Source organism: Phytophthora infestans, genomic scaffold, assembly GCF_000142945.1.
Source record: "Phytophthora infestans T30-4 supercont1.34 genomic scaffold, whole genome shotgun sequence".
Lineage (NCBI taxonomy): Eukaryota > Oomycota > Peronosporomycetes > Peronosporales > Peronosporaceae > Phytophthora > Phytophthora infestans.
In genome coordinates this window covers 1376354-1437416 of record NW_003303725.1, presented here as the reverse complement: position 1 = coordinate 1437416, position 61063 = coordinate 1376354, and the positions used below count along the sequence as shown (strand labels likewise).

Below are 61063 nucleotides of genomic sequence, written 5' to 3'. Positions count from 1 at the left end.
GAGAACAGTGAGCTGTTCGAGGCTGTCAAAGTCCTCAAACTTGACGGCCAGATCCACTTGGACGTTGGGGACAGTGACGACCTTCCATCGGCCAGTCGCACTGACACCGTCCCGTTGTCCTTGCTTTCTCTCAAAACATCGGAAATTTTGTTGCTATTACGTGCAACCGTCTGGCGGCGTGCGAAGCTCTTCGACGCCCCAGAATTGCAAAATATTTAAAGGGTGATCGTAGCCCCGTACACATCCGTGTACTATAAGCCACCCGCCACTGCTCTGTGCCGATTCGAGAGTGCGAAGCCTCTCAGGGGCTAAGTCCCCGTGGTACGTGCCACCCGCTCACCTCTCACGAAGGCTTAGTTCTTCCTTAGTAGGGCGCCGCGCCCCTACTGGTCTCTGGCGCTCCCCTGTCCCCGGGGATCCTGGCTTCTGCTAGCGACCCTTGAAGATGGGCTTGGGGAAAGTCCACGTGCGGTGTCTCTTCGCAGGGTAGTCACGCTTGGAGTGGCCCAGCTTCCCGCAGCCGAAGCAGCGGACGTCACGCTGTTCGGCGGACCCGAGCTCCATGGGAACTGGTCCGTTGGGGCTTGTTCGACCGGGAGCCGACAAGGAGCTCCCAGGCCATGCTGAGGCCGGCGTACGCGCCTGGCGATGGCTGTACTCTTCTTGAAGAGCCACTTGAATTGCCTCTTCAAGGGTGCTTGACTGCACCCGGAACAGCTGAGTGCGTGCGGGGCCCACTCGAAGGCCGTCCATGAACACAGTCATCTTGATGTGTTCGTTGAGTGGGCTTCCAACTAGGGACGCCGTGAGCTCCCGTATCTCTTGCACATACTCGTGCAGTTCGCGCCTCCCTTGTTTACACGAGAGGAAGCGCGAACGCTGGCGGTACTCGTAGTTCGCCGGGAGGAACGCGGCTCGGAGCTGTTCACACAGCTGAGCCCAGGATGTGAAACATCCAGGGGATGTTGCTTCCCGTGTGTACACCCAGCTCTTAGCACGGCCGCTAAGGTTGGAGAGTGCAAAAACAACACAAAGTTGCTCGGTCGAGATCAGAGCCGCGTCCATTGCGAGCTCTACTTCTCGGACCCAGAAGTGAAGGTTCTCGCCTTCCTTCCCTTCATACGGCTTAACCTTCAGCCGTATTGGCTTCAGGTGTGGCGGATTTGTTTCCGCCGGCGGATCCTGCAAGTTTCTCGCACATGTGCAATGAGCCCTTGCTTGTAAGCGTCAAACGCATTGACACGCTCGAGCTGCTCGGCCGGTGTTGATACCACCAGGCTCTGCAGGGACTCCATCCTGAAGATGCCAGCCATCTTCCGAGCCGACTCGAACTGTGAGTCGTTCAGATGGGAGAAGTCGTTCCTATCCAGGGCGACGAACTTCAGAGAGGTTCAAATAGTCTGCTTGCGTTGGCGTGGATTGACTACAAGTGCTACCAAGTGTGACGGGGTCACACAGCACCTTGCGCTAGAGGAAGTTATCTTCCTAGAGTATACAAATTCTCAGTGAACGGCAGTTCACAGGTCCCCTCTTTATTTAAAAAAGAGCGAAGTGACCTAAATAAGGTAGATTGTAAACTGAGTATATTTATAGGTAGATTAAGTTTGGGCTTAATACTAACTATAAGTCACCTATAGAAATTCAATGTCGTTGATCAATGGTTGACTTGGAACGACCTTGATACTTTGTACCAAATATCCCGGAGTATGACGTGTCATACGCCTGAAGTGTGAAGTGTCACACTTCATGTAGCCAGGGTACACTTAGGGCTACGTACCCTGTTACACTTTGCATATATATTGACAAAATAACACACGCTCGTGGTTTTAAAAAGGGTACTACATACTTTAGTAGCAGACTACAGTACTTCGGACGTGCTGCACAGCAGTGACTTTCCCATAGTTAAGTACTTAGTATCTTAGAACAGTCATTTTGATAATTTTGTACTAAGGGAAATGGTCAAATGACGAGCCTTTGCCAAACTAGTAGCCCATTAGTTTTGACCAATATTATCCATCTTCGCGTGAACTAACCTTTTTGATTAGACAAAAAGAAAACAGCTGCGTCAGAGCAAAAACCTTAAAGAGTTAATTTACCAGTTCAGTTCCTACCACCTGCAAATGGGGGCGTCTCGAGCCAACTACACTGAAGCAGAACGAGATGCAGCTGTGCAAGAAGTCCTCGCTGGAGCTGAAATGAAAGTAACGAGTAGAAAGACCAAGATACCGCTTAAGAAGTACGTCGCTGCGGAGCGCAAGGGCAGTCCAATATGGCCTCAGCGCCGAGGGCGACCGCCACTGCTGTCTAAAGATGCTGAGGATAGTATCCGGGACTAGATGCTAGCTCGCCAAAGGTGCGGCCAACCTGTTAGTCGCCACGACGTACTTGACAAGGCTCAACAGATAGCTCAGCTATGTGTGGATTACCCGTTGCGGATGGGTGGTTACGTCGCTTCCTGGAGCGCTACCCATCGCTTTCGCTAAAAACGTCACAGTCTGTGTCGAAAGCACGCAACGAAGTTGCTGAAAGTGACTTGTCTATACTGTTTTCATCGCTGGCAAAAGTGGTTATTGAACACAATATGGGCGCTTCTCGAGTCTTCAATGTTGATGAGACTGCGATCCAGACTACACGGGAGCGCAAACTGGTTCTTGCCGCTAAGGGCTCGACTAACGTGTGGCACAAGGATGCCAAAACAAGCTTCCATCTCAGTTTTGTTGCATGCGGTAGTGCAAGTGGGTTTGTAGTCCCCCACTGTCTATCTTCCCCGGCGAGAGTGTTAACGACGACCTGTTCGAGTTCTGGCCGCTTCCAGGTGCTGCGGTTACGACGACAGAGAAGGCGTTCATGACGAGCAAGGTTTTTGCTCAATGGCTACACTTCTTTTCTAATGCGGTACCAACGCCTATTCAAAGGCCTCTTCGACTGGCTATGTATGGCTGCTCGTCCCACATTTCTATGAAGATCGTCGATGTTGCTGACAGTATCGGTGTTAAATTGGTGTGTCTACCTCCTAATGGAACCCATCTACTCCAGCCATCGGATGTCGCGGTGTTTTCGCCGTTTAAAACGAGCCTTAAGACCCTTGTCGATGGATTGTTACCAAGCCTCGGCGAGTCAACCATCGACAAGGCAGCTGCATTGCAGTTAGCCGCTCTCGCGTGGAATAACCCTCGACTTGGTATCAATCTTGCAGCTGGATTTCGTAGTTGCGGGATATTTCCTCTTTTCCGGGTCAATATGCATGCTAAGCTAGCTAACTTTGATCAAAATGGGCTGTCACTTCTAGAGGGCTAGGTGGTAAATCCTTTCCATCATCATATTGACACAGAATCATTTTTTTAAACGAGTTTATCATTTTCTGCAAGTCAGACCTTCACTTCTGCTCCACAGCTTTTTGCTTCTTCTTCGAAGCTCTTTTACCTTGTTTGGATTTCGCGCGCTTGTTTGCTGATTCCTCCTCCAATAGCTCGCGCGTTATTATCCGTCCACCCGTTTTCTCCGGTGTCGCTTTTTGCCTTTCGCAGGTCTCACTGGTAAAACTAGTATATGTTGCTTCACTATCTGGGAAATTCCAACCCAGGCGGCATCTACAGGCAGCGGGTCTCAGCTGGGAAGTTATCAATACTCAAACCAAGTATAAGAAGGCTACTAAATTGGCAAGCACCAAAATTGGGGCGTCTCAATGGACCGACGAACTTGTACGCCCATCTAGAACATAACTCACAAAAAATTACAAAAATCAACGAGTATATCATTTTTCTATTAGTGAAAGCCGCGTGTCAATTGGACGTTTCTTTAGGAATTATCGCCATTTATGACAGTACCTTGTCAGGGCTACTGATTTGACCATTTACCTTACCTATAAAGTATTTCTTACGAGGGACAAGTAGACTAGACTTCATAGAGTTTAGCTGGGGCATTGCCTTTTTGCACTAAACTGGTCATCGACCTTTTCTAAAATAAATATACTTTTTATCTTAGCACTGCAATTGTTGGGACGGAAAACATGAGTACATAGTAAAGCTCGTGCTGGAGGGGGGCGCTAAAGCAAAGCACGTGAACCTATGGGAGAGTAATGCCTTACAATGAACTTGCAGAAAAAAAAGGTTCTATTAATGTTTTTTGTTTTGCCTTTCTTCGTAAATGATGCTAGGTTCACCAGAAGGCAATAAATTTCGCGTTCAAGTGTTGCCGTACCGCATTGAAGTGCGACGGGTAATATTTGCAGTATTAAATGTAAAATCAAATGCTCACTTTGATCTCTCAGGCTCACAATATTCTACATTAATGTACTGTAGTCATACAGTACTGCACCCCGTTTTCGCGCCTTGGACCTTTGATAAACTTCCGGATGTGATGATCGTGCTTCCAAATGAACTATTGTTTGTATGCTAAACTCTGATTTATTTGCAAATCCTATAAGGTCCACCCCCGCGAAAACGGGGTGCAGTACTGTATCGGATATTATTATCAGAGAGGATGGGGGCGTATCGCAGTTCGGTGTTAACCACCAGAACGAGTTGAGTGCAGTTACATACATATGTATCAAAATAGTTTTTCCTGTAAAAAAAACGGGCTTCTGTACGTCCAGCCGACGAAGAATACAGGGAACGATGCGAAAGGTATCACACTATAATACAGCTGTACATCATTGGCAATGCCGGTACTGTATCTCCTTTTGCAATCTTGTTTCTTTTTGTAATCCCACATGACGCTGATGCAGGATTCTTTTTCTAAATGTACGGGGCCAGTACCCGCCGTATCGATGCCGCATCGGTCAACGTCAAGCATAGAAGACACGGCTGTGCAAAAGCGCCCATGTTTTGGCCACATCTGGCTGCGCAAAAGGATGACAGAAGCAGCTGCTGTGGATGGTATGTACATTTTGTACTTTCAAGTATGTACATAATTGGTGTTAAGTACGGTACTTTATATTAAACGTGTTGACGTGTTGCTTGTGGAACTAAAAGGCTCAGCAATGTCGTAGCGTTAGGACGGGAATACAGGTACGATGAGCGAGATGTCTTAGCTATGATGTATTACTCAAATGTGTACTGGAAATCACCACTGGTACATAATTACGCTAAATGACTTTACTGTAATGGCAGCGGGAAATTAAGAGTCCACGTCAAAGTTTGTGTCACATCATCAGGAATTTCACTAGGATTGGGCATCTAAACAATTTGTGGACACCTGGAAGTTCCAGACTGGAAGTTCCAGTGGAACCCGCACGAAGGACTTTCTTTGAGCTGATTCTTTTACTTAAAACAGGCGTTCACTGAAATGAGATCCGTGGTCTCAAAATGAGCGCGCATTGACTCAATTTATCTATACATGTTGTGCCGATAACAAAAATTCTTGTTGGAACTACCACAAGGGCGGCAAGAAAGCCACTAAACCATCTCTGTGCGACCGCCAACAGCGGATGGCCGGTAATTACGTTTACTTTTGTGAACATCAAGAAATAGGGACACTAATTTGTGCAAATGGCTTCCACAAATAGGTAGTGGGCGTCGAGAAGCGTAGCCGGGCCAATGGAGGACAAAGTCGCTCCTCGGAGCGACAGGGCGCAGGGCTGGAGGATAGCGTTGCAACTTGGGGGTCTGGGTCGGCTGGGGCGACATTGATTTCATTCTTCGACTTGCCGTCTCCCTCGCAGGCGTGTTCTGTGTTGCGCTTCAACACCTTCAACCACGAGTGTCGTCTCGCCCTACATGCGCATGCAAATGACGCCGTCGTCCGCACTGAGCGGCGCCGAGCCCGTCGTGTATGCGCCCAAAGCTCAAACGTTCGCATTCCGCCGCATTGACGAAGAGGATGCGACCCCCGCGCATCTTCCCCATCCTCCTGTCTCGTCGACCCCGGCTGTCTTTCAGCCATGGGCTGCAACAGACACCAAGCCCGAGTCGAGTAACGGTGTGCCACCCGCAACTCACACGCAAGAGTTGACGTCGCCAGTCTCGGCTCGAAGCCCCAAACAGCCCAAGCGTGACCTATTCGTGTGTCCCGAGGTGCACTGTGGGAAGCAGTTTCCGCGCTCCTTCGCTTTGAGACGGCACATGCGCATCCACACGGGCACGAAGCCGTACGCCTGCGACTACCAGGGCTGTGCGCAGCGTTTCAATACGTCGGGAAACCTCAGTCGCCACAAGCGCATCCACAGTGGCGAGCGTCCGTATCCATGCTTCTTCGAGATGTGTGGCAAGCGATTCAACACGAGCACGAAGCTCAAACGCCACATGCGAATCCACTTTCCAGACGGACAAAACCTTTTCCGGTGTACGGAGCAGGGCTGCTCGTGGGCTTGTGATAACTACAAGGAGTATGTGCAACACCAGAAGTTGCATGGCAGTGTGGCCGAGGGATTTAACAACGCGTCAAACGAGAATATCAATGCCAGTAATGACAACAGAGAGAGTCTTAAGGCCACACGAGTCATGCCGTCGCCCATGGGCGTCATGCAACCAGGGGCTGAGCACCGACACGTCGAGTTCCCGCTCCCCTCCGTAGCGAACGACGAGTTCTACCAGGACCGCAGAATGTACAATGCTCCAATGTCTCAACTACGAGAAGAGCAAGTCTACCGCCGCGGCTCTGTCTTGTCATCGAAGTCCGTTATGGACGACCGTACGCACCCTCAAGGAGGTGCACCTCGCCTCCCGTTCCCAACTCGTGCCTTCCCGTCCGAGACTGGTCTGTTCGGCTCGTCGCTCCACCCACTTCCTCACTTGCCACCGACGTCCTCGCATCGCTATTATGACTCGACAACGTCGGCTAGTTCGGTCGAGATGGCTACAACTAGCAGTCCGAATTACGTGCCGTCGGGCTCCTATGTGTCAGCGCAAGCGCCGTACTCGTCGTATGTGCGTGGCACAGAGAGCAACACACTCGTCAGCTCGTACCAGCCTACGTCGACAACGACGACCTTCATGTCCACGTCCGAGTCTCACTATGCGCAGTCGATTCGGCAGTACGAGAGCTCGTCCCCGCACGACGTGAGGCAGCACTCTCCACCGCAGCAGCCGCAGTCACAGTCGGGGTATGGAGGCAACCCCGTACCGGCTGAGTTCACGGGGGAGGAGCTCAGCGCCGTGCTGGAGCTCATGAAAGACTCGTAAAACGGAGTCAACATGGATGGAGGTCGGTGATTGGGTGTTTATAAGCTCGGAAGCTCTTGTGCAGTTGGCTGGAGTGGACAAGTATTCTAGTTTTATAGGTAGTGAGGCAGGTCGGCAGCGGAGAGAGCTCACGTCTGCAGTTTAATGTTGTAAATACCGAAGGATCTTTTGCTAAGCCATTGACACAACACAAGCAGAAGTGCCACGTGGAACTTCACTTCAACGTCGACAGACGGACCGATGGCTTGATTTGACCCCTTCCCACTCAAACTTCGAGTGGGGAGGATGGGGCTGTCAGCTACATTGCAGCGGGTCAAGTGCTCGCGTTAATCGCCGACAGCAACTGAAGGATGCGTGACGTTCGTCTGCAGTTCCGTTGACTGATTGCTACAGTACTGTACAATGTAAATTTACTTGACAAAGTTTTTTTTTTACCTACACTTGGTTCGAGTATGTGACCTTTTGACTTGGGGGGGGGGACTATAGTCACCATAATGGTGGTCGATGCCAATTGAAGCGGCACCGCAACTACAACATGCTTGGTTGCTCGTTTAGGGATCAGGTCGATGTTTTTTGAAGTAGTGGTCAGAGAGTGGGATGTCGAAGAGAGCTGTAAAGCCGGTGGTGCCACGTCGACCCGTGACGCGGTTCATCAGCGAATCGCGATGCGAGTTGGATAATGGGTTTAATTGGTTAAAATATTCAGCTTCAAAATGGGCAAATAAATTATGACTTGCAAGATAAATTGCAATAAGTCAGCAAATATCTGATCAATTGAATCGCTGGCGATGTCAGCTATCCTGTCGATCTTTATATTTTCTCTGAGGCATTTTAATAATGGTATATTAGCGCCCCGAGTGGGGTTCACCAAATCGCGCACCCGACTAGTTTACCGAAGTCAGACATATCGGGAATTGTAGCGAGCGCAAATCCTCTTGCCTCTAGAAACAAGGCTGTTGGTCAGTGCACTTAATTTCTACCAATCATTGTCATGTATGATAACTACCAGAAACCATTTGGCTAAAACTTTAATTTTCCTACGAGAGCGCACTCATCTCGCTGCCATTAAGCTTAGCTCAATCCTGCAATGGTGTCAAAACGAGCAAGCTATACAGAGTCCCAAGTAAATGCAACAGTCGCTCAGGTTCAAGAGGGAGCTTCAATAGAGGAGACAAGTAAGCTTCGAGGGCTACAGTATCGTACTCTTGCCTCATGGGTAGCTGCAGAGAAGCAAGAAACACCGCGGAAAGCAAAGCGACAAGGTCCGGCGCCATTGCTACCAGCTGAAGCCGAGATTAACATTAACATCTACAAGTGGGTGCTACGACGACAACAGGTGATCCGGTATGCGGTTCGGCAAGAGATCATTAGCAAGGCTAGCGAAATATCCAATCTCCTTTTCGAAAGAAGCCTCAGTGAAGGCTAGTACAAGCGCTTCATGCAGCGCTTTCACGAGTCCGGACAACACAGTCAATTTCGAAGACGAGAAACAGCGTCACACATGATGATGAAACACTGTTCTACACTACGCTAACTCCTCGGTACGGCGAGCAAGCGTTTGACGCTTGTCAGGTTTTCAACATAGACGAAACATGTTTCGCCACGAGGAAGAACTCAAAGACAGTGGTGACAGCTAAAGGATCACGAAATGTTTGGACATCGGAGATCACTACTCATTTCTACCTCACTATAGTGGTTTGTGGTAGTGCGAATGGGTTGGTTGCCCTCCTCCCAATCTGTATACTACCTGGAAAGACTGTAAAGATGAGCGTCTTGGACTTCTGTACGGTACCTGATGCGGGTGTTACAGTGACGGAATCGGGCTTTATGAACGCCGCGCTTTTTCATCTAGCTTCGCTTCTTTGAAGCTAACGTCCCTTCTGATACACAAAGCCCCTTGCTGCGTATTATGGACGGGTGCTCTGCGCAATATTCGGTGAAGGTCTGTGATACGGCCCAGAAGCTACCAATACTCCTGATATCATTGCCATCCAATGCGACACGCCTTTTTCAGCCGCTGGACGTAGCGGTTTTTGGATCTTTCAAGCATAAGCTGATAACGCTGGTTAATACATTTGTTGGGGCGGATGGAAACGATACCATACTAAACGAAATTACACTCGAACTGGCGGGGCTTACGTAGCAGGGCTGTTACGTTAGTGTGGCACCCAAGCAGGACTCAAAGGATGCGGGGTTTACCCGTTGTCACTGACGAAAATGATGACGTCCCTCAAGAACTTCCAGAGCACCAGAATTGCTGCAGGTTGCAGCGTGGCTGCCGATGAGGGCGCATATTCAGGTAGAGGTATTGGTGCTCCCTCGTTTGCGAGCTAAGAAGAAGCGCACTACAACTGCAGTGGCATGGAGGTTGCTCACTAGAGAGCTTCTACAGCAGATTAACGAGGTGCCAAACGCGAAAAAGAAGGCGAAGGCAACCGGCAAGAAGTCGTCAAAGAGGAAGCAGGTGAGAAGCAGCAACGAGAAGACCAGTGCGCGAAGAAGTGAACCAGTGACCACATCTGTAGTTGCTTTTATCGAAGAAACACTTGTCTAAAAAAAAAAATCACTGCTCGTCCAGCGTGCCAGCTGTGGGCACTTATTCCTTATTGCAGAGTTGACGGGATTTTAACTCCCAGTGTAAAGCATAATTCGACAACATCTACGCATCTACACCAGTTATAGCCCTATTTATCTGCATTGCGTTTATCGTTCCTAAATCACTAAAACATTATTATCCCGGTCAATACGAAAAGGTTTTATGTATCACATTAGTATCAGCTGTTTGCCGAGTGAACGCCGAATTGATAGCAAAGGCAAGATAGTAATGGGGGTTTGCACTCGCTACAATTCCCGATATGCTTGACTGCGGTAAACTGGTCGGGCGCACGATTTGGTGGACTCCACTCGAAGCGCCAAAATACCATTGTTAAAATGCCTCTGAGAAGCTACAAAGATCGACAGGATAGCTGACATCGCGAGCTATCGATAGACACTCGCAGTTTTTCAATCAATCAGATAGTTGCTGAGTTATAGCAATTTATCTAGGGCTTAGACGAGGCGGGCATCGTCTATTTACACTAAACTGGCCATCGACCTAACTAGTAGAACCGTGGGATGGGGTGTTACGGGTCTACATGGTTTGGAACAAACAGAGGTACGGAGTACCCGAAGAGCTCACAAACTCTCAGTACATAAGTCGGAGAGCTAACATGGACTCTCAGAATGCTAGCGGAAATCCGCACGTCAAGCATTGGATTAGATTTAACTATGCTAGATAGTTAAACAGATACATGTACCCCTAGGCGGCTTGGCCGCAATTATAGTAAATAAAAGATTTCTGGTTTTGAAGCATTAAGTTGAGGTATTAACTTTGAGCCCTGGCCGTGTGCTGTAAGTATCCTTCGAATAAGGAGCTTAGTACTAGTGACTCTTTGAGTCAAACGTCTTCCTCTGACGCTAAAGCTACGGCAGTCCGCTGCACTTGGTAGCACTTGTAGTCAATCCCGCTCCTGAGTCGGCTGACTATATCCTCTGCGATTATCACCGAGAGAATTTCAAATCGCTTCATCACTTTTGGATGACTATGTGGTACGCTCAACTTTTGGTGCGAATGTAGCAGTGTAATTTTAGCGATAGAAGATTACGCGATAGCAGCGTAATAAGTATTTGCAGCTAACGCGAGGTCAAGTGACTTAGCTCACTAATCAGGGGCTTTGGATAATCCGATGCAGGCAATATGGGATAAAGGAATCATCAAGATAGCCCAGAGAGCGGATACACCACAGAAAAATTACTCCAACCATGTTGTGAAGGTAGATATGTCATTCGATTTTCGAGCTCACTTGGGTGGGAAGACAACAAGGGCGAGGACTTGACTATAGCCAAACATTTTCACCAGCTGCTTAAATGGCTACATTGGGGTGGATAATTGCGGTATGTTTTCAGGTAGAAATCCCTATCTACCAATGCGATGTAGATACTGCATGTCATCATGCAGGTCTAGAGATCGAGCAATACCTAGACGAAATTGCTGGTTATTCGTTACACGTCATATTTGCAAATATTTGCATACGGACAACGACAGTGAAATCCATCATACCTTGCCCGGTTACAAACCTAGTTTTCTGTAACGGGGTTACACGCAAGTGGCTACAAATAGCCACATGGCTAGGAAAGAGGTTTTCCACATTGGTGTGAGACACACAAATGATTATTTTTGGTAGACTGTTGATCTGCATGCATTCAAGGCATTCATTGGTTGAAAGTCAATATCTTCAACAAATAAGGGCGTGGTCGCGTGCCCTCTCCACCCCCACCTGGAGATTTTTCAAGTGATCTGATTGACCAATTGAACTCCCTCTCGACAAGACAACAGGAGAGGATCTTCTCCACATAAAATAGGTGGAGAGAGCTAGAAAACTCAGTCAGTGCAGCATGGACAGCGAAGAAGCCCTTCTTCTTCTCTCAGGACTCGTTGCGAGCGTAGCCGCCTTGGCTGCTTGCAGTCGTGAAGGTAGTGAGCACCAGCAGAGACGCACAGTCACTGTTCTGCACTTCGAAGCTGTGCTGGAAGATGCAGCCTGTGAAGAATGGATTTCTACGAATTTTCGGTGTTCAAGGGCGTCTTTCCTAGCTAAAGCAGAGCAATTGAGGCTGCGGGGTGTCTTGTTCGCAGGTTGCGTAGCAAAGCAACATTCCTACGAGAAGAAAATTGCCGCGGCTCTCTATTTCTTTGCATCGCCTAGTGGTTACCGAGAAGTAGCTGCAGCAATGGGCATGAACAAGAGCTACGTAATAAATATCGTACAGTCCACGAGAACGGCTCTTCACTATCCCCTGCTGTAGATTCTGGCAGCTGCACTTGTGTCGATTGTATCGACGAGTTTCGCACTACACTAATATCCACACTTGAGATACGGTTATGCTGCTCCAAAGGACTCCACGAGTAGCTAGGCTCGAGATTGCCTGAGGGCTGAGTCGGCGCTATCTGCGTAGTCAATGGCAGGCTGCTGGGTATCCACAAGACGTCCGTGGATTCATTTAACGCTGATGATGTCTGCCGAACCGGAGATAGCGTGGCAGGAGTCTCACTGAGCGGCTCATGCTGTTGCAGCGATCGCTGCAGGACATGAGGGCCAGGACAACGACGACTCATGCTGGTTCTCGGCAAATTTGAAACTGAACACAGATGAGATTTGATTGGCTGGTCTAGGATTCAAATGAGCGGTCCTTCATCTAGAGGTGGAGAACAACGCGACCTCACCTGGAGACATTATCCATCTCCAGCTCTAGGTGGAGAGGGTACGCGACCACGCCCTAAGAATAATAGGATTATGTCAACCATTTGTTGATTACTAAAAAAAGAAGCAAAGCCAATTTCCGGTAAATGAGAGCTGTTTCTATAATAAACAGCTCTCATTTTACCAAAACAAATTTTGTTTGTTCGGGTTTTCCTCCTTATCTAATATTCTAAATGAAAGGTATTTATCAAATCTTTATTTTCGGACGAAAGTTTTGTTAATTTAAGTGAAACGCATCTTACGCTTCCTCATACACGTACGCTAAAATGTGAGCCAAAGTAATAAACATACCCTAGGCCCATTACACCTGGTAGCACTTTGTAGTCCGTCCAACGACCGACTAACTAACGACTTCGTATGGAAAACGAACAAGGAGCGGAGAGCCAACCCATGGACAGTAATCCGTCCATGCGTAGCTCAAATACTTCTGTCACGCACATTGTGCGTAAAAACTGACCCCATCTGGTGGATCCAGAGTGGGAATCCCTCCAAAGACTGTCAAAAAGCATTGGAGAGGCAGCCGTAGCGACAATGCTACGTACTCTGTCGCCGACAGAGCAACAAGGTGTTGCTCTGGGATTCATCGTGAGCGAGCAGCGCGATGCTGCTACGAAAGTGTCGTCCGGTATGACACCGCGCATGCAGTCGTTGAAACTAAACGTGAGCAATTACATGGGGAAAGAGGGCGAGCCTTTTCTCCGATAGCTTGTCGAACTCGACACTGCCATAGCGGCTCGTCATATCACTGACGAACCGTCGAAGGTTGCGTTCGCCACGCCATGCCTTGGCGGACGAGCGATGCGCTGGGCATATGACCGCCGGCTCACAGATCATACGAGCTTTAGCACGTATGCGAGTCTCAAGGAGCAGCTCAGACACGCGTTTGAGCCCCCTCAGAATGAGATCAGAACGAGAGCAGAATTTGTCGACCTGCAGCAAGGTAAGCATGACGTTCATGCTTACGCCCAACGTGCGCGGTACTTGGTCTCAAACATCGTGACAAATTCTATCGACGAGGCGGCAAAGGTCGTCACATTCATGAAGGGCTGGGAGGATGGGTCGGTTAAGACCTTTCTCTTCCAAGAGTACGCAAGTACTCTCGAAGCTGCGATTGCTCTTGCGATGCAAGAGGAGTCTAGCCTGAAGCAGGCTAAGCTGCATGCAAACGTGCCAAGGATGGCACGTCCGATGATGAGAGCGAGAGGTCCAGAGCCTATAGACCTCTCGAACGCTTCCGCTGTTGGACGCCAACAGCGTATTGGGGGGACAAGTGCGGTGTTACCGATGTGTGTACACCAGACACTTTGCGCGTGAGTGCACAGCGCCTGTGCACTTGGCCAAGGGCCAATGTGGCAATGCCGGGCATCTCTGGATGTAATAAAAAACGTGCAGGGCCAGTAGGCGCGGGGCGCCCTACTGCTATTGAGTCGCGCGTGTATACAACGGACACGCAGCTCTGAGGACTCTATCCCCCAGCGAGAAGGATTCTCGCTGCAAGAAGCAAGATGATAAGACAAATCTTGTCATCCTGATTGTGACGTCGAAGAGAGCAGATTCTCGTCGTGCTTTGATTGACTTATGCGTCGAACAACTTTGTTCGACTGGAAAAATTTCCGAAGCTGAACTTCGACGAAGTTAAAACACCTAAAAGTGTTTTGGAGGTGCGGCTGGCAACAAATGCTACCGTAAGAACGGAGAAGCGCGTAGTACACGTGCGTTTCTCGTACAAACACCGGGCGTTTGTGGAAGGCCTTATCGTTCTGGAGCTGGACGATAAGTTTGACTTGGTATTAAGCATGACGTGGCTTGCACGGCATGATCAACTGGGAGAAGTGTACACCTCACGCCTAGAAAGAACCGGGCCAGAACCACGGCTCTGATAATTACTCAGAGCCCCTAAGAATCAGGAGCTGGGCTCTGAGAATTTTTGGGTTTGGAGTTTCAAATGCGAAAGGACAAGAACCGCGACTTTTCAGCAAGAACCATTGGCAGGTTCTCTTTTGCGAGCCACTATTGGACAATTGCTATTTGAAGCTGTGAGCCCAAGGGTTGAAATATTACATTTTGGGCTTAGTAAAAGCTGCGACAAGACATGTAAACCTAATAAATCGGTAATACTGGCTCAAACCGAATCGGTCTGAAACCAAGAGCTAAATTAAAGGCGGTAATTGGCTCCTAACCGGTGAGTTCATTCAAGGCGTGGTACACTTGTATACTTCTGGCGCAACGCGACAGAGAGCGATGGCCCTGTCCGTGTCGCGCATGCACCACGAGGTGCATCCGATCCCACCGTCGGGGCAGCACGTTACGCTGCAGCCTTCGATGCCCATTCACAAGTCGCAACGACTGAGGCAGTCGCTGAGTCTGTCTCAAATAAGAAATCAAACACGTTCATCCTTCAATGATCGTATCAACTCGGGCAGTTGATCGATCAAGTATGAAAGAACTTCAAGTCACATGGCTGTGACGGTGGTGCGTCGGTCCCGGGGACTGACGTATCAGATTTGCAAGAAAATCCAGCTACTCACCGTAGCTGTGATGTCGGCGTGTCAGCTCCGGGAGTTGACGGTCGTGGTTGGTTCAAAAAACACGAAGGCCTCCGCCGAAAGGCGTAGAGGTAATAAGGACGTGTCGACTCCGGGAGTCGACACAAACTCGATATCAACATAGGGAGGGGGCTCTGCCAGAAGGCGTAGAGGTGATGACAGCGCGTCAGCTCCGGGAGCTGACAACGCGGCAGGCAGAGATGGCGGTTGCAAACGTCCAACATTGAAAACGCTTGTGTGGTCGCGTGCAGCCGGGGCGCACGACGAAGCGGAATGCAATCAAGCCGAGCTAGATCATTCGTGTCCGCGGAAAACATCCGTCGACGGTTACAACTCAAATCCGTCCAAGGTCGGGCCTGGATGAGAAACATGTGAAGCCGGGCTTCACAAGAAGAAAAAAAAGTAGGCGCAAGCGACGAAAGCTGCGACAAGTCTCGGTCCAGGCCCGAGACGATAACAAACGATGTCTGCCGGACAGACATCGGAGACGACGTCGTGCGTCGAGATGTTGAAAGTCTTGACACGGACCCGTACCGATCTCCAGTACCGATCAATGCAGCTGGAGAATCCTCCGACGAGAGCTGACGTCGCTTCTAGTCATGAGCTGGACGCGCTTCGTGAAGGAGGTGTACGATGGACGCATCGAGCAGATATGCATCCTTTTCGATATCGAAAGGATGAAGCACGAAGCGGAGAGGTTAAGACAACTCCACGCTACGAATACCGCTGAGAGTAAGGACACTCTCAGCGCGAAGACGAAGAAGCAGCGCTTCGATGAGCAGAGATGGGACTCACTGAAGCCGAGTTCCTTCTACGATGTTCTGCTGGAGCACAAGGATGTGCTCCCGGAAGAAATTTCTGCGAAACTTCCGCAGGACAAGAGCATACAGCATGAGATCGACCTCGTGCCGGGTACTAAGTACTGTGTGACGCGGCAGTGGCCACTGCCGCGCGATCAAGTAAAGGCAATCGGCGGCTTTTTTAAAAGTCGTCGTAAAACAGGTCAAGTGCGGGAATCAAAGTCCCCGCACATCGCACCAACGTTCTGCGTCAAGAAGCAACAGGGCGGATGGTGCATCGTTCATGCTTACAACACGTGGAATGATGCGACGATACCGGCGCAGATGCCAATACCACGAAAATATGTTATCACCAATTCGATGGCCAAGCGCACCATCTATAGTGCTTTTAATCTGCGCGAGGGCTCTATGAGACCCTGATGCGTGAGAGGGATCCTCTCACGGCGGTGAGTACTCCAAGCGGTATGCTTTGGGAGTGGCTCGTAATGCCGCAGGGACTATAGAACGCCCCCTGCAACCTTCAATATATGTGTTACACATCCATTGCGCTCAGTGCGTTACTTCGCACCGAGCTACTTCGACGGCGTGTTCGTTCACAGCCGGGCTGTGGACGGGAAGACTGACGTTGAGGTGCACAAAGAGCACCTTCGTCAACTTCTAGGGATTATGCGTAAAACTAAGCTCTATGCGAGCTTGAAGAAATGTATCTTCGGAGCGAGCGATATACCCGTTCTTGGATGTCTCGTCGGGAAGAACAGCGTACGTCCTGACGCAGAAAAGGTCAGAGTGATCTATGAATGGCCTACGTCATCCAACGTGAAGGAGCTGAGACAGTTCCTTGGACTTACAACGTACTTGTGCAAGTACGTTGAGAATTACGCGGGCAAGGCTCGCCCGCTGTCGCAGCTCCTGAAGAAGGAGGCTGAGTGGATTTGGACTGCTGAGTGTCAGCAGGCCGTCGGTACAGTCATGTCGGGCTTGACGGAGGCGCCGATCTTGGCAGTGGCTGACCAAGTTTGCCCATTTAACATCGTGTGTGACGCGTCCGATTTTGCGATCGGATGCGCGTTGATGCAGCACGATCATGAGAGCCGTGATCGTGTGGTCTACTACCAGTCGCCTCAGCTGAAGCCAACTGAGCGAAACTATCCTGTAACGACAAGAAGCTCCTTGCCATGAAGTAAGCACTCGCGAAGTTCCGAATTTATTTACTTGGGGGTAGACCGTTCGTGGTCTACACCGACCACGCTTCACTGCGAACGGCAGTGAGGACTCCGCACATCTCGCAAAGAATGGTGAGACGGTTATCGGTATTTGTGGAGTACGAATTCCCGATTGAGTACAAACCTGGAAGGTTGAATGTAGTGGTCGGCGCGACAACGCGTCGACCTGATTACGCTGTTAAGACAGCCGACGCCAATCGAACTGGGGTCGAACGAGTAAGTGTTCCGTCGTCGACATTGATCGGCGACATGAAGGACGCGTATGCAAGTGACGCAGACGCGAAACAACTCCTAGATTATGTCTTAGGACCTTCCGATGCGTCACGTCGGAAGCTGTCGCCACATCTGCGATCTCGGCACACCGATATTGTGTACACGAAGGACTGCTTCTTTACAGCGCACTAAACGACGATGCAGATCGCATCGTCGTGCCGAATGATTTATGATCTGCGTTTGCGGATCATGTACGAGTATCATGATGCCCCTACGTTAGGGCATTCGGGCCGTGAGAAGACATACACTCTTCTCACGAGAGACTTCTACTGGAACCACCGGTACAAGGGGGTGCGCAAAGTACGTACGTGCTTGCGAAGTGTGCCAACGCGTGAAGCCAGCTGCGTATTCGCAGGCTCCACTACAATCACTACCGACACCGTCGGAGTGTTGGCAGTCCATTTCTATGGACGTTGTTTTCGGTTTTCCGCCAGACAGCAAGCGGAGGACTGGCGCTGTGGTCTTTGTATACCCATTCAGCAAGATGGTTCATCTTGCTGCAGTACCGGCTGAAATAACGGCCGTGCAGACTGCACGGCGGTTTGTTGACATAGTGCTCCGACACCATGAAATGCCGCTCGACATTATGTCGGACCGTGATTCACGCTTTACAGCGCGGTTCTGGCAAGAAGTGTTTACACTTCTTGGAACACAGCTGTCGATATCGACTGCGGATCATTTGCAGAGTGATGTTCAGACCGAGCGCGTGAATCGCGTGCTCGGTGACGTACTGAAGAGCTACGCACATTCATTCCCGCAGTGGAGCGACTGCTTGCCGATGGCAGAGTTTGCCATTAACATCTCAGTGCTTGCCTCGACAGGGCAATCACCGTTTTCCGTGAAGCCATGCGGCACCACGCCTTCCGAGCTAGGTCGGAACGGTGAGTTCCTCCTCAAGTGGAGGAGGATCTACGCTGCCTCGAAACAACCGCAGATGAAAACCGATCCCGACGTGGTATCAGCAGTGACGACGCGAAGACAAGCGTCTCGTTCCGGGAACAAGACGAAGCCAAAGAACACCGTGTCTGTGCGGGGCACAGGCACCACAAATAAGAATACGTCTATACCGGGTACAGACAGCGCGCAGGCCGGGTCTGCTGCGGAAAAGGAAGCTGTGCTGAACAAGCCATTCAGCACGCAATCACCGGACTTTGTCCAGCGCTGACAAGCCGTAATACGGTTTGGCCAGGACGCAGTAGACAGAAAGAAGCTGAGCGCCGACAATGCCGGTAGAGGCAACACAAATGAATTCAAAAAGGGTCATTTGTTCTGCTAGCTACGCAGCGCCTACCCCCACATGCGGTATCTGACTTCGGTGCTTGCTCCGCGCTTCATCAACCCGTTCACAGTACTTGAACGGTATGGCAACGCGTATTCGTTGGATATACCGTCCAGCATGCGACCCCATGCGACATTTTACGTCGGGCGGCTGAAGCCTTGCGAGCAACACGAGCCATCTAGTCTCGATGACGCGAGAGCGACGAAACTGTCGCGCAGTCCCTTCAGCTCCGATCCAAGTGCGGCTTGGATGTTCGAAGCAGTCTGAGCAGGCGGTAGGCGCAGCTCCTGTTACAGGGCGGCGAGCTCCGCGCTCTGGGATTGTTCAAGAGGACGACACGATCGTACAGAGCGCGAGAGCTATGGTCAATCTGGGGTTGACCATACGGAGGGTATCTTTCCGCCACCGCCACTGCGTGGCGCGCACAGATCGACACGTTGAATTGTCGAGAGAGTAGTGGACTATGAAGCCCTGAAGACGAACCGAGCTTAGGCTCGTCTTTATATTCATTCGAGAGGATTTCCTCCCCATCGAGATACATGGGAGCCACGGGATGTCCTGATGAAGGGCGTTCCGGAAATGGTAAGCGCGTACGAGGCCCATAACCGAGTGCAGGCATAATGGCTGCACTGAACCTGCGAGAGCCACCAGCACGGGGTGCATCACGGTGCTCAAATTGAGCACGGAGGTATCGTAGAGGAGCGGGTACACGCACGAAAGTGTACCCGAGAAAATTGCGTTCAGAAAGGCGAGGCAGCAGTGCGAACATGCAGTTTCAGGTGGAGCTGCGCAAGGAATTCCCGCTTCCATAGCGTCCATTTGGAGGTGATCGATATAATGACATTTTGAGAAGGTCTTAAAGCACTGGCGAGCCGCGACGATACGATTGTGGTAGCCTCTCGCATTGTTATTAAAGTTCACAATGAATGCATTTCAAGACTGACAAAGTGCCACCCACTCGGGCACTTTGCTTTTGCGCGAACTTTTCTTCGACGCATTCCATCGGAGCTCATGGAAGAGTCCGATGTAGTAGTCGCGTCTTTGATTCGCTAACGAATCAAAGTGCATGCCGACGGCCTCAGCGTCATCATTGATGGTGCTGCACACGTTCAATCCTATCGGGTTTGGCGAGATGTCGCGCCGAACCTGTTAGCGATTTTAGATGCAGCTGGCATCCAGGGAGCACGTACTGCAAGTGCAGTACGCGGAGAAGAAGGCGGCACCAGCACAGGTGACTGCGCCTCTTCTTCATTGCGCGGACGCTTCACTTCAAGAGCGTCCGGACCTTCGTCACGGTCACGCCGCAACCCAACAGGGGGATCGGGCGTTGGTTCAATCGACAGCTGAAGACGAAGGGTCCTCATCGCCCATGGGGACGTCTTCATTGTCAGTCCCATAGTCAATGGGTATGTCTCCATCAGTAGACGTAACTGACGAGCCCTCCATGACAGCTGACGGATTTGCAGTCGTAGCTTGTGCATGATTTTGCTTAAGTATAGCGTGGTATTGCGTAGCGGAAATATTTCTTTCTGTCGCGGGCGTGGTCACTTGCGCGGACACTGAAGTGGTGGTGCCTGCAGTTGCAGGCACATACGTAACAGGGTCTGTCAGAGCAGACGCTTGCGCGGGCGGCTTTCTTGGTTAGCTCATTGCGAAATGAGCTCGGTTTTCTCCAACGTTCTGACGGCCTCGTCAATACTTTGAATGATGTGCTAAGCCTAGAGAAGTCTTAATTTAACGGGCGGGGGGTAACGGGGTTACACGCAAGCGGCTACACATAGCCACTCCACATTGGTGTTGAGATACATCAATGGGTACATTTGGCAGACTGTTGGTCTGCATGCATTCAATACATTTTTTGGTTGAAAGTCAATATCTTCAACCAATTAGATTACACGCGCGCCAGGTTATTATGACCACCTACGTTTTGATCTGTAACTCAGTCAGTTTTACGAGTTAGCCGATGCTGTTTAGATATTCTATTTCTATCGCCAAACGCAGTTTGGGACTTGTTTTAACGCGTGGGATATCGCAGTTTAGAGATGGGCTAGTATACAAGCGACCGTTTTTGTCGTTGCGACCATTATTATGACCACTTGTACCCATACAAAAAACAAGTAAGAAAGAAGGATGGTCAATGTGGCCCAGCCACTCATTGGAGGCAGGCTTGTGTGATGCCATTTCGGTTCGAGCGCTGCCATTCCTAGTGTTATGGGGAGAGGGCCGCCACTATCGGACGAGGAAAAGAGGCGAATCCAAGGGCTCTATGAAGAAGGGTTCAGTCTACCAGAGATTGAGCAGCGAACTACACGCTCGCGAGGTGCCATACATCGTGTCCTGTTCGAAGAGGAACCAGAGCGCAAGAATCCGGTTCCGCAGCTGCATTGTCGGCCGGGAGGCCCGGGTCCTGCTACGTACTGCTGCTAAGGTGTAACGGGGTAAGAGATACCGTTACTAGCTTACACTGTAATGCGGAGGAAGCTCGCAATAATAAAACCAAGTCTTAGGTTTGTGTCAAATTCAACTCTGTTTTATTTAGGACCAGGGCGGCTACCCCTGGCCTCGTGTGAACCACTCAAACACATGTCTATATCTGATTGGTCAATAAGTGAGTCTGGCTCCTCACTATCAACCAATCAGATGATGACACCTTGGCACACGCTACCCGTGTGCCACTTTACCTACTTATGTAATAACTAAAGAAATATCTACCTACTTATGTAATTGGAGTTGGGCCCATTACATCACCCTCCTCTCTAAGTTGCGCTTACGCAACATAAGCGCACGGAACACATTTGAAGAAAACTCAAAAACCCAACGGAGCGAAGATGGCCGAGGACAACACGACGCAGTCAACGGACGTTAGCACCAGCGCGACGCTGGTGACAGCAGCAAGCATCGACACACTAACGGCGGCGGTAACCCAGACAGCCGAGACACCGGCGGAGCCGACAATCACGAGGATCAGCGCCGGAAGCACGCGGTCGCGCGTGATGGACGACGCCCTGGTACCCTGGGACATGTACGACTTGTCAGGAGCGGAGAATCCGGATACACTCGACACTCTTTCGTCGCTTCCGCGCGACGCGGAAGAAATACATTGAAGGCGCTGATCTCGTCGCTCCTGGTGTGCCTTCATCCGGCGATGGAGCCGGATGTCGCGTGCTGGAGAAAGCTTTGTCGACTGGTTGACGTATCGCGAGGAGATCCTCGCGGATCATTCGATTGGAGAGCTACGCGTGAAGGTCTGCAACAACGCGTGGGATATGGATCGACTCTGCTTCGTGCACGTGAGAGAGGGATGTGAGTCCTGTGGTACTTCAACCCGTCCGACTCAACGCGAATGGAGGGAACATCTCGCTGAGCGGCCACTCAGCGGAGAGGAGTCGGGATGGATCGGGAAGTACGAGCACACCCTGTCCAGTATGGATCAGGCGGCTAATCGCGGCGGCTCACGCCGACGTTGCACGCGTCGGAGCGCGGCGTCGTTGTCGCCTCCTCGTGCGGGTCGTTCTCGTGGCCGTTCTAGATCTCGTTCACGGTCTCCGCGGGGTGACTCGCGGAATTCTTCTTCTCAAGTAGCATGGTCTCATACTCGTGGACCACGTCCGGAACGTCGCGGAGAAGGTTGGCGCGGGACTCCCACGTATCATGTTCTGGGGGATAACCGAGCCAACGTACCAAGTAGCGGCGCGCGGTCGGAACCGCGCGAGGAGCACGACTACGGACGTTTCGTTGAGCGGTCGAGCTGTGGGGATCTTCATGGTCAACGATACGCTCCACAATCCAGCGCGCGTCACCCACCGAGTCAATTATCGGTGGTGGGCCTTCACGATGATACGGCGTACGCCCTGTACGTTCAGAACGAGGTGGAGGCAGCTTCGAACCGCGCGTTGGACGCTCAGGTTGGGGCTGAGCGGGCGTAAGATCGTGCCTGGCGGGCTGAGCAGATCGCGTCGGAGCTTCGTCAGTCGAATCGGGAGCTGTTATCTCGCCTACGGGGATTGGAGACGCATGTGCTTGGCTCTGCCCAGCAGGGAGATCGTCCGCGAGAGCGGGCGCCAGGGGCTGACGGCTTTCTGGCGCGTCAGGCTCGTCGGGCTGGTCGCCCGACGCATGCTCCGTCTGCTGGATCGAATCAGGAATCGTCGCAGGGGAGTACCGCTTGAGTCGCCCGACGTAAAACGTCGGGTGGAGTCTAAGTGACGACGGGATGTCCAAGGTGTAGGCGTCGCCCACAGCCTTGGTTACACGAAAAGGACCGATGAAGCGTGGGGCAAGTTTGTTGGCGCCGAGGTTGGTCACGGCAGAAGCACGGATTCCCTCGGTCGATAGGAGAACGCGATCTCCTATCTTGAATACATTCACGTTCTTTCGACCGTGCTTATCAGCTTGTTCCTTTTGCTTGTCCACTGCGTTCTGCAGTGCGTCGCGGACGAACCTTGCGATGGATTGCCTTTGCATGACGAATTCCGCAGCTGCCGAGCGATCGGCAGGAAGCACCGAGGGTTTCGGTGTATAGTTTGCCGTGGTAACTTCTTGCTCACGAATCGTGCGGCCTGGATCGATCAAGTTCTGCGACGTCCATCTTGTTATCGGAGATGCAGTATGCCGAGGAGGCTCGATGGACTGCTTGGACGGAGAACGAGTCAGGGCGTTCGCACTGGCTACACCCGAAGATAACCCTGAAGTCGAGTGCGCCGGCAGGCTTGTTGACACCGGTGAGGCTACCGGTGCGTGCTGAGACACCGGTTCACGTACCGGTGATGACCACGACACGGACACGTTGTCCCTAGAGCTGAGCGCAGCTTCAGCATCCATGTCGACCGAAGGAGGTTCTCCCCCACCAAAAGTGGAGCCGCTAGCATCCGTGGGGTGACCCACGGCGAGAAGTGCCGGAACACGTGGGTGGCGTGCGTTGTTCACGAAGAACGGCGTCATACCCGTCGAGGAGTGCTCGGCGTTGTTGAGTGCGAACTCGGCTAGCGGTAGGAACGAGCTCCAGCTCGTGTACGAAGCTGCATAGCTGCGGAGAACGTCTTCAAGGACGCGGTTGACGCGTTCTGTTTGTCCATCCGTCTCCGGATGTGCCGCAGCTGACATCAGCAATATTGTTCTCAAGAGCTCGAAGAGGCGTGACCAGAACGCGGATGTAAACCGCGGGTCGCGGTCGGACACGATAGACTCCGGCAGGCCGTGGTGACGAAAAATCACGTCGACGAAGTGGGCTTCGGACTCTTCCGCGGTGATTGAGGCCGCCACCGGAACGAGATGGACCATTTTGCTGAAACGATCGACGAACACAAGTACACCCGTGCGCCCGGCTGTATCGGGCGGAAGACCGAAGATGAAGTCCATCGAAATGGAGCGCCAGGCTTCCGTGGCGACCGGAAGAGGGCGCAATGGGGCCTGAGACGTCGAAGACGGTTTGACTCGCTGGCAAGTTTCACATGTGCGGACCCACTTGCGTACCCACTTGTACATGTGCGGCCAATAGAAGTCTCTCGACAGAGCCGCGTACGTCTTCTCGCGACCGAGATGTCCTCCAGTCGGGGCGTCATGATACTCGTGAATTATGCGCGCACGTAGATCAGCGTCGTTTGGGACGACGACTCGAGGTCCATCGAACCTGTCGATGCTGTACTTGAGCAGATTACCGTCCAGTCGATATCGATCGATCTGATTCCGCGTGGTCTTGGACAGGGCACTTAGCGTGTCACTACTAGGAGCACGCAAGAGCTTTATGATGGCGCCGTATATAGGGTCATCAGCGTACGCTGTAGCAATCTCGTCGCCCAGCGGGAGCGTGGGCGTGGTCAACGTCAAGTTGATGCCTGACGACACGCAGACCGCACATTCGTCGTCGTCCTCATCAGCGAGCTGATGTCCTAGCGCCTCACGGGGATCGTAGTCCGGACGCCGAGACAGCGCGTCGGCGAGAATGTTATTCTTGCCCGGCTTGTAGTGAGCAACGAAGTTGTACTCGGAGAAGAATGACAGCCAACGGGCCATCCGTTGCGACAAGTGAGGGCTCTTCATCGCTGTCCGCAGCGATGCGTGATCAGTGTAAGCCGCAAATGACTGTTCACCGAGCAAGTAAACTCTGAATTTGATCAGAGCGTACCGCATTGCCAGGAGCTCCTTGTCGTGGACTGGGTAATTCTTCTCGGCTGGCTTCAGTTGGCGCGACTGATAGCTGATAACGCGTTCGTGTTCGTCATCGTCGAACTGCATCAGCGCACAGCCGATGGCAAAATCGCTCGCGTCGCAGACGACGTGGAATGGCTTTGAGTCATCAGCAAGCTTCAGTATCGGCGCAGACGCCAAGCTCTTCTTCACCGAGTCGAATGCAGCTTGGTGGTCCGATTTCCACTCCCAGATCACGTCCTTCTTCAGCAGCGAGGACAGCGGCTGGATCAACCCAGCGTAATTCTTCGTGTACTTGTGCAAGTAATTGGCCATACCAAGCCACTGACGCAACTCAGTGGGGCTTGTCGGCGTTGGCCAAGCACAGATAGACGATACCTTCTCAGGATCCGCGCGTACACCGTTCTTGCTCACGTAGCATCCCAACACCGGAATCTCCGGTGCGCAGAAGACACATTTCTTCAGGTTTGCGTAGAGCTTGTTCTCTCGCATCACCTGGAAGACTTGTCTCAGGTGTTTCAGATGTACGTCCACGGCACTGAGGTTGCCCTCAGCGCGGCTGTGCACGAAGATGTCGTCGAAGTAGCTCGGCGCGAAGTCTCGAAGCGGGCGAAGCACATGGGAGACCATGCGATTGAAGGTGGCAGGCGCGTTCTTGAGGCCCTGTGGCATCACGAGCCACTCCCAGAGCATCCCGCTCGGTGTACTTACGGCGGTGAGAGGTACATCCATCAGGATCTGATAGAATCCATCGGTCAGGTCGATGGCGCTGTAGATGACGCTGCCAGCCATGGAGTCCAGTACCATGTCCTTCCGAGGGATCGGAGTCTGCGCGGGGATGGTGGCATCATTCAACTTGTTGAATGCGTGAACGATACGCCATCCACCTGTGGCTTTCTTCACACAGAACGTTGGACTGGAATGGGGAGAGGTACTCCTACGCACGTGACCCGCCTTTCGGCGGCCCTCGAAGAAGTCATCGATCGCTTTCACTTGATCACGCGGAAGTGGCCATTGTCTGGTAACGCAGTACTTCGTACCTGGCGCGAGGTCGATCTCATGCTGAACTCCACGATCCGCCGGTAGCTCGGCGGGGATCTCATCCGGGAAGACGTCGGCGTACTCGCAGGCGGTGTCGTATACGGGATTCGCTGACTCCCGCAAGGCCTCCCAAGACTGCGTTTGGAATCGTTCCTCTCGAGCAGACTTAGGTTCAGCACCTAGCGGACGTGAGCGTACACTGTCCGTTGCGACCGCATTTGCTGCCTCATCCACCGAGACTGCCTCGGTGACCAAGCATACTTGCTCGACGTCTCCAGCTTTGAGGTCCCGAAGAAAGGTCTTCCGGGACAAGCCTGGGAGGCGTGTGATCGTCGCCGCTTCGCACGGCAGACTCGCAGCTTTGATAGTGCACGACCGACTCAGGCCTCCTTCCACGTACTCGAGCGCGCAGACCGATTCCATCGGCGGGCTATCGCTGGTCGTGTAGTCTCGACGAGGCTTCAGGCGTCGTCGCTTCGACTTCTTCTTCGACTTCCTCGAGCTTACGCTCGAGTCTGACGCACTGCTACTCGACGATGCATCACCCTCCTCTAGGCGCGGGAGACCGTACTCGACCGGGCCGGGAACACGCGGGAGCCCAATCTGCTCGACCGCCGAATCGTCCGGCGGGAACCTCTGCTCTACCGCCGTCTCGCTGTGTGGGAGCCCCTGCTCGACCACTGTCTCGTGTTGTGGGAGCCCCTGCTCGACCATCATCTCGTGTTGTGGGAGCCCCTGCTCGACCACCGTCTTGTACTGTGGGAGCCGCTGCTCAACCACCTCATCATCTACCTCGCGAAACCGCGAGGGCTCTTCGTCCAACAACGTAGCCCAAGCCATGCAGAGAGGGCCATCGCTCGCTCTGTGCACTGCTTGTGTCGTTGCTGTTTTGTCTACGACTGTGACGTGGGGCCAGTCTCTTGGCGCCACCAAGAGGTGTGTGAAGACCTCGCTCACGTCGAATCCACGTCGACGCTTGACCGATTGGGCCAGCCAGTCAATCTCTGGCTGATATCGCGCAAGCCAAGAAATGCCCAGGATGCAGTCAAACGCATAATTCATCTCGATCACCAAGAAGTCGTTCTTGCTACGGAAGCCGTCGAACGTGTACGACAAAGACACGTCACGCCGCGCAACGCGGCGAGCCTTACCATCTGCGAGTTTGACTTTAATCTCGCCCGGATCATTCCGGACGCGGACGTTCTTGGGTAGGGCCGACAAACACGGCGCGCGAAAGAAGTTGTTGGTCGCTCCTAAGTCAAGGAGCGCGCGCAGTGGTCGCCGGGCACCGTTGACGTGGAGGCTGACGATGATCAGTCTCGAGTCACCCGGCGTAGTGGTGGCATTGGTGTGTGCTTGGAGCACGGGAGGGCTCGAAGGTTGGGCTGCCACCGGAGGGCCCGTTCCTTCGTTAAAGCCAGTAGGGCGCCCGCACCTACTGGTCCTGGTCGTTTTTTGAATGAGCGACCGAGGAGTGTTCCGCGTCGACGTGAGAGACGACGGGAGCTGGCGCGCGGCACTCCGCCGCGCGATGACCCTTCTTCCCACAGCGGAAGCAAATAAGGGGGCGATTGCTTTGCCCAGCGCTGCCGCGGTAGAACCCGCGACGTCGATTGCTCGACGCGTTGATGGCGTCGATCTCCATGGGCTCGGGGGTAGACTCTCGGGCTTCCGCAGGTATGGCTGCGGCGTACGATGCAGCGACCATGTAATCCTCGCGAATCGCGAGTGCAAACGCCTCCTCGAGAGAGGAGGGCTCAGCTCTGGTGAGGCAGTAGCGGGTCATACCCTCGCGCATGCCGAACACAAATACGTGGACTTGCGAGGCCATGTCGATTGGCTTGGTCACGACGCATGACGCCAGATGTCGCGTCTTCTGGACGTATTCACGCATGGACATCTTCCCTTGTCGCAGAGCGAAGAACCCTGCGCGAACGCGAGACTCATCTTGCGGGGGCTCGAACGCGAGGCGCAAGTCGCTCTGGAGAGTTTCCAGAGTCGGGAAAGCCTCGGGGTCGACAACCAGCTTCCCGAGGGCCCATTCTTTGGCCTTCCCGGTTAACCGGGAGAGGAGGAAGTTCATCTTGGCCGATGACACCTCGATGCGTCGCGAGGCGATAGCGATGTCGATCTCGCGGAACCACCGATTTAGCGGAAGCCGGTTTTCACCGGCGCCAGAATACGTAGACGTCTCCATCTTGACGACGTCCATCTGGGATGGACGCGAGGGAGTTGACACCAGCCGATTCGCATCGGCGAGCTCGCGTTCCATGAACTCTTGTGCTGCAAGACGTTGCTGGTCGGGCGTCGCTGAGCTCAGCAGCGATGCGACGACAGCGTCTCCGGACACCGCCACGAGGCGGTGAAGCGCTTCCCACTCCACGCGAGTGAGATGGGGGAATGCAGCATGCTCCAGGGTCGCCCCGGAGATCTGGACTTGGCTCATCGTAGACTTGGTCGTTGGAAGGACTACTTAGTGCTACCCGGGTAACGGGGTAAGAGATACCGTTACTAGCTTACACTGTAATGCGGAGGAAGCTCGCAATAATAAAACCAAGTCTTAGGTTTGTGTCAAATTCAACTCTGTTTTATTTAGGACCAGGGCGGCTACCCCTGGCCTCGTGTGAACCACTCAAACACATGTCTATATCTGATTGGTCAATAAGTGAGTCTGGCTCCTCACTATCAACCAATCAGATGATGACACCTTGGCACACGCTACCCGTGTGCCACTTTACCTACTTATGTAATAACTAAAGAAATATCTACCTACTTATGTAATTGGAGTTGGGCCCATTACATAAGGGGGATCTCTCAGCTCGGCAGCTCAAGAGCGAGCTGAATTTGGCGGTGTCAGTCCGCACAATTCAACGTGTACTCTCCAATGTATACTGGCTAATCTACACTAAAATGGACAACACATTGCCGCTCTCCGCCTAGGACAAGAAGGCAAGGGAAGATTGGGCGTGGGCAAGGGTCCTAAACACGGATGCCGCTGGGTCGCGGGAGTTCATCATCTTCTCAGACGAGAAGAAGTGGAATCTCGACGGACCCGACGGCTTCCAGACCTACTGGAGGGACATCCGCCACCAACCTAGGCAGACCAAGCGACGCCAAGCTGGTGGAGGGTCGGTAATGGTGTGGGCGGGCATCAGTGCCGCAGGCAAGACCGAGCTGGCGGTGCTGCATGGGAAGCAGAACTCGGACGACTACGTCTACACAGTCTCCGAGTGTAACGGGGTACGTAGCCCTAAGTGTACCCTGGTTACATGAAGCGTGACACTTCACACTTCAGGAGTATGACACGTCATACTCCGGGATATTTGGTACAAGGTACCACGGTCGTTCAAAGCCAACCATTGGTTAAATGACATTGCATTTCTATAGGTAACTAATAGTTTGTATTAAACCCAAACTTAACCTGCCTATAAATATACCCAGTTTACAATCTACCTTATTTAGGTCACTTCGCTCTCTTTAATTAAAGAGGGGACCTGTGAGCTGCCGATCACTGAGAGTTTGTATACTCTCGGAAGATAACTTCCTCTAGCGCAAGGTGCTGTGTGACCTCGTCACACTTGGTAGCACTAGTAGTCAATCCACGCCACCGCGGGTAGACTACCTGAACCTCTCCGAAGTTCGTTGCCATGGATAGGAACGACTTCTCCCATTTGAACGACTCTCAGTTCGAGCCGGCTCGGAAGATGGCTGGCATCTTCAGGATGGAGTCCCTGCAGAGCCTGGTGGTGTCAACACCGGCTGAGCAGCTCGAGCGCGTCAATGCATTCGACGCGTACGAGCAGAACCTCATCGCGCATGTGCAGGAGAACCTGCAGGCTCCGGCGGCGGAAGCAAATCCGCCTCACCCGAAGCCAATACGGCTGAAGGTTAAGCCGTATGAAGGGAAGGAAGGCGAGAGCCTTCACTTCTGGGTCCGAGAAGTAGAGCTCGCGAAGGACGCGGCTCTGATCTCGACCGAGCAACTGCGTGTTGCTTTTGCACTCTCCAACCTTGGCGGTCGTGCTAAGCGTTGGGTGTACACTCGGGAAGCAGCATCCCCTGGATGTTTCACATCCTGGACTCAGCTGTGCGAACAGCTCCGAGCCGCGTTCCTCCCGGCAAACTACGAGTACCGCCAGCGTTCGCGCTTCCTCGCGTGTAAACAAGGAAGGCGCGAACTGCACGAGTATGTGCAAGAGATACGGGAGCTCACGGCGTCCCTAGTGGGAAACCCACTCAACGAACACATCAAGATGACTGTGTTCATGGACGGCCTTTGAGTGGGCCCCGCACGCACTCAGCTGTTCCGAATGCAGTCAAGCACCCTTGAAGAGGCGATTCAAGTGGCTCTTCAAGAAGAGTACAGCCATCTCCAGGCGCGTACGCCGGCCTCAGCGTGGCCTGGACGTTCCTTGTCGGCTCCCGGTCGAACAAGCCCCAACGGACCAGCTCCCATGGAACTCGGGTCCGCCGAACAGCGTGACATCCGCTGCTTCGGCTGTGGGAAGATGGGCCACTTCAAGCGCGACTGCCCCGCGGAAAGACTCCGCAGACGGTCCTTCCCCAAGCCCGTCCTCAAGGGTCGCTGGCAAAAGCCAGGATCCCGGGGACAGGGGAACGCAGGGAACCAGTAGGGGCGGGGCGCCCTACCGGGGAAGAAGTAAGTCTTCGTGATGGGTGCGCGGGTGGCGCGTACCACGGGGACTTAGCCCCTGAGAGTCTTCGCACTCTCGAATCGGCGAAGAGCAGCGGCGGGTTGCTCGTTGTACACGGATGTGTACGGGGATACGATCATCCCTTTAGAATCTTGATCGATTCTGGGGCGTCGAAGAATTTCGCACGCCGCCAGACGGTTGCTCGTAACAGCAACAAGTTGTCCGATGATTTGAGAGAAAGCAAGGGCAACGGGACGGTGTCAGTGCGACTGGCCGATGGGAAGGTCGTCACTGTCCCCAACGTCCAAGTGGATCTGGCTGTCAAGTTTGAAGACTTTGACAGCCTCGAACAGTTCACTGTTCTCGATATGGATCCATATGATATAATCCTGGGCATGCCCTGGCTTGAGAAGCACGAGCCCTGGATCGACTGGCGAGGCAAGGCAATCGGTGCCAGCCGCCCTGCGCAGTCCGACAGAGCATTGGTGAGTCATGTTCCCACCTCTGTCAGGACCCGGGGCGCCCGCGAGGGCTGCCAGGGTACCAAAGCATCCGGCAGATGCTTGGGAGTCGTCGACGTATATGACGACTCCGAGGATGTTTTGATGGTGGCCGCGCCTAGAAGAGGCGCTGGCCAAGTGGGTAACTTAGGTCCACAGACGGGTAACTTAGTTCCGCAGACAGCTGCAGCTGTCATGAACACTGAAAACAGCGTGTTCAGAGTGGGTAACAGAGTTCCACTCACGGTCGCCAAGACCTTAACTGAAGAGGAAGACGTCGGATACGCTTCCTGTGTGGGTAATAGAGTGCCACACGCGGTCGCCCAGACCTTAACTGAAGAGGAAGACGTCGGATACGCTTCCTGTGTGGGTAAGTGGGTAACACAGTGCCACACGCGGTCGCCCAGACCTTAACTGAAGAGGAAGGCGTTGAACACGCTTCCTGTGTGGGTACAACAGTACCACACGAGGCCACGAGTGCCTCGGATGTCGTAGCGACGACATCCCTAGACGTAGGCAGCAAAGCTCCCCGTCACAGACGCCGTCGGAAAAGACGCCGCCACCGCCTCAAGTCGGATCCGAACTTCGTTCCGATCGACGTCGCTTCAAGCGACTCGGAGTCCAGGGCCCGGGCTCCTCCGACAAGGCCGGTGGAAGAGTGTTATCACGTCTTCGATGGCGAGACAGGTTTACCCGTCAAGGCATCTGGTGTCCACTTGGAACCGTTGCCAGAAGTTGCAGAGATACTGCACCTCGAGGAAATGACGGCTGAGTCTTTCCTGACCAACCTCAAGGCTGGAGAGATTGCTGAGATGGTACTCATGAGACCTGAGACCACTCAGGAGGAGCTGAACTCCTCCTCTGTCTTGGACGAGAACGTCCTGGAAGGCATGAACAAGCAGCGTCAGGCGCGCTTGGGTTCTGAGATTCTCAAGAACCCCAAGGATCCGGTGTATCCTTTGGTGACGGAGTACGCGAACGTGGTGAACAAACACCCACCGACCCAATCCCCACCGGATCGATGCGTACGGCACGAGATTGATCTCGTGCCCGGCACAAAGTATTGTGTCACGAGGCAATGGCCTCTCCCGCGCGAACAGTGCGAGGTCATTGATGCCTTCTTCGCCGCGAAAGCGAAGGCAGGCATGGTGCGGGAGTCGAAATCCCCGCACTCGACGCCGACTTTCTGCGTTCGTAAGCCGAACGGAAAGTGGCGTCTGGTTCACGCTTATAACAAGCTGAACAACGCAACGGTGCCGACCCAAACACCGATCACACGAAAGAATGTGTTGTTGAACAACATGGCCGGGAGCGTACTGTACAGTGCGCTGGATTGGGTAGACGGATACTACCAAATCCTGATGCGCGAGAGTGACATCCCGCTCACCGCGGTAAGCACTCCAAGCGGCATGCTTTGGGAGTGGCTCGTCATGCCGCAGGGCTTGTCTAACGCCCCGGCGACGTTTAATCGCCTGGTGACGCAATTGTTCCCGCCCTTTGCGTACCTTCGTACAGACGTACTTCGACGACATTTTCGTCCATAGCCGTGCCGAGAGAGGCAAGACGGCCATGGAGGTGCATCTAGGACACCTCCGTCGAGTGTTGGACGTGATGCGAGCAAACAAGCTCTACGCCAACATCGACAAGTGCGTTTTAGCGTCACCAGAGATCAAAGTTCTCGGTTGCTTCGTAAGCAACGTGGGCGTTCGGGCTGACCCAGACAAGGTCAAGGCCATAGCAGCATGGCCGACGCCCCGATCCCAGAAGGATCTTCGAAAGTGGTTGGGCTTGGCCAACTACCTTCACAAGTACAGCGCTGGGTACGCGGGCTTCGCTAAGCCCTTGTCGAGCCTCCTTCAGAAGGACGTCGACTGGCGCTGGGAGCAAGAGCACCAGGATGCTTCTGACAGCATCAAGGGCAGTCTCCAAGAGGCCCCTGTCCTAACCCTGCCGGACGAGACGAAGCCGTTTAGCGTCGTCTGCGATGCCTCCGATTACGCCATCGGATGTGCATTGCTGCAGGCCGACACGGCTGGACACGAACGAGTCATCTCGTTCCAGTCCAGGCAGCTCAAAGCCGCCGAGCGGAACTACCCTGGCCACGACAAGGAGCTCCTGGCAATGAAATATGCCCTTGTGAAGTTTCGTGTACACCTTCTGGGCTCTAGGCCCTTTGTGATCTACACAGACCACACGTCCCTGAGGACGGCGACTAGCTCACCTCACCTCTCCCAAAGGATGGCGAGGTGGCTGTCCTTCTTCGCGATATACAACTTCCGCGTCGAGTACAAGCCGGGCAAGCTCAACGTGCTTGCGGACGCCCTCTCTCGGCGTCCTGACTATGAGTTGGCCCACATCACGCGGGTGGCAGCGGATCTATATGATCGGATACGCATGGCGTATCTGGACGATGAGGCTGTCGCGCCTATCGTCAAGTTCCGTATAGCAGGAACGAGCGCGGAGTCCGACTGGCTCTCGTCGCGACAGCGCTCACGGCTCCACCGATATGAGTTGAAGGATGGCCTCCTCTATTACCGGGTGGAGGCCAATGATCTCCCACGGGTGGTCGTACCCAACGACGAGGATCTAAAGTTCGATATCCTCGCGGAGGCGCACGACGCGCCCTCCAGCGGCCACTTTCCCTCCAGCGGCCACTTGGGTCGCGAGAAGACCTTCCTGTCGATCTCTCAGTTCTTCTGGTGGACCCTCATGTACAAGTGGGTCGCCCGGTACGTTAAGACATGCGAAACATGTCAGCGGGTCAAACCCGCAGGGCACTCTTCGGCTCCACTACAGAGCCTGCCCGTACCGACTGATTGTTGGAAGTCGATGAGTCTAGACTTCATCTTTGGGCTTCCCGCCGACGGACACGGCAACTCCGGAATTTTGGTGTTCGTGTGTCGGCTGAGCAAGATGGTACATCTTGATCCAGTTCCGTCACTGTTACGGGCGAACAAGCCGCAAGGTTGTTCGTCGATGGCGTGTTCCGCTATCACGGTCTCCCAGAGACAATTGTCTCGGACCGAGACCCACGAATCACTGCTGCGTTTTGGAAAACGCTGTTCCCTTTACTGGGAACTCGTCTGCAGATGTCCACTGCGGACCATCCGCAGACAGACGGCCAAACAGAGCGCTTCAATCGAGTGCTCGAGGACACTCTGCGCAGTGTGTGCGCGGCAGCACCACGTACGTGGTCGACGCAGCTTCCGGTTGTTGAGTTCGCGCTCAACAACGCGGTACACGCGTCCACGGGGTTTACGACGTTGTACTTGAACGGCTTCCGCCACCCCAGAGTGGCTCTCACCCTTCGAGGAGACACTGACTCCTCTATTCTAAGTAGGGGAGAGGCTCGGAAAGCCCTTTCCTCCCAGGTCTCGGATGTGAGACCAGTTTCGCTGCGGAAACAGGTGGAATCCTTTATGGATACCAAGCTGAACATTGTCAGCTGGGTCCGCGATGCCATGGCAGCGGCCCAAGATAAACAAAAGGAGTACTCAGACAAACAAGGAAGAGGAAACTTAAGTATATTTGAGGCTGGGGACTTAGTTTTGCTAGACACGAGAAGCCTACCTCTTGACACTGTCAGCTCTGTCGGCAGCAACAAACTGAAGCACCGCTTCATCGGACCTTTTGCAGTCCTGGCCAGACATGGTGCGTCGTACACCATCGACCTTCCAAAGTCAATGACGACGCACCCGACGCTCTATGTCGGACGTCTTAAGCGGTACTTTGACCCGCAGGGGGTTGCTGACTCGCAGTCCCCCCTTGACCCAGCTCCTCGAAGCGAGGGCCGGTCACAGTCGTCGACGAGGGCGTCGGAGCAGGCACCCAAGCCTCGGTCGGGACGGCAAGGCTGCGGTCAAGACCGTACGCCGGAGGGGCTCCATACGAACGGATCCCGGCGCCATACGCCGAGTACGCTGAGTACGCCGGGTACGCACCATACGCGTACGTCTGGGAGTGTGCCGCAGGCGGCTCCGGACGTGGCAACAAAGCCTCGATCCGTCGGATCATTCGAAAGGCCTCGTCCAGATCGGACGAAGAGGCCCGGCGATCCACCCGCAGGTGCAGGCTCGCGACCTCTCGCTCCACCAGGTCCAGGCGACCCGCAAGACGAGCGAGCTCGCCCTGATTCCCGGCCTGGGCGGCAGCATTACCGCCAGTCCCAAGGCCAAGTGCAATCTCAAGCACGATGACACGTTGACGGAGGCGGTCAACCTTCAGGGCCCTGTGTCGGACGGAGCACTCGGACGAGAGTGGCTTTCGGAAGGCGCCGAGTACTCGTACTCGTACGAGGGCACCTCCGCCCCTGCTTGACCGGAATGGAGAGGTCCACTTCCACGTGGAGCGGATCCTTCAGGAGCAACGGCGTCGCGGTAAGCGACAGCTCCTCGTGAAGTGGAGGGGTTATGCCCACTCTGAGAAGTCGTGGGAGCCGATTGAACGGCTCCTGATTGACTGCCCGAAGGCTGTCGCAATCTGGGAACAGAAGAGGCGGCAGCTTCATAAGTAGTCCGGGGCTTTTTGACCGAACGGGGTACGGACGATGAATACATTCCGTACCCGCGCTCATCGTGAGCGCTAGAAGCCGCGCGCTTCAGGATGTCCCTTGGCAGCATGCGCTTGCTGATCAAGTGGGCAAACCTCACACGGAGATCACGCTGGTCCAGGATGCGGGACAGCAGCTGATCTTCATGGAGTTCCCGTAACTCCGTGGGGGAGTACTTAAGAGACTCCACCCATGCCCAGAACATGTCCTCACAAGAACTCCACGTGGGACAGCTCTCGGGCATATCCCCAAAGAGGATAGAGGTCACCCCGGGTCTCGGGCTTCTTACGACAAGTCGTAAAGTCCTTAAGGGGAATGCGGTGTGGCGCGAGAAGCACACACCGAGCAGCCTCCAAGTTGTCAACGAACAACTGTTCTTTCTGAACAAGGGCACGTTCATAGATGCCCCTAGAAATGTGGCCGCCCACAAGACCACGAGGAGCGACGAGAAGCTCTAAGAAGAGGTCAGCCCCAGAGCTCTCCTCGGGAGGCCAATACCCTCTTGAGTTGATGGCAGCTCCCTGGCTGACGGGTGCCACCACCGAACCCCCACGCACACGCTGGGCAGCTCGGAATTCCTCCTGCTGCTGGTCGAGGTCATTCGAGACTTCCCGGGGCTCAGCGATAGCACCCTCCTCCTCTTCTTCCTCCTTCTCCTCCTCTTCATCCGAGGAGTCAAAGATGCCCCGATGGGAGTGCCGAGTCTCCTTCTCCTCGCGGAGTGGAGACTTAGAGGTTGTGCGCTTCTTTGAGGGCTTGGCGCCTTCGGCTTTAGAGGCCTTAGCGCGCGCAAGACCCTCGGCAAGCGAGAGACGTTTGCGAGGATTCTCCTCCTCATCGCCACCGGCTTTGGGAGCGCCCTTAGCCTTGACGGCCGGACTTTCAGAGCGCACAGAGGTCCTGGGACTGTGATCACCGTGATCACTAGCGGGCGACTGCATGCTGTCATCTTTGTGCTCACTGGGCACTGGGCTGTGCCCTCCCACAGAGCCCGCAGGAGCATCATGAGTGCTCTCGGACTCGGCATCGTCTTCACTGCCCGAGTTGAACTCACGTTCTACGAACCGAGGGCTCGGACGATTATCTGAAGACGAGGGCGACGGACTGCGGCGCTTGCTTGCGCGCTTGTCCACAGTCGCGTCACCCGAGGAACCGATCGCCTCGGAGGCCACCTGAGTAGCCTCCTTGAGTGCAGAGCCTTTGCCGTGAGGCTTAGTGCTCTTGGCTTGCGCCTTACCGGCAGCAGCCTTGGAGCGTGTCTTAGCACCGCTCTTTGCAGTGCCACGAGGCATGATAACGGTCGAAGTGGGGACCTAGACGAAGAGCGCACAGGTTGCTGCTTGAGGCTCTAACTGTGAAGTGAGCCTCCGCCGCGCTCGCGCGGCCAAGTCGATGGTTTTCGACTTTGAGAATGAGAGTTTGTGACGAACGCCTCTTCATTCTGATTGGTCGGTAAACCGAACCTAAGTGGGGGAGGATGTAACGGAATACGTAGCCCTAAGTGTACCCTGGCTACATGAAGTGTGACACTTCACACTTCAGGAGTATGACACGTCATACTCCGGGATATTTGGTACAAGGTACCAAGGTCGTTCAAAGCCAACCATTGGTTAAATGACATTGCATTTCTATAGGTAACTAATAGTTTGTATTAAACCCAAACTTAACGTACCTATACATATACTCAGTTTACAATCTAACTTATTTAGGTCACTTCGCTCTCTTTAATGAAAGAGGGGACCTGTGAGCTGCCGTTCACTGAGAGTTTGTATACTCTCGGAAGATAACTTCCTCTAGCGCAAGGTGCTGTGTCACCCCGTCACACCGAGTATCTGCTTCCGTTTGCCCACCTGCACTACGGCACTGACTTTGTCTACCAGCAAGCCGGTGCATCCATTCACCGGTCTAAGAGGACTAAAGAGTTCTTTAACGAGCAAGATATGCACGTTCTTGACTGGCCTGCTAGGTCGCCAGATCTTAATCCCATTGAAAACCTGTGGTCAATCATGACAAGACGTGTATACGCCAACGGTAAACAGTATTTCACTGTTGCTGAGTTAACTGCAGCTCTATACGAAGCATGGGACTCGATCGAAGAAGCCCTCTTAGCCTCTTTGATAGAGTCCATGCCGCGCAGGTGCAGGGAGGTCATCAAGAAGCACGATAACAAGACACACTACCAATGTAGCCATGTTGACCATCATTCTTTCTTACTTGTTTTTTTGTATGGGTACAAGTGGTCATAATAATGGTCGCAACGACAAAAACGGTCGCTTGTATACTAGCCCATCTCTAAACTGCGATATCCCACGCGTTAAATTAAGTCTTATGCTGCGTTTGGCGATAGAAATAGGATATCTAAACAGCATCGGCTAACTCGTAAAACTGACTGAGTTACAGATCAAAACGTAGGTGGTCATAATAACCTGGCGCGCAGTGTAACACTGATCATAGACTTTTTCCTGCAGAATGAACGACGAATTCCCCGATGTCACGCATACTAAACGTAAGATAAAAACTTAAAATGCAACTTTCAAAGGATTCCTTCGTGCAATTTTCACGAAGCGTTATAAACACTTAGAAATAAGCAAATATCCTACCTCTGTAGCTAACGTCTAGCTCCTCCTTTTAGTAGACTAAGCTGCCAGACTATCTAATTGTAAGCGAAAAGTGAGTCTGCATTCGGGCAAAGTGAATCTGCATTCGGGTCCATGCGTTCATCATATGGTGCGTTTACCCGGCCCTACATGCACTGTACATCCTGGACTTCAGCTTTGCTCATGTTCACGATACGCCACATGCTTTAGAAATGATCAACTCCAGATGGAGCTACAGGCGGTAACTCCATCTGGAGTTGATCATTTTCAGGCTGTAACTCCATCTGGAGTTGATCATTTCCGAAGCATGTGGTATTAATAACTTACAGCCTGTATCCGATAGATCTCCGAGCGACCACTTGGAAATTCCAGGTTGCGATCACTATTCATGTCTTTCATGTACAGTACCCTGTGTGCGCGTAGTGTATACGTGAAGCATAGGCAGCTCACTTTTTGCCCTCCCGCGCGCAAGTGCATGATCTCGGAGAGATTCTCTCCAAGCTCGAGATTTGGAGCTGAACTCCACACCGAGAACACCCGACGTCGGCGACACCGGTCTCTGTACCGCGTTAGCGTGATTGCCGGCAATTTGCCACTGGCAACTTGCCACGCAACTTGTGTGACGCCAGACAATTCCCGCCCAGCGGACCGCAGGCTGCGGTGTCGATGCCCCTCTGGGTCTCACTGACACTAACGCAATGCGTGATGCTTGGGACTCACATTGGGTGTCAATATGTTGGACTCCAACTTCGACGAGGTCTCAAGCATGGTGGCGCCAAAAACAAGACTAATAGCGCGTCGCAACCGAATCGTCACGATTCGTGACTCACGAGGGTCCCTCCCGTCGGGAGCCCTGAGGCCCTCAGCGAGGGATCCGGACTTTAAGTCATAGGGATGGTCCACAATATCATACTGCCTCGCCCGAAGCAGACATCATGTATTGCTCGTGGTGGCAGCTCACTTGATCCCTCTCCAGCAGGCACCACAATGCCTCATTGGTGTCGATGCGGGCGGAATTCGACGCCGTGCGAGACGCCGTGCGAGACGCCTGGACCGCTTCTCCAGCATAATCTGCTGGAGAAGCTGCTTCAGAAGCAAGTAGTGTCTTAGTAAGTTTGACAAATGGCAGTATCGATACAACCAAAACGTAATTGAGCTATTGCTTACATGTTTTTCATCTTGCTTTGAGAAACTTTCAGCTTGAGCTGGAAATGGTGTAGACTAGCTTGGCACAGCTAGCCCATCGTGCCGCTGTCGAAGAGAGACGACCACTGCTTCACAGATGCTTCCGGGTGCAGCCGTAATCGTGGCTTGGACCCAAGCCGCTTGGGTGGCTAGCGGGCAGCGAGCGGGTCCACCCACACCATCACGTCAGTCGATCTTGTCGCGGCGCGCTCCTCAGGCTGGGAGACGCACATCAACCGGATACCCGGAGCCGAGCGCTCTGTTCACTTTCACTTTCACGGAGCCACACTGACTCAATTTTGTCAGTACAGTAGTGCAGCTATTAGCCTGCTTGCCTTACTACGTCCCACGTCAGAGTTTGTCTCCCCAACCATGCCACCCTCGCACCTTTGGGAGCAGGACCCCGCGGACGGCACACCCGTGAAGGAGGTGGCGCCGTTCCTCAAGAGCTTGCGCATCATGCTAGACAACGAGAGCTCACGCATCTTACGTTGGACACCCGATGGTCACGCGTTCGAGATTCACGACATGGCCGCCATGACCGACTACGTGCTACCCAAGTATTTTAAGCACCGCAAGTACGCTAGCTTTCAGCGGCAGCTAAATTACTTTCACTTCCGCAAGTGGACCAAGTCGCGTGCCGTCGTGTGCACATTTTCCAACCAGTTCTTCCAACGCGACCTACCAGCCTTGACGTGGCGCATCACACGCAAGCGCTCGCTGTCGCCGGCTAAGAGTACCGATAGCGCAGATACACCGCAAAAGCAGCAGGAGACGCGCGCACTGTCCACTCCAGATATGCAGTTCGATAAACAGATCGATCCCATGGTGACAGTGCAGACGACGCTGCCGAAGCAGCAGCTCCAGTTGTTCGACGAGGACGCATCGTTGGCCTGGATCGACGTACTATACCCGGAGCTGGACCTGGATCTGCTCGAGGACAACGACTCGACCGCCACGGACTGTTTCAACTCCCCTTCGAAGCTGCTCTCGCTCTAAGAATCCCCGCAGTTCGAACGCTTATTTAACCGCAGCGAGGGCAGACTCCATACACATTCGTTTAGACTACAGACTCACTCATCGACATGGATTTTAGTTCCTTGTCGCCACAGTACCCGGACGTCTCTAGCTGAGATTCCATATATCAACAATAAAGATGCTTCTTTCTTGACGTGTCATTTTTTAAATGCTCTGTCCAACATATTATGTACTACAGTAGTAACATAAGGCAGTAGCGGTACTAACGCCATCATGAGGTGGCGGTCGTCTTCATATTAGATCTGACTGCGCGACACATCGTTCTCGTCCTCTAAATCCAGGCAGCGCCGGGATGGATAGGCCTCGCACGTTGTGGTGCAGCCGGTTGTGGGTGATGCATTCATGCTTACATTTCAGAACTCCACTGCAGGCTCCATAATGGACTCCATTGGTGGCACTCATGAAGTTACACTGTGCTTCGAAATTAATCGTGCATTCGGGCTCTAGTGACGCCACAAATCTGGGATATTTTAGAAGGCTCATTAATGGTAAACGGTTATCCAAAAATCTGTGCTCCAGCCAAAACACCAGAATTAGTCATGGTATGACTAATTAGAGGGAACGGTGTACATGTTTGTTTGATACCAGTACATGGTACGGTACATTCTGCCTCGTCTCGTTTGTTAGACAAGCCGCACATGAGCCGCACATGAACTGTATCGCCGCAGAGTGGGAAGGTGGACTGTGCTGATTCACTGAATCATTCAGCACTGCTGAAGCTACAGACATGATCGATCGAATCTGGTAAACCACGGCAAAAATCTGCCTCAAACCTGCCATCACGCACAGAATACATGTACTTAATACATTTAAATCTCTGAGCAGTACTGCTCAGCCTGATTGCGAATTTGCAAAACGATGTTCATGTTTTACATGTACAAGCAAGGATGGCACTCAGTCGAGGGCCCTAGAGTGAGTCAGCTGTCTATAAATACAGTACATTTGCCTGAGTCGTGCGGTAGCACACTTCCACCTAATACTTTTAGCACTTCAAAACTCTGGTGTGCATCCCGGTGGGATGCACACCGACAGGGATCTAGGCTGGGATGGCATCCGAACGTCGAGCAAGCGAACGCACTGTTCGCTGCGGACAGTGCTTGACGCACGTATACATGTATCAGAAAACGAAGGGAGGGAACACCGACCGCAGGATTGTCGTCAGGATAGCTCAAGGTATTTTTGCGGTCGGAATCAACGCCCGTGCAATGCACGGTGCATGGAGTGCTAATGGACGAATAGTATTTACGGAGCAAATTTTACACTGCTACTGTATTTGCATTCTACCAATGGTACAATACAGTACTGTATTGTAGTAAAATTTACTACGTTATAGCACTAATTTATGCATTCCGGAGTACTACACCTTTGCCAGGTCAAGATGGTGCTACTCCACTTCAAAACGGATATTTTTAAAAATATGAAAACAAAAATTTGATTAGAAAAAAGTAACACTAAAAAGGAAATTCAAAGTGGTGAAAACGCAGAGCAAAGTGGTTCTCTCAGGTTGAACTGCAGCTAGGTGCCGTACTGCATGTCCTCCATGCGCTCCGCGGCAGCAACGGCATGCTGGCAATGCAGTGCCATCCTGCTAACAAGGCGCAAGTCGATACAGCCGATGCCGCGCCTCGCCGCGCGCTCCAGTATCTCCATCCGAGCAGCCGCAACCGTCCCACGAGGACGCTCCGCAACCAGCTCTTCACGGGACAAGGCAAGGTCGGCCTTGATCTTGGCCTTAAGAACGCTGAAACACCCTGTAGTACCAGCTCAAAAGTCGATTAGCTGGCCTTTTAAAAATATATTGTAATACAGTATACTGCGTACCTTCAATGGGATTACACATTGGAGAGTATGGAGCCAGCCGTAGAAGTACGAAGTCGGCTCGTTCAGCGACGCGTTCTTCCGTTTGGTTATGGGCAGGGGCGTTGTCGAGAACGACAACGATTTTCTTGCCCTGGAAGTGCTCTTGAAAGATTGGCGAGGACTTGACTTTATTGTAGATTTCCTCAACAAAAGCAGCGTTAACATCCATGCGGATGCTGCCCCTTTGTAACTTATAATGCACCAGCCCTAAATCCGTTGAAACGGCGCACTGTACTTGCAGGTTGGCGCCCCTGGATGGCGGTAAGACGATCGTCGCCCGCTCGCCCCTTCTGGCACGCCCTTGGCTACGTTTACAATACAAGTTATAATTTGTCTCATCGTAATATACGATGAGGTTTCCTGCACTCATGTGCTCGCGCAGCTCTTTGGCAAACTCCATTCGCTTTTTTTGTTGACTTCGCTGTTGCAAGTCATCGGCTCCACGCGGACCTGTTTCATTAAAATAAAAATATTATTTAAAATAAACATAATATATATTTTACCATTGTAACATACCTGTTTGGTGGTGTACAACTTGCCAATCAGCTTGTTGCTGATTGTCGAGGTGCTTAGGTCCACGCCGAAGTCGAATTGCACCATGTCTCTCATTGCACTGAGAGTGTAGGTGCAATTTTCTTCGAGGTACTCCTCGAGTGCCGCCTCGATCTCCGGAGTGCATTTGAAGTTGGACGGACGGGCTCCTCCGCGCGGGAGCAGCTCCGCCCGTCCTACTTCCACAATTCGACGTGCTGTGGTGGCGGGGATGCCGTTGTGGGCGGCCACAAGCATCCAGTCTCCGCCCGCGCGGTGGCTGTCGAGGACACGTGCTCTGGCAAATGAAGGGTGCGGGGCTCCGGGCATCTTGGAGTAGGAAGAGGCTTGGGGCTTGGGAGAAGATTGAAAAGTGAGAGCGAGGAGTGGCAATGAAGTGCTCGCGGGCACGTGGGTTGATCCGCTTTGAACTGCGAATAAACCACTTTGAAGTACGGAGTGCGTTTACTCAACAAATTTGTGAAGTGACATAAATTCTAATGTAAAAGTTAAAAATAAATTTTATAACGTTTTGGTTACTTCACCACTTTGAAGTGGAGTAGCACCATCTTGACCTGGCAAAGGTGTAATAGTAGTAGTAATAGTAGAAGAAGTAATAGTAGCACTAGTACGTAATGCGTACTAGTGCTAGTACTACATATGCATGGATCAAAGAAGCACTTTGTTCAGACCCAGCCACAAACCCGAAGGCGTTGTGCAAGCTTTTAGCATCACATACAACTACATTAACCTACACATATCCTTGTTCGTTTCACAATAAAATAACCTTGCAGATGCTCTCAAAACTGTCGTTGTTTTGGCCACTCACTTGGCAAAAACACTTGCCGCAGCTGCGTCACAACTCGGTGTAGTCGAACGCATGATCGAGGAACGACGGATGCGCGGCGTTGTCCACCTGCGGCTCCAGTGATGAGTACAGCGTGTCGACCCAATCGAGTGAATAGTTTGCGTCTAGCGATGACCCCAACGAGTCATGGAAGGTGATGTCCGATACCGTACCGAACACGTTGCACATTTCGAGCGTGTTTGCGTCAGTAGGGGATGGGAGCGAGGTCTGATTGCCACTTTTGCTCCGCAGTAGCTTGATGACGATGGCCTTGGGCGAACGAGATAGCTTCTTGGCCTTGAGAGACTTTACACTGCCGCTCCTGGGGCCTTTATCATCCGAGTGGAGCGACTTCTTACGTGTGATACACCAAACGAGCGCTGGTTGGCCACGCTGGAAAAATGGATTCGAGAAGGTGCAGACGACGGCCTTGGACTTGGTCCATTTGCGGAAATTAAAATAGTTGAGCTGGCGCTGGAAGCTCGTGTACTTGCTGTGCTTGAAGTATCTGGGTAGTACGAGGTGCATCATGGTGTTCATGTCGTGGATCTCGAATGCCTTACCATCGGGCGTCCAGCGTATAATGGCAGTGTTTTCAGAGTCCAGGATCTGCCGCAGACTCTTTAGGAATGGGGCCACCTCCTTGGGCTTGGCAGTGGCCACAACGTGGTCATGGACTCCACTCATGGTTAAGGCGGTGGTATAATAGGCTGAATTCAAGGGTGCTTTCTGAGGCACTCGGGTCGTGATTTGCTTAACGGCGGATCGCACCTCCCGTGATCGAAGTGTGGCTTCCTTAGCAAATTGCACAGTGAGCTGCTGGGTTGTTCAGTCAGCAACACTGTACTGAAACTAGTTATCCGTTGCGTTTCTGCACTAATGATACCTCACAGAAACGAGACACTCAAGTACATGTACTGTACGTGTTTGATCACTCGTCTGGCCAGTGTCCATACCGTTAAAATTTCAACCGTCCGACCGGGGTTCCAACCGGTTCCGGTATAAACGTCTGGAATAAAATCGAACTTAGCCGTGATTCAAAATAAAAAATCCCTGCTCTCTCAGGCCACACAGGCATTCTCCAAACACAATCGCCACCACGACGGCACAGAAGATGGCGCGCGGAACGCCGGCTGTACTGCGGCGACAAGCCCTCCTTCAACCCCCCGAGCGCACCGAACGGCTGACCAAGACACGCCGCCTGCCGCTCCCACTCTTGCCGCTTCCCAAGCCCGCTGCTGGGATGTAAAATGACCCGGTAGGGCGGGCGGTATGCTGCCGGAGGTGTATAATCACAGAGCGGTGGTACTTGCGGTTTCCCTCGGGCTCTATACTACTCGTAGATATGGTAAGTGTGTTCTAGATCATTACTTGAGCCGGTATGTGTCATCTAACTTGTTCCTGTAGCTATGCTGTAATATATTGTGAATGTTTTAGTGCGCAAAATGAATTCAAGTCTATCGGATGTTTACTATCGGTGCTGTGTAGTCCGTAGTTGTGGGTCATATTATTTGTTTTTATTCGACAGACTAACAGCCAAGGCGCTTCAAGCGAATAAATTCTGGTAAGGCAGCAGTTGGAGTAGGGTCAGCCACGTCACCGCGCTCAACACGGTCATAGAACTGGGCTAGATGCGCGTCGAGCTTCCCGGCCTTATGAGCTTACGAAAGCTTTCAGCGCCGTACCGATGCAGCTGCTGAGGACCCTTTTCTTTCAAGAATGCTAGCGCATTTTCTTGCGCCTTCTCACCCAGGGCCAGCACCTCGCTCTTAAACGCTGGAGACGCTGCATCTGGTGCGAATCCAGTCGGTAAGAAAAGCATCATGTACCCTGCGGTGCGTACAGCGTTGCCTTTTTTACAGATCGCGCGGCATATACACGAGGCTCCGCCGTAAACCAAGCGAACCACGTGGCTGCCAGCGACTGTGCTCCCTTCTTTTTCGATCGAGCTGCTTTGACTCTAGGCTGTGGTGGTTGTGGAGGTGTTGTTGCGGAAGATGGGTCGATCGTGGTTGCTGCTTGCGTTGTCGTGCTGGCTGTCGAGCGAAGCTGGCCTTCCACTGCTACCAAGCGTTGTTCCAGATGCTTGTTTTGCAGAATGAGCACGTCGATCTGCTTGGTTTGGTGCTGAACCAGTTCCAACAGTGAATTAAGACGATCTTCTCTATCAGGTGGTGCCGGTTTTGGCTCAAGAGGTGGTATGAAGGCACGGCGGACGGTGATACTCCACGCTAGCAGCTCGGATTCAGTGACGGAGCGAGCAGTCATTGCCTCTCGCATCCTCGTGACGTATGGACTGTGTTCACCGAGGCGCAGCATATCAGGGTAGTGCAAGATAAGTGTATGACGGAGGACTTCGGCTACGTCTTCGTCAAGGTTGAGGGCTTCGTCAGCCAAACCCAGCGTGTTCGAGAATATCAGCGCCTGGAGTTTGAGTGCCCGACAAAGGACCGGTGTGTCAAGTGCTGCAAGTGAAGGCAAACGAGCCCCATCCTTAGGTCTTTACCCGCTCAAGACTCGAGATACCTGCTGATCCGCTTATGTCGTCCCAAGCATATAGCCAAACGCTTTGTTCACACGGTCGAGCTGCCAGCCTCCACGTTTGATGATCCAATTTTCGGCAACGTCCCGTCATTTGCGTGCATAGCCCCACCGCGGCGAAACGAGTGAGAGGTGAGGCCAGGGGTGAGCCGGACATTATGAAGCTTGGCATTGTCTCTAGCCCTGACCAGCAGCCTGTTAACGTAGGCTTGGGCTCCAGGCAGTGACGCGGCTGCTGAGTTCGAAGATTCTGGTATAGAAGTGTGGTCGTCTTCTGTCTCTAGAAGCTCTACGAGGGACAATTCCTCCAGATCTTGATCGCTCGTGGAGCTTCGCTTCTTTTTAAATTACTGAGGAAACATTCGTTTGCATGGAGAGCTCTGCATCATTAGCGCTACGGCTATAGCGTTGAGAGGGCATGTTAGAAAATTGTTGGGATCTTTGAACAAGGACATGCCCTGGAGTACTGCTGTTTTAACGCGCTTAAAGCGAAGGAATAAAACACCGCCTACATTATTAAATTTTGTTAGAGCGTGAAATTGTTTGTCAGACCAATTAATGCGTACCCGGGAGGATAGACAGTTGCTGTTTCTCGACTTGTTCTGCGTCCGAACTACGACCGTACAAGTACCACATCATAACAACGAGAGCGGAATCAAGATATTCGCTCTCATTTGATGTCGTTGTGTATAGTATTCGCACAATTGCTTCTAAATCTTGCTTTGAGCACAAGGGAGCAACTCGTTCGTTACCACTTTCTTCTCGATTTGTGCAGTACCTTCCGAGTCCCGATAAAATCTTTTGTAGCTGGGGCTTTGCTCTGTAGCGGGTATTTATCTGCCAACCAATATTTTTACGTTTCCATAATATGCAAGACATGTATTCGTAGCTAAATTTTGTCCTGAGACCTTGCTAGTGAATATGCATACTTGTCTAGCATAATACGAAGCACTTTACCCGTCTTATCAGCATCGATGAGCTTGTGCGCGGCTGAAAGTGTCATGCTTTCGGCACCCAGAAACGTGATGAAGGAGCTCAACGCTGTCGTTCGCGCCTTCTTGCTGTTACCAGGGGCCAAGGATGCTATCGACATGACTGATACGCCGCAATTTTATTCTGTACAGAAACCCGCTGGTTACCGTCAGAAACTTCAGGATATTCTTAGAATATGACTTTATATGAAAGTCAGTATCCGATAGACAATATTATTCAAAGATTCCAACTAAATATGGTCAGAATGGTTGGAAACCTGCTCCTATCCAGATGCCTCTTCCATTGGTGTAAAATAAGCGTTGTGTTAACGAGGATTGGTTGAAACACGGAAAATGGTGTTAGTATGTGGCTGCATATACAGGTAACGGTTGGAATAAAGTGGACATTATACCATATCGCAACCGTTCCAACACCCTACCCCTTTCCGACATGTTTTCGACAGTTCGGAACCGCCAATCAGATCATGACGGTGTACTCAGATTAAGTACGCTTACACTAAGTACGGTCGCTTTTATAAGTACGACCATCCCAGTCAGCTTTGGAAAGGGAGTTCGAAGGCGCAAGGAAGCTCTAAAGAGGCCTGTAGGCCGAGACAAATCTTTTTTTTGTTTAAGGGCATTATAGGCTTCACAGCACTGTGCTCACCAGCCAGCAAATTCATGAATGAGACCCGAAGCCAGGGTGAGGGGCCACTATCAGAGGTTACTTTAAAACAATGAAACTAAAGCCAAAAATAGTGTCATCATTGTCGTAGGTCAGTCATTTTGATTAACCTCATTCAGGTTTTTTGCTCAGCCAATAAAACAACGTCACTTATTAAACCTTGCCTAGATATTTTACTTAGCCAATCATGCAGCGCCACAAATTACCGACAGGGGCCTTGTGGTCTCAGCCTTCTTTTTCCAGAGCCACCCCAGCAGATCTCGCGTAGCAAAGGACCAGTCCAGAGCACAGTATGCCATTGCGCACACAAATCCCGCCGGCACTGCTGGTGCAGCGCTCGGATGGTAATGAGTGGGGGGTCCAATTCCCTGCTGTCGGCTTATGATGTTTGCGAAGCGTTGCAATTCATTAACATCTACTCACTTCTCTTACACATGTCCTACGAATTGAAGTATGTCTTGGGTTGATGTAGGCGCAGGATCAGCAATTTTGTTTGAGGTGAGGCGTGTACGGTACGTCATGATACGGCCGTCGAGGGCTCCTAAGCGATGAAGTTTGCGCATCTCACGCAGTACGCTACCGCTGCCCTTTGCTCGGATCCCTTGTCCACTCAGGAAGCCGAGGACCGCCGATTCTGCACGTTGGCCGACCTCGAGAGCGCGATCCTTGTAGTCCTCTGATCTCTCGTGAAGCTAGAACCCGCCCTCCAGAAAAAGCTTCATGTACGCGACGATCAAGCGGTAATCTGACTTCTTTTGTCGGTCGTTAAAGCTCCATACGCGAGGCTGCCGTGTGTACCACTCGAACCAGATCGATGACAGGTTGGTAGTTGCTTTCTTTCTGCGTTTCGCTTCAGGTGTTTGAGCTGACGAAACTGGCTCCTGTTCTGTAGTTTGGGCTGGCTCTTCGTGCGCAGGTCGCTTAAGGATGGCAGCCTCTAGCACCAGCAGGCGTGCAGACAACAGCCTATTGCTTTCGATAAGCTCATTAATGACAGCAGCGTGATAACACTCCGTTCGATTGCAGCCGTTCTTTTCAGTGTCCTTCCTTTGTTGAGCAGGTTTGGAGGCGACACGGCTCAGCGCGACCGACCACGCCAGCAAGTCGGTGTGGGAGATGTCAGCTGCTTCCAAGCATTCTTCCACTAGAACAACGAACAAGCTCCTGGGTTCGAGAGTCTTCACTTCCGAGAAATGCCTAATTAGATAGGCGGTAAGGACCCCAATTACCTTGCGACTCACGTTTAGCTAGTTGTTCTTCAGCCCTACACAGGAAGCGAACAGCAACTCCTGCAACCGGGTCATGCGCTCCTGTGCCCCATGGTCGAGAATGGCAACATCAAGAATCATCGGTGCCTCGTCCGCAGCCCACCCGCTCAAGACCAGTGCTACTTTACGGTCCTCGCGTGGCGTGTTGAATACGTAGGCGAATCCTTTGTTGGTGCGCGTCATGTCCCATGACCCACGATCAAAGATCCACTGTGCAGGCAGCCGCTCGTCCCCGTTTGCATGCTGCGCCCCGCCCCGCCTGAAGGATTGCGAGGTCAAGTTGGCTGAGGCTCCTGCCGGCTCCGACACCCTTCAGGAACCGGTTCACATACGCTTGAACCCCGTCGTCACCGCGAGCTTGGTTGGTCGCTGAAGGGTTGGCTGCAGCGGAGCTCAGGACGCTTCGCAGAGTGGCAGCCGCCGGGTCAGTCATCGCTGCTGCAAGAAGCTGCGAAGAGGTGGCAGCATTGACCGAAGGTACTCGTACTACATCGAGAAGGGGTGCTGCTGCATCAAGTGAGGGTGCAGACGGTGTCACAAGAGAAGGAAGCTGGCTTAGCAGGGACACACAAGGCGACTCCTGCATCACCAAGGCTACTGCGAGCGTGTGCAGCGGGCACGTCACAAAATCCGCCCGATCAGGTACGAGCGTGAGGCCTTGCTCCTCAGCTGTTTTCATTCGTAGCATCCGAATGTAGAAAACATTGTCAGCTGACGTTGTAATGTGCTGCTTTGTGACGTAGCCGAGATCTGGTGAACGGCCGAAGCAATGCCACATAAGGCACGCAAGCGCTGCATCTTTTGAATCCGAGGCGACGGATGCTGTTTTGTACACATAGCAAATTAGTGAGCGCAAATCCGCCTTTGTACAAGGTGGCGCCTTGTTAGTAAGCCCTCCATTATCACGTTTTAAGCAGTGTTTTTCGAGAGTATTTCCTAGTTTAAGCAAAATTAACTCGGTTGGTACTCTAAGATGAGGATACTCATCGAAAAACCAAAGCTTCACGTTTCTAAAGTAAGAAATGGCGGTGTTGGGCGCCAACTTACCTTCGCATGTGGCGAGATAGTAGCCAAAACGATCCATCACGGCCGCTAAGCTCTTTCCAGAGCTGTCACTGAAAATGCATGCTCGAACAACGTCCATGGTTACATCCTCGACTTTAAGCATACGCTCGAACGCGCCGATTCCGGTAGTACGGGCTTTTTGCGTGTTTGTAGGGATAAGTGCGGAGAGGCTCATGCTGGTTGCTGCTTGTCTTTTCTGCTTTTTGTTAACTGGACTTGACTGGTTGAGTGTATCTTAGCACTACTGCTCAATTTTAACCTAAAGTAGGAGGTATACCGCATTGTCGGAACCACAAAAATATTGACATATATCTTACACGACTTAAATTCAGTATTGGTTTTAAAATAGTTAGCTCTAGCTTCCGACAAATATTTGTCAGAAAGTGTCGGAATGAAGAACCTGCTCGTGTGCGGCTTAATTGGCTGAATTAAGGTAGATTGTAGTATATGATTCGATATTAATCACATATTCACAATCTTGCCTTTGTGTCTGTCGGAAAGACGTGTATATTCATCCATATCGTAAACGTTCCGACACCCTACCCCTTTCCGACATGTTTTCGACAGTTCGGAACCGCCAATCAGATCATGACGGTGTACTCAGATTAAGTACGCTTACACTAAGTACGGTCGCTTTTATAAGTACGACCATCCCAGTCAGCTTTGGAAAGGGAGTTCGAAGGCGCAAGGAAGCTCTAAAGAGGCCTGTAGGCCGAGACAAATCTTTTTTTTGTTTAAGAGCATTATAGGCTTCACAGCACTGTGCTCACCAGCCAGCAAATTCATGAATGAGACCCGAAGCCAGGGTGAGGGGCCACTATCAGAGGTTACTTTAAAACAATGACACTAAAGCCAAAAATAGTGTCATCATTGTCGTAGGTCAGTCATTTTGATTAACCTCATTCAGGTTTTTTGCTCAGCCAATAAAACAACGTCACTTATTAAACCTTGCCTAGATATTTTACTTAGCCAATCATGCAGCGCCACAAATTACCGACAGGGGCCTTGTGGTCTCAGCCTTCTTTTTCCAGAGCCACCCCAGCAGATCTCGCGTAGCAAAGGACCAGTCCAGAGCACAGTATGCCATTGCGCACACAAATCCCGCCAGCACTGCTGGTGCAGCGCTCGGATGGTAATGAGTGGGGGGTCCAATTCCCTGCTGTCGGCTTATGATGTTTGCGAAGCGTTGCAATTCATTAACATCTACTCACTTCTCTTACACATGTCCTACGAATTGAAGTATGTCTTGGGTTGATGTAGGTGCAGGATCAGCAATTTTGTTTGAGGTGAGGTGTGTACGGTACGTCATGATACGGCCGTCGAGGGCTCCTAAGCGATGAAGTTTGCGCATCTCACGCAGTACGCTACCGCTGCCCTTTGCTCGGATCCCTTGTCCACTCAGGAAGCCGAGGACCGCCGATTCTGCACGTTGGCCGACCTCGAGAGCGCGATCCTTGTAGTCCTCTGATCTCTCGTGAAGCTAGAACCCGCCCTCCAGAAAAAGCTTCATGTACGCGACGATCAAGCGGTAATCTGACTTCTTTTGTCGGTCGTTAAAGCTCCATACGCGAGGCTGCCGTGTGTACCACTCGAACCAGATCGATGACAGGTTGGTAGTTGCTTTCTTTCTGCGTTTCGCTTCAGGTGTTTGAGCTGACGAAACTGGCTCCTGTTCTGTAGTTTGGGCTGGCTCTTCGTGCGCAGGTCGCTTAAGGATGGCAGCCTCTAGCACCAGCAGGCGTGCAGACAACAGCCTATTGCTTTCGATAAGCTCATTAATGACAGCAGCGTGATAACACTCCGTTCGATTGCAGCCGTTCTTTTCAGTGTCCTTCCTTTGTTGAGCAGGTTTGGAGGCGACACGGCTCAGCGCGACCGACCACGCCAGCAAGTCGGTGTGGGAGATGTCAGCTGCTTCCAAGCATTCTTCCACTAGAACAACGAACAAGCTCCTGGGTTCGAGAGTCTTCACTTCCGAGAAATGCCTAATTAGATAGGCGGTAAGGACCCCAATTACCTTGCGACTCACGTTTAGCTAGTTGTTCTTCAGCCCTACACAGGAAGCGAACAGCAACTCCTGCAACCGGGTCATGCGCTCCTGTGCCCCATGGTCGAGAATGGCAACATCAAGAATCATCGGTGCCTCGTCCGCAGCCCACCCGCTCAAGACCAGTGCTACTTTACGGTCCTCGCGTGGCGTGTTGAATACGTAGGCGAATCCTTTGTTGGTGCGCGTCATGTCCCATGACCCACGATCAAAGATCCACTGTGCAGGCAGCCGCTCGTCCCCGTTTGCATGCTGCGCCCCGCCCCGCCTGAAGGATTGCGAGGTCAAGTTGGCTGAGGCTCCTGCCGGCTCCGACACCCTTCAGGAACCGGTTCACATACGCTTGAACCCCGTCGTCACCGCGAGCTTGGTTGGTCGCTGAAGGGTTGGCTGCAGCGGAGCTCAGGACGCTTCGCAGAGTGGCAGCCGCCGGGTCAGTCATCCCTGCTGCAAGAAGCTGCGAAGAGGTGGCAGCATTGACCGAAGGTACTCGTAGTACATTGAGAAGGGGTGCTGCTGCATCAAGTGAGGGTGCAATCGGTGTCACAAGAGAAGGAAGCTGGCTTAGCAGGGACACACAAGGCGACTCCTGCATCACCAAGGCTACTGCGAGCGTGTGCAGCGGGCATGTCACAAAATCCGCCCGATCAGGTACGAGCGTGAGGCCTTGCTCCTCAGCTGTTTTCATTCGTAGCATCCGAATGTAGAAAACATTGTCAGCTGACATTGTAATGTGCTGCTTTGTGACGTAGCCGAGATCCGATGGACGGCCGAAGAAATGCCACATAAGGCACGCAAGCGCTGCATCTTCGTAATCCGAGGCGACGGATGCTGTTTTGTACACATAGCAAATTAGTGAGCGCAAATCCGCCTTTGTACAAGGTGGCGCCTTGTTAGTAAATCCTTCATTATCACGTTTTAAGCAGTGTTTTTCGAGAGTATTTCCTAGTTTAAGCAAAATTAACTCGGTTGGTACTCTAAGATGAGGATACTCATCGAAAAACCAAAGCTTCACGTTTCTAAAGTAAGAAATGGCGGTGTTGGGCGCCAACTTACCTTCGCATGTGGCGAGATAGTAGCCAAAACGATCCATCACGGCCGCTAAGCTCTTTCCAGAGCTGTCACTGAAAATGCATGCTCGAACAACGTCCATGGTTACATCCTCGACTTTAAGCATACGCTCGAACGCGCCGATTCCGGTAGTACGGGCTTTTTGCGTGTTTGTAGGGATAAGTGCGGAGAGGCTCATGCTGGTTGCTGCTTGTCTTTTCTGCTTTTTGTTAACTGGACTTGACTGGTTGAGTGTATCTTAGCACTACTGCTCAATTTTAACCTAAAGTAGGAGGTATACCGCATTGTCGGAACCACAAAAATATTGACATATATCTTACACGACTTAAATTCAGTATTGGTTTTAAAATAGTTAGCTCTAGCTTCCGACAAATATTTGTCAGAAAGTGTCGGAATGAAGAACCTGCTCGTGTGCGGCTTAATTGGCTGAATTAAGGTAGATTGTAGTATATGATTGGATATTAATCACATATTCACAATCTTGCCTTTGTGTCTGTCGGAAAGACGTGTATATTCATCCATACCGTTTCTGTTCGGACAAAAAGAAAGTTGATCGGACAATCGGACAACCTCTGAAAGAATTTTAATATTTTTTTAGAACAAGTGTGTCATACAGCATAACTTGCCATCAGCGAGGAAGCCGTTCTGGATATGGCGTGAGGGGTTCGTGAAGTGAAGTGCGGCATATTAAATCTGCGGTGCGTGAGATCCTGCGACAAGACGCTTGTGGAGCTGATGGCGGGGGAGGTGATGGCCTTCGCCGCCCTTACGTGCAGTGTGATGCAGTGTGGAGCTGGTGGCAGGGAGGTGATGGCCCTCGCCACCTTTACGTGCAGTGTGATGCAATGTGGAGCTGAAGGCGGGGGAGGTGATGGCCCTCGCCGACCTTACGTGCAGTGTGATGCAGTGTGGAGCTGGTGGCAGGGAGGTGATGGCCCTCGCCACCTTTACGTGCAGTGTGATGCAATGTGGAGCTGAAGGCGGGGGAGGTGATGGCCCTCGCCGACCTTACGTGCAGTGTGATGCAGTGTGGAGCTGGTGGCGGAGAGGTGGTGACACTCGCCGCCATTACATGCAGTGTGGGGTTAATAGAGGAGGAGGTAATGGACCTCGCCGTCATTGTATGCTGTGTGGAGCTGATGTGGTGCCTAGTGGCCCCGTGTGGAGCCCGTGGCAGGGGAGGTAATGGTCGGTTGGGTCGGTGATCACAACAGCGTCCCAGTGAGATGCATTTCCCGCTGTGGCAGGCTTAAACACTGGTCTCGTATTGTGGTAGTTGTGACCAAACAAGCACAAATTCCAGGTACCAGTAAAGTGTGTGTAGTATTGAGGGAAAAAGTGTATTTACAACATGTTTGTGGTTTCACGCAGATCATGACCCGCAAGTTGTTGGCACAAGGCCGTCGTCAACTCGATGCAGTACACGGTGCGATGACTCGAAATGCTGGCGACTGGTAGATGTAGCCTCATGTTGAATCTTGTATGCTGCAGAGTGAAAGCTTGTAAAAGGACTTTGGAGGCGAGTCATCGGTGACGCGTCCTTCGCGGACTAGCGCGTGGTAATTCTGAATTTGGCCGTTTAGCTTGCCCGCCTCGTGCATCGCTTTTAGAACTCTAATCACAGTCCCGTACGATTTCGCCTTCTTGTGATGTGGATCTAGCAGGACTCGGATATTCGCTTCAGCTTCACGACCAGTCTCCAGAATTCGTTCTTTGTCGACAGCGCAGTTCCCAGTGACGTCATACCCATTCGGTAAGAGCAAACGCATAAATGCAACCGTAACTTTCGTCTCATGGTAACGTCTACGGTCTTCATGTGCATAGGGTTCCAACTTGCAGAACCACTCGAACCACACTGCCGTTAGCGACTTGGGTCCTAATTTCTTTCGACCAGCAGCAAGGCTCGCCGCTGCTGGTCGATTGACTTCGCTGGCACCAGGTTGAAGCGGTGGTACAGGAAGCGGTGTTGCCGGACCACAAGATGAACCTTCAAGCTTCTGTACGCGGTCGCTGGGCAGGCGGGCTTGCTTCAGTAAGCCGTCCACAATTTTTGTTTGCTGCTCAAGCAGTGTGGTTTGCTTGCGAAGTAGCTCGTCAGTTCTCGTCTCAGCGGTCTGGCCGCGACCCGCTTGTTGAGAATCTCCTTGTTGTGTACGCATAAGGGTCTTGTGAATGGTAAGACGCCATGAGGCCACCTCGCTTTCTGTGATATGGAGCTTACCTAATGCTTGTCGTACCCGTGCAATATAAGGGGAACTTGGAGCCATTTTAACCATGTCGTGATAATGCAAGATGATAACCGCCATGAAAACTTCCACCACGTCATCGCGTAAGCGGAGCGTATCTGAGAATTCTTGAGCAGTTCCAAAGAGGAGACCTTGAAGTAGACGAACCCGACGGACGACTATATCATCGAGGCCTTTTTCGTCAAAGCGGCTCCATCTTTTGTGCAAAAAGCACTCTACTTTCGAAGCAATCGGTTAACGTACGCGTGAATTCCTGGAACTGTCTAACGGTGCTGCTCAAGCTGGGTCTTCAGCATCTCCTTCTCTTCCAGAGGCAACCTTCGCTTCGAGCAGCTCACTTAGAGACGTCTCACCCAGGTGGATTTGATGGATGTCTTCCGGTTCGCGAGGGAGGTGGTCAAGCAAATATTCGCTTGGAGTAGATTGCATTATTGTGGCCACGGCAACTGTGTGAATAGGGCAAGATGCAAAGTTTGCACGGTCGTGAAAAAGTGAAGCACCTTGACAGCTAGCAGACTTCATTCGCTTAAAATTGATGTAGATACATCCTCCTGCTAAATTAAATAAAATTAGCAAAATATCAATGGTAAAAACAAATTATGAGGTAGCACCTACCAGGGTAAGCTGCTATTTGACTTTTGAGTAAAGACATCGTATCTGAAGACCGGCCCAGGAGATACCAAAGTAAATTCATAAGTGCAGCGTCCTTGTAGTCGTTATCATGGGTAGCCTCACTCAATATTGCAGTAGTCAAAAGACGTAGGTCTTTCTTGGTGCACGGAGGCGTTAGATGGGTAAATTCAGTACTCCCCTTCGAGCAATACTTGTCCAGTACAGAAGCTATTTTCTGCAAACAACGACCTGACACAGCCCCAACAGCTGGGTAAAGCTCTATAAGATGGTTTTTACGTTCCCAAAGTAGCTGACCACGGAGTTTTTAGACAACAACGACCCCTTCGAGTTTTCTTTAAAAACATGAAAGACGCCAAACTTGTACAACACAAGGTCGAGTACTTCTCCTGTAGAATCGTCATTAATCAGCTTGTACATAGTCTCCATGGTCATGTTCTCAGACGCCGCAAAGCGTTCAACCGCATTCAGCGCCGTCAAGCGGGCTCGCTGGGAGTTTCCAGGAATCAGAGCCTTCGTCGACATCGATGGGGTTGAAGCGGCTCACAGTGACACCCTGACATATATAATAATTGTCCGAATATTTACGATATTTTAATGATATTCATTTGATTTGAAGTTACTGAAGAATATTAAATATTCACAATATATTCGGACACAATATGTCCGTATTGTCCGAGTTTGAAACATTGATTTTTTTATGGATTTGATTGGGTACAATCAAATTATAAACATATCCTATTGGCTGACTACTAATACAAAGTTTAAATGTCGTAAAGCTGATGTCCGAATAGACACGATATTCTTTCATTACCTCCATAACAGGTACCCCCTTTCGTGTCAAAGCGTGCTTGCTTTTATCAAACCTTTAAGGTCGGCTAGGTGGTTTTGGTCGGAGGGCTTCGAGATGCTCAAATTCCGACGTCCAAAACCTCATAAAACAGCTTACTCCGTCCCGATTAAATTGGATACTTTCATTTTTGCACGCAAAGCCCGTTAGAAGCCGCAGGTGGGGACAGCTGCTACTGCTATGAAATTTGGTACACATGTCAACATCGATCCGATATGTTAAAATTCAAAATTTGTGCTTAAAATTGGATCTTGATCGCCAGAAGTAAGAGTGCGTAAGTTTAGATAGGAAAAAACCTGCGTGGTTGTGTCTTTTTATGAATTTTTTTAGGGCAACGGTACTGTACGACAGGAACAGGATACCGGTATGGGTGATATGATCCAGGAAACGTTGTGTGGACCACAAAATGGTGACTTAAAAGTCGGAAAGAGAACTGGGGGAACACGAGCTCGACAGACTTGCAGCTTACTCAACGTGGCATACCTCAGAGGAACCGGATCGAGCTTTGCTAGGGCGAGTTATCTATGCGACCACGCCACCCCGGTGTTTTTACTGCCAAATATACTTTGCAGCTGTGAAGTAGCTCGTTGTTTCGAATGGAAACGTTGTTCTCGGTGTTGTTGTGACCGTGATGGTATTCCTGTAGAGATAAAACTTCGTCGTCGACGTGGAGGTGCTTCTAGGAAGCTCATTCAACTACCTAGTGGCAGCCACGGTGTAAGTAGTATCATACTTGTAGGACGTGATGACGATCATGAACAGTTGAACAATATGGCGTTATGGGCAGCTATGCCGGCACCAACATAAGTCGAGCACGGTAGAACTCGGCGCCGGCTTTTGGATGATGAACTCTATGGTAGTAAAGATGTTCAAGACGCTTGTGATGCTGTCGAGCAAGCTGGTCCAACGGAGCCTTTGCACAAAATTCGGAAACCACGTCAAGATGGCCGTCCACGCAGAGCGGCATCTTTGAAGTGACTTCTGATTGAACACGAATCACCAGCTGGCCTGCATATCGCGACACGTTACGGTATGTCGTTGCTATATCTAAAACAAGTGAATAAAAATCCAAAACATCGGGGGCGTGAAAATAAGGGCTGATACGGACGTCCGAAAGAACTATATGATCACGAGCAAGACCAAGACTACCGTGTCCACCGCTTATCAGCAATTGTCCTGTCTGTTGCTGAATTGCTCTGTGGAAACGAAGCAGGGAGAGCTTCGCTCAGCACTTTCAATTGCAAGGAGCGGTTTAAATGACAGCGCTTACTCGTTGCCAGCACAAGAAACATCGAAGATTTTCGCGTGATTGCCGATGGATTGTCTTCAACTAATCGGACATCACTGGAGCACCGCACCAAGCGAGTGATTCCCTGTTGATTATTTTCGCGAACCCATCCGAGCTCAAAGGGTTCACCGTATCTAGTGATGGGGACGTAAACAAACGTAAACAGGTCGAGTCAAATATACCCCTTACGTGAAGTTAACGTTAACAAGACGTCAACATGTGATTTAAACAAATCCCTTCGTTTTGATAAAAACAAAAGCCAGCGGCTGGCGGACACGAGCGCGAGTATTTGATGCCGGCACTAGAAGTATTGCGTACGAGTCCTCCTTCTGACTTCAGTACTCAATTTCAGCAGCCTGGACGACATTGTGAACAGTGCTTTCGTCGAGTCCACCGTCCTGGGCCAATCTCATCCCCTCAGCAGCGTCGATCGCATCTGATCTAGGACTCGAGAGCATACTGTCAAGACATACTGTCAAGACATCCTACTATGAGAGAATTTCTACGTTACAGCGCTGGCGAACACGACTTCAATTTGTCGTCAAGTGTTATCCGTACGCTGTGTTGCTGGGTGTACCACCATGGAAGATAACACACCGTCAACCCCGCCTTCTCCGTCACCTTCCCTTCCTCTTTTCAAGATGCCTCGCGTGCACAAGGAAGAGAACTGAACGTTTATAATGCTCGTGGCTCCAAGTGCTCAGTTGCCCGCTGGGAAAGCAAAGTGGGCATCATCGGATGCAGAATTGGCATATTGCCTACAATGTAGAATCACGTTTAAGTTTAGAGCTGGCAGTAGTGCTAGCGTCCGAAAGCACATGAACCAAAATTACCCAGTAGAGCTTGTCCGTATAGGGCGAGAGGAGGTTGCAAGAAGGGTTAATAACGCGCTTGCTGGTACAAGTAAGCGGACATCTGGTGCAGTGATTTTCTCCCCTACCAAACGAACAAAGCGGATCGACCCAGCAGAAGAATAAACGAGAGCCTTTATTGATTGGATTGTCAAGCGACTGCGTCCATTGAGCGTCACGGAAGACAAGGAACTTCGAGTTTTTGTGACCTTGATTCAAACCATCAACTGTATTTACGAGATATCTTCCCGTCGCACAATTACGGAGCGAATGCAGGGTCACTTTCAATATATGGGGTTACTTGTAAAAAAAAAATTGTTGAGCACGCAGAGTTTTACTCGCTCACAACGGATTTGTGGACGACACGTACAATAGATAGTTATATGTCGCTTACTATTCATTTTGTAACGGCTGACTTTGAATCGCGGAGTTATACGCTGGAGGTGGTTAGCTTTCGAGAGAAGCACAGTACAGATAGAATTGGTAGCAAAGTTTGTGAGCTTGTGCACAAACGGGGCCTTGATCTATCTCGGGTTGCCAAATTTGTGCGTGATAATGGATCGAATGTAGTTAACGCCTGTGGGGGACTGGGCGTGGCGCACGTCGGGTGTGTGGCGCACACGTTGCACCTGGTCGTATCGGGGCTCTTGCCAAAACATGTGTCGAAGTGACGGATGTGGTCGATGATGAGGAAGATGATTTTGCTGAGCTAGATGAGAATGCAAAGTATTGGGTTGAGGAGCCAGATGTTGAGCTGGAAGTTATTGCCTTCATGGAGAGCGATCTGCTAGCTTCGTCAGAAGAAGCGGTGGGTAATGCTGCTACATTTGAAGCACTGCATCCAGAGCCGGTGATAGTAGAAGCCGATGATTCTTTGGATGAAGGTCTCGTTAACGGCTGTCTTAGTGTGCGTGCTACTTCTCAGGCGCTGGACGATATGAGCCAAGCTGTAGCCGCCACAAGAAAGCATGTATTAAGCTTTTGCAAGATTGTTCACTACTTCAACAAAAGCTCCAAGGAAAAAGACAAATTGAAATCACTACAGGATGTACCGGCTCCTCTTACTGTGATTTCAGATGTGGCCACACGCTGGAATAGTACTCGCCATATGATTTGCCGTCTTCCCGAACTTCGTCCAACAATTCAAACTTTTCTCAAGTTCTTAATAACAGCGAAAGGGAGGGAGGAATTTAGTGATGCAAAAATTACTCGACCTACAGGAGATATGTGGTTCTACCTGCGGTGTCTCGACAGGCTTCTCGTGATCTTCGAGCTGGTAACGAAGGTGCTATCAGGAAAAACCTACCCAACGATAACGCTGGTTCTTCCGTGTGTGCAATTAATTGAAAAGCGACTGACCAACAAGATGGTGTTCGCCAAGGTTTCCCAAGCTCATGAGGGCGAGCTTTACTATAAGGCAGTCCTGAAGAAAATGCATCTCGCTCGCCGTCTCTTTCTGTTTCTGCTCCTAAAGCGATTCCGTCAGCTACCAAACGACGTGAAGTACTGCTGCTTGCTGGATCCGCAGTTTGCACATGGAGATCCGTTTAGCGCAGACGAAATGGCAGAAGGGAAAACGTTTCTGGTGAGTAAGGCGATGCGCTCGACAGGGGTCGATATTGACGACGTGGACTCCAGTACGAGCCTGGATGAGGAGAGCGACGAAGAAGAAAAGTTTATGAACGAACGACTTGGAGGGAATCGAAGTTCAGCAGAGCCTCGCACACATGAGGCATTATCGGTGTGACAACAGATGAACGCTGAGGTTAATGAATGTCTTGAAAATGCGCATAAGATGGCATTGGTCCAAAAGGAAAAGAAGAAGGCGGAAAAGAAACAAAAAACCAAGAAAAAGCTGGAAAACAGCTAGTGTGGTGGCGACAGAGTTACGGCGATTATCCGCTCCTGGCACCAGTTGCCAGGAAGTTCTTCGGCATTGTTGCAACTTCAGTGTCATCGGAGCGCATCTTTTCGTGGACAGGTAATGTTATCACAGCTCGGCGAAACAGGCTAACGAGCTCCAACGTCAGAGATCTGATTTTTCTTTATAGCAACTCG

The 61063-nt window shown here is 51.7% G+C and overlaps 4 protein-coding genes across 4 annotated transcripts; 2 read left to right on the top strand and 2 right to left on the bottom strand.

Moving 5' to 3' along the window:
• Positions 1–4768: 4768 nt before the first annotated feature.
• PITG_14515 (uncharacterized protein) lies at positions 4769–7300 on the top strand (the record flags this gene model as incomplete). Its single annotated transcript, XM_002898920.1, has 3 exons — positions 4769–4877; positions 5511–5610; positions 5663–7300. The coding sequence occupies 3 exons, from the start codon at positions 4769–4771 to the stop codon at positions 7119–7121; spliced, it is 1668 nt and encodes a 555-aa protein (XP_002898966.1).
• Positions 7301–39588: 32288 nt separating this feature from the next.
• PITG_14514 (HSF-type DNA-binding protein, putative) lies at positions 39589–40215 on the top strand (the record flags this gene model as incomplete). Its single annotated transcript, XM_002898919.1, has 2 exons — positions 39589–40044; positions 40096–40215. The coding sequence occupies 2 exons, from the start codon at positions 39589–39591 to the stop codon at positions 40213–40215; spliced, it is 576 nt and encodes a 191-aa protein (XP_002898965.1).
• A 3286-nt stretch (positions 40216–43501) lies between these two features.
• On the bottom strand, positions 43502–44179 carry PITG_14513 (HSF-type DNA-binding protein, putative; the record flags this gene model as incomplete). The annotated part of the gene is made up of 1 exon (XM_002898918.1): positions 43502–44179. The coding sequence occupies one exon, from the start codon at positions 44177–44179 to the stop codon at positions 43502–43504; it is 678 nt and encodes a 225-aa protein (XP_002898964.1).
• Positions 44180–53966: 9787 nt separating this feature from the next.
• PITG_14509 (uncharacterized protein) lies at positions 53967–54209 on the bottom strand (the record flags this gene model as incomplete). The annotated part of the gene is made up of 1 exon (XM_002898917.1): positions 53967–54209. The coding sequence occupies one exon, from the start codon at positions 54207–54209 to the stop codon at positions 53967–53969; it is 243 nt and encodes an 80-aa protein (XP_002898963.1).
• Between the last annotated feature and the right edge of the window lie 6854 nt (positions 54210–61063).